Source organism: Saccopteryx leptura, chromosome 3, assembly GCF_036850995.1.
Source record: "Saccopteryx leptura isolate mSacLep1 chromosome 3, mSacLep1_pri_phased_curated, whole genome shotgun sequence".
Lineage (NCBI taxonomy): Eukaryota > Metazoa > Chordata > Mammalia > Chiroptera > Emballonuridae > Saccopteryx > Saccopteryx leptura.
In genome coordinates, this window is record NC_089505.1 from 133,525,305 (window position 1) to 133,595,184 (window position 69,880).

Consider the following 69,880-nt stretch of genomic DNA (forward strand, 5'->3'; position numbering starts at 1 on the left):
GGAGACTTTGGGTTGGGAGGAATGCTAGTGAGTTAAAAAGCAATGTAAAAAGTACCCAAAATGCCACAAAAACAAACAAATAAAGGAAAACCAAGAACAAAAGCAGAAGAAAAAAAAAGAACAAACAAACAAAAAAAAACCACAAAAGAACTTGAGTCCCAAATTAAATAATTTGTTCGTGATTGAGGATTAAATGAGAGGAAAAGTAAAAGGAGAAAAGAAGAAACGAATAGAAAGGAAAAAATAAGAAAAAGAGAGAAACGAAGGAAGAAAAAAAGGAAAGGGGGGAAAAAAAACAAAAAAAACAAAAAGAAAACGGGGAGAGAGTGAGAGTTAAGGGTTTTGGAGTGTAACCCTAAGGTAGAGTAAGGATGAAGAAAAGAAATAAAATGTAACACTCATGGGTAGTGTAGTTTAAGAAAAGGGTAGCATAAGATGGGCAGAGAATAAAAGGACCGAGGTGGAGGAAATACAAATAAAGGCAATAAGAAAGAAGAGAGAAACAACAACAAAGAATTAGTGGAACAAGTTATAAAGTCTGTGGATTTTTCTTGATTTTGAGAGGTTAACTTCTTCCTTTTTCTTTTCTCTCCCTCTTCCTGGTCGGTGACTCTGTACCCCAAGCTCTGCCCCTGTGTCACGCTTAGGTAGGGATTTGCAGTTGATGGGATTCTATGGCAATGTCATATAATTGACTTTAGTCTCGCTGGTAGTCAAGGCTTGTTGGCGTTTGTAGAGTCCAACAATGAGAGAGTTTGCTTTCCTGGAGTCTCTCCCCTAGTCTCCCCTTCCTGAATTAGCAGCCTGGTGATCCAGCTATGAGGCTGCCACTGCTTCTGTCTGGGGAGTAAGAGGCTCAAAGAGCTGGGAAATCCCCACTCTATCCTCACTCAGTGCAAGGCTCTGGGTAAGGCTCTGGCAGTCAGAGCCTCCAGCGTAATCGGGTGGGGCTGGGAGTCAATTGTTGTCAAGGTGACTGTTCAACGCCTACCATTCATTGGACCACTCAACCCAGGCTTTCCACACTTTGTAGCCTGTTTTGGCTGGAAAGAAGATGCACTATTCGCTGCTTGCTATATAGATCTTAATATCTGCCAAGTCCCTCTTGTTAGGTATATCCCTGAATATGGAGGCTCTGTCAATCAGAAGTTGCCCCCGCCCCTTTAGTGAAAGGCACTGAAAAATATTATGCCTCTTGTCTTGGATCGCTGAACTGGGAGAGATCTTATCAATTAGAGCCCCGTGGGTGCGCAGATTTCGTGAGTTAAGCTAATTTCAGTGATTGGATCCGCAGCTGTGCTCCAGAGAGTATTTCAGGCTGCCTGCATGCCCCTCCCCCAACGCTTGATTGTTAGCTCGAATGGCTGGGTGAGGTGCCCCGCCCACGGAGAGAATCTCCTGACTAGGAAAGACAGGTTTGGCGCCCCTCCTGGACTGCGGCACGGGGCGCGCGCGCGGCTTCTCAGTGCACGTCGGTGGTGGCCGGGACTCCCCGGACCGCGGCTTGGGGCGCTTGCGCGGCTTCTCAGTGCACCGGGACTCCCCGGACCGCGGCACGGGGCGCACGCACGCTGCTTCTCAGAGCACGCCGGTGGTGGCCGGGACTCCCCAGACCGCGGCTTGGGGCGCGTGCGTGGCTTCTCAGTGCACGCCGGTGATGGCCGGGACTCCCTGGACCACGGCACGGTGCGGGCGCGCGGCTTCTCAGAGCATGCCGGTGGTGGCCGGGACTCCCCGGACTGCGGCTCGGCGCACGCGCACGCGGCTTCTCAGTGCAGGCCAGTAGCCGGGACTCCCGGACCGCGGCACGGGGCGCATGCGCGCGGCTTCTCAGTGCACACCGGTGGTGGCCGGGACTCCCCGGACTGCGGCGCGGGCAGCTGCACGTGTGGGTTGACTCACCACAGGCGTATTCCCTCCTCGGCAACAGCCCTTTCGCTTTCAGTGTGTGTGTGGAACTCCGGGATGCTCCGAGGATAAATTTTTCTGTTTCTAGTTGATAACTTTGTTGAGATTTTGGGGAGATCTGTCGAATGCGCTGCTCACGGCGCCATTTCCGTGACGTCCATGGGCCTTCCTTTATATGTTGTATTCTTCTTTTCCCTGGCTGCCTTGAAAATTTTTTCTTTGTCTTTGTTTGTACCAATTTCATTATGATGTGCCTTAGAGTAGGTTTGTTAGGGTTAAGATAACTCGGTGTTCTCTTTGCTTCTTGAATTTGAGGTTTTAGTTCTTTCCACAGGCTTGGGAAGTTCTCATTTATTATTTGTTTGACTGTTCTCCATTCCATTTTCTCTCTCTTCTCCTTCTGATATAACCATTATTCTTATGTTGCTCTTTCTGATGGAGTCTGACAATTCCTGTAGGGTTATCTCATTTTTTTAAATTCATGAGTCTCTCTCTTCTTATCCCTGTAGTACCTCTTGTTGCCTGTCCTCTATTTCACTAATTTTCTCCTCTATCTGGCCTGTTCTATTGGCTAAGCTTGTTACCTTGTTTTTCAGTTCATTAGTTGAGTTTTTCATCCCTGTTTGATTCGTTTTCATTGTTTCAATTTTCTTGATGAAGTATTCTTTCTGTTCATTGAATTGTTTTTTGAGCTCCCTAAATTGCCTTTTTGTGCTTTCTTGTATATCTCTGATTATTTTTAGGACTTCTATTTTAAATTATCTGTCATTTAAGTTTAAGGTTTTTAAGCTATTAAAATCTTTTTCTATTGATTTTTTATGTATCTGAGCTACATCACTTTCTTTTGTATCCACGATATTCTATTTCTTTTTCTTTAATGTCATTTGAGAGTGGTATTGTTAATAACACTAATAAGAGTTGCTAAAATTTTTTTTTTGAGAAAATGCAGTGAAAAACTGAAAATTCTATTGTGGTAAGTGGAACAAAAATATGTAGAATGGAGGGCCTTGGATGGGGGGGAGTGTCAAAGAGGCAAAAAATGAGGCAAGAACCCACAAAATGCCACAAGGAAAATATTTTTATCAAGAATAAAATAATTTGTTTGTAAATAATGGTCAAATGAGAGAAATAATGTTAGAGAATAGAGAAAAAAGGAAAAGAGAAAAGGGAAATAAAAATACAGTGAAAAATGAAAATTTTATTGTATTAAGAGGCATAAAAACTAAAGAATAGAAAGCCGGAGTTGGGGGAAATGCTAAAGAGATAAAAAGCAAAGTAAAAAGCACACAAAATGCCACAAAAATTTTGAATCCAGAATAAAATAATTTGTTTGTGGGTGAGATTCAAATGAGAGAAAAATTGGAAGAGAAAAGAAGAAACAGAGAGATTGAAAAAAATTGTGTTATGGTTTTTGGAATGTAACACTCATAGAGAAGAAAAGAATGGAAAATGTATCACCTATGGTTAATAATGTTCAAAATGAAAAGAAAAGAATAAAATGGAAAGAGGATAAAAAGACCAAGGTTGAAAGAAAAAAAAAAAAGATAAAAAAACAAGAAAAAAAATGGAAAAATTTATAAAGGCTGTGGATTTTTCCTGATTTTGTGAAGTTATCTTCTTTCTTTTTCTTTCTTCTCTCTCTTTTTGGCCAGTGGCACTGTACCCCAGGTTCTGACCCTGTGGCACTTTTAGGCAGAGATTTGCTGTTGTGTCGCAATTTTGATGACATAAACTAGGCCTCAGTCTCATTGGTAGGTTGGGCTTGTCAGTGTTTGCAGGCTCTGACAATGGAAGAGTTTATTTTTCCGGAGCCTCTTTCTAACTCTCTCCTTCCTGAACCAGCAGCCTGGGACCCAGTTGTGAAGTTGCCCTAGCCACTGCCTGGAGATCAAGAGGCTCTAAGAGCTGCCAAATCCCCCCTCTATCCCCACTCAATGCAAGGTTCTAGGTAAGGCTTTGCCAGCCAGAGCCTCCATGGTAATCAGGTAGGGCTGGAATCGATTGCCTTTCAGGTATCTTTCTATGAGCCTCCAGGCATGTCTATTATGTCTCAGTACTCCACTGGTCTGCTCTCCAGAGGTTGTCTGCAAGCCTCCTGTGTGCCCTTCTCCCCACCACTTCCGCAGTTCTCTTCCCCAGGAGTGTGCTTTTTAGCCTGTATGGCTGGTGGAGGTGCCGCATCCAGACAGGTCCAGGTGTAGGGAAGCCGGCTTTTGTGCACTTCCCGTGAGCTGTTGTTTGGGAAGCTGGGATTATTCAGAAACTCTAATCACAGCCCACACAGAGGGTCACTACTGACAGTCTCTGACCCAGCCCCTCCATCTGGGAATGCAGGCACCCACTCCCAAAGCACCAGGTGGATCCACTCGCACACTGACCATGCTCGACGACCAGGATACTGGGAGTAAACAAGGCAACTGCTCACCCACCTCTGCCACGGTCTGCCACTGGCATTACCTCCACGTGGGCTGAGCTACAGGCACACTCTTTCCTCGACTTGAATGTCTCTGCCCTAGCCCAGCTTTTCCCGCACCCCCAGCCCTTGCTTTCTCTCAGTTCCAAGTGAAAGCTGCCCTTGCTCAGGTCAGTAAGGAAAGCGGAATACTCTGTTCTTTGTCTTATTTTCTTCAGAGTGGATTATATATTTAGCCACATTTTTGCCCAATCGTACCTATGTTTGATGTATGTGTATTTCAGATTCTCCTGAGATTGTTTTTCTGTCTCTAGCTGTTGAATTTGTTGAAGTTTCAGGGAGAGGTATTGGGAGCACTCCTAACAGCATCATTTTTCTGACATCACCTCCCATCCATGCTGTCTTAAATGGCACAATTTAATTCCTTTTTTATGGCTGAATAATATTCCATTATATATAATAATATATTTTCTCTCTCTCTCTCTCTCTCTCTCTCACACACACACACACACACACACACACACACACACACACACACACGGTTTCTTTATTCACCCATCAGTGAACATTTAGGTTGTTTCCATATCTTGGTTATTGTAAATATATAATACTGCAAACTTGGGGTGCATATGCCTTTACAAATCAGTGCTTTTGTTTTTATTAAGGCAGAAAAAGAGGAAGAGAAAAAAACCCAAAATGAAGAGCAATGAATATGATAGATATTAATTTTTATAAATAATCACTTTAAATACCAATGGTCTAAATACACTAATTAAAGAAACTGTCAGAATGCATTAAAAGAAACAAGACCTCTTTCAGATCGATCATTGTTAGTATATAGAAATACAATTAATTTTTTTATGTTGATCTTTGTACCCTTTCTGAAACTGCTGAATTCATTTACAAGTTCTAACATTTTGTGTGTGTGTGTGTGTGTGTGTGTGTGCACATGTGTGCACACGCACACGTGCGCACAGGGGGAGTGTTTTGTGAAATCTTTAGTACTTTCCACATATGATATTATGTCATCTGTGAAAATGAAGAATCTCAGTTCAGCATCAAAAAGAATAAATTACTTAGGAATAAACTTACCCAAATGAGGCAAAAGAATTACACACTGAAAACTATAAAATATTGTTGAAAGAAATAAAAAACACAGAAATAAATGAAAAGACATTTTCTATTCATGAACTAAAGGACTAAATATTGTTAAAATGACTGTAGTAGTACTTACCATGATTCAGCATAATCCCTATCAATCTTCAAATGGAATTTTTTATATAAATAAAAAATATAATTTTAAGATTCACATAGAACCACAAAGGACCCAAAATAATCAAAACAATCTTGAGAAAGAAGGGTAAAGCTGGAAGCCTCTCACATCCTGACTTCAAAATATATTACAAAGCTATAATCAAAACAGTATGATAATGGCATAAAAGCAGCCATACAGACTGATGGAACAGAATGGAAAGCCCAGAAATAAATCCATGTAAATATGGTGAAATAATCTTCAAGAAGGTTGCCAGCCAATATTACAAAACGGGAAAAGGAGTCTCTTCAACAGATGGTGTTGGAAAAATAATTATCCACACATAAAATAATAAAATTGTATCCTTATACCATATACAAATACCAACTCACAAAGGATTAAAGACTTAAATATAAGACTTGAAACTCTGAAACCCTGGAAGAAAACATAAGGGAGAAACTTCATAACATTGATGTTGGCAGTGATTTCTTGGATATGACATAAAAAGCACAGAAAACAAAAGCAAAACTAGAAAAATAGAAGTGCATGCATTAAAAAGTGCCTGTACAGCAAAGAAACTAAATATAGATAGTTTAAGACCCTATGATGAAAACTATGTTGGCACAGTCATGTGGCTGGGTCAGAGGGGCTACAGAAGAGGGAGGCATAGGGGAATGTCTGAGAGGTAGGAGAACCAAGATCACGTAGGAAAAAATTTGTAAGCCAGGGTAAGGAGCTTAGATTTTATTTTATGTTTGATTACAAGCCATTGCAGGTATTTTTTTTTTTTTTTTTTTTTACCAAAGAGTGATATGATCTGATTTTTCTCTGTGAAATGACTCAGCCTTCCTTGAAGAAAATGTAGTGTAGATATAATAGCAGAAACAGAGAAGTAGGTTATGAAGTCACTGTAGACATTGTAGTGAACAAGCTGGTGGATAATGGCTAAGAAAAGTGAGAGTAGAGGAGATGGAGAGACTCATGGAATTCAGGATATGTTTTTGGAACTAGAGTTGAGAAGATGAGCTAATGGATGGAAAGAGAGTCCTAAAAGTAATGATGATAATGACAATAATATCTTTGGGGTATTTGCTCAGTCCTCATAACCTCATTCTAAAATAGATACTGTTATGAACCTCATTTTACACATGAAGAAAGGTAAAGTATCCAGTTTTTAACAATTAAGTAAAATTACTTTAATGCTTTAGTTGTGGCTAGTAGCGCTACTTGTTGAGATGAGGAAAACTGAAGGAAGAACGTGTGGGTAAAAAAATATTACTCCATGTTAAATTGGATGTATTTATTAGATATCCAAGTGGACATATCAAGTAGACAGTTGAATGATCAAGTATGACGTTCTGGGAAGAAGTATTCTTAAGTCATGGGATTGGATGATATCACTGAAGAGAGTTTGTATGGAGGAGTACACAGGTCCTAGAAAAAGAGACTAAAAGATGCGAGCACTTAGAAGTAGAAGACACAAGAAGCCAACAAGAGCCCTTAAATAAAGACCAGACTAATAGAGAAACAGAGAGAGGACCTTTCATAATTGCTGGCAGGGTTGAGAGTGTGAAAGTACAACAGTGATTAGCAGATGTTATACAAGCACATAGATTGCTCAAATGAAAACAATTATGGAGGAAGGGAAATATAAGGTTGGAACAATGCAGAGATAATTTTCAGAAGATGGCCTGAGGGTAAAGAAGTCTGGAAAAGTACATTTAGAACTTGAAGTATGGCAAGGAAACAGAATTTCAGCAAGTCTGGACAAGTACATGACATGATTGTGGGTCAGCAAGAGAAGCTTGCAGGAACTTGCAAAGGGGTTGCAAGAAGGATCGTAAGCCTGTACAGGGGTAGGAGGAGATGGAAGAAAGAGTATGGCGTCTGTGAGGACATGAGAGTAAAGGTTTCCAAGAGCGAAAGCGTGGTTGGAGCGTTGACTTTGTGGAGAGATTGTAAGATAAGAACAGCAACGTGATACTTGGCATTGTCATTGTGGCAATCACTGATCTCCAAGTATCCCAAATGAGTGGCGGGAAAGAAAGCTTGGTTGTGGTGCGCTGAAGGAATGGGAGCTGAGGAGTGCAGGCAGCTTCCTGGTGTAGCTGCGTATGGATATGCGTTTGAATTTGTAGTAATCGTTTTAATGTACAAACTGTTGCTTATTATAAATATTATCCTATACCTTGCTATTTCCACTTAAAATGTCTCAGCCATCATTTTAAATATGTATGGGTCTGTGCAGTTTCAGAATGTGACTACACATATTAATATTATAAACAATGCTTCAGAAAGGGTGTTGGTACTTGCATTTTAAAATTCTTGTGTGAGTATGTCTATAGGATAAATTCATAAAGGTATATCAATTGGGTCAAAGGGTATGTTTATTTACTTTTATTTTATTTTATTTTACTTTTTTACAGAGACAGAGAGACAGTCAGAGAGAAGGACAGGTAGGGACAAACAGACAGGAACAGAGAGAGATGAGAAGCATCAATCATTAGTTTTTCATTGCGACACCTTAGTTGTTTATTGATTGCTTTCTCATATGTGCCTTGACCGTGGGGCTACAGCAGACCGAGTAACCCCTTGCTTGAGCAAGTGACCTTGGGTCCAAGCTAGTGAGCTTTGCTCAAACCAGATGAGCCTGTGCTCCAGCTGGCGACGTTGGGGTCTCGAACCTGGGTCCTTCCGCATCCCAGTCTGACGTTCTATCCACTGTGCCACCGCCTGGTAAGGCGAGTATGTTTATTTAAATACTAATAAATATGACCAAATTTAGTACAATCTATTACCTATGAACAGGGGAACCAATTTCCCCATGTGCTTGTCAACTCAGAGCTAATGATTATTTTCCAATTGGATAAATGAAAATGACTGCATTTGATTTCAATATTATTATTTATTATTTTAATTATATCATTTTGAAGCTTAAAAGTGATATGCATATTTTTAAAATTTTATTTATAAAATTACATTTAATGGGGTGGCATTGATCAATAAGAGTACATAGGTTTCAGGTCAACATTTCTATAGCATTTGAACCATTTATTAGGTTGCGTGCCCATCACCCACAGTCAAATTATTTTTTAGCGCCTTTTATTTGTCCTTCTTAAATCCCCCCCATCTGTACCCTCCCCCAAAATCCTGTTCTCCTGGGAACCACTTCACTTTTATCAATGTCCATGAGTCTCAGTTTTATATCCCACCTATGTGTGAAATCATATAGTTCTTAGCTTTTTCTGATTTACTTATTTCACTCAGTACAATGTTCTCAAGGTCCATCCATGTTGTTGTAAATGATACTATGTCATCATTTGTTATGGCTGAGTAGTATTCCATAGTATATATGTACAATTTATTCTTTATTCAATCCTTTATCAGTGGACACTTATGTTGTTTCCATGTCTTGGGCACTGTGACAATGCTGTGATGGATGTGGCAGTGCATGTATCTTTGCATATCATGTTTTTTTATTTTTGGGGGTAGATACACTGTTTTTGTAAAAGCCATTTGCATTTATTTTTCTCTGAATTCATGACCTTCACCTAGGTGGTTTATTTATTTATTTTTTATTTGGTTCTTTCCTTATTGATTTGATTGTATCATAAAATATTAATGGAACTAGACCTTCATTTGTGTTGCTAGTATTCTCATCACATTTCCCCTGGCCTTCTGACTTTGATTATAGTATAGTATTTGCCATATTAGAAATGTTTGTTTTCAATGCAGTCAGAATTATTACTCTTTTTCAGGTCATCACAGCTTTGTGTCATACTTAGAAAGCCATCCCCACTGGAAGAATAAAATTTCCTCACATTTTCTTTGACATCCTTTCTGTTTCGGCTCTGGTAACCTTTCTGACATTATCTGCAACTCTACCCTCTTCATGTCTACTGCAGTCACAATGCTATCCTAGAACATGCCAGGCACACTCCTGACTACTGCCAAGATACCTGCTCAGTTCTCTCCCTAACCTCCTGCAGTCTTTGCTCAGAAATGATCTTTTCAAGGATTCCTTTGGCCAACCTATGCCAAACTGCAATGTTTCCCTTTCCTGCTTTATTTGTCTTTATAGCACAAATTCTAATTTAGCACAATACATGTCCTAATTTCTGTTTAATTTCTCTCCCTCTGTTCCCTTCTAGAATGTAGACTTCCCAAGGACAGAGTTTTTTTAAAGTCTGTTTTGGTTGATGTGATATTGACCATGACTAGCACATAGATGCTTAGTAAATATATATTTATTGCCTGTGTCAGCAGATGTGAACAAGACAAGGAAGAAGAAGGAGAAAAAGAAGAAAGAGAAGAAGAAGAAGAAAGAGAAGAAGAAGAAAACTCATATTCTAAGAAGCAGAAAAAGCCCAATAGAGATTAGGGGAACTACCAGCTTTTAGGATACACCCTTAAAGGCTCCAACGCCCCAAAGGGGTCTCATAGGATGCCATCTGGGTCCTGCTTCAATAGTGGAAAGGAAGGTCATTGAGCTAAAGCCTGCCAGGCTTACATGCCTCTGCTGTGAGGAAACAGGGACACTGGAAGGTAGGCTTCCCCCTTGCTCCTCTAAGGGAGGGTTCAGTCTCTTCCAGCCCTGCTCCAGCCACCTATGACCTAACCTTGCCCAGAAAGCTGGGGTTTGCCACTGAAGGCTGAAGGTGCCCAGGGCCGTCGACCCCATCTATGACACTGTGGACGAGCCTAGGGTATTTCTTCCAAGAAGCAGGTAAACTGATCTCATTTGCACAAGCGCCACTTAACTATGTTTTGCCTGAATAGTCAGGTTTTTTATTCTTCCCTCAAAGATCTCTGTTGTGGGTGTTGATAGTCCTATTTTCTGCTGCTTTGCTTAATATATAGTGTTTCCTTTATCTCTCCTACCTCAATGTCCCACTCATATTTCAGGCTGGGACCTACTCCTAATTTAGAGCTCTCTTTTCCCCTTTTGCCAACTTGTATTATGAATTTACCTTTGCCACCCAGCTTAGTGTATCCCAAGGTTCTCTTAACCATGCCACAGTCGCTGAGCTCCAGGGAAAAGCAACCTGGTCTCAACTCTCCAGGCAGAGGAGAACAGAAGCTCCATATCCACGTATGCTGCAAATGGCTTTTCCAGTCTACCTGAATCATTACCAGCTAGAAGCAGCGGCCATTGGGACTTGGACAGGAGCTGCAAAATATAGAATGGTGACAACAATTCCAGTGCCATGCGGACTTTTCCTGTGTGGACTTTTCCTGGACTCCTGCCCCCTGTGACAGCTCCTAACAGACTGAACTGTGGTTGGGTTGCATTTTTCAGGGATTTGGCATGGTGATAGGGCCAATTTGGACTTGGTGAACATGTTAAGGACACTACTCTTTTATGGATTCTTGCTGTATTGGCCAAGAGTTTGCTTAAAGGCTTTTAATCACTGTAAAAAAAAAATAGAAGACTGGATAAAGAAGATGGGGCACATATACACCATGGTATACTATTCAGCTAGAAGAAATGATGACATCGGATCACTTACAGCAGAATGGTGGAACCTTGATAACATTATGCGGAGTGAAATAAGCGAATCAGAAAAAAACAAGAACTGCAGGAGCCCATACATTGGTGGGACATAAAAGTGAGACTAAGAGACATGGACAGGAGTGTGGTGGTTATGGGAGGTGGGGGGAGGGAAGGAGGGGAGCAGGAAGGGGAGGGGGAAGGGTACAAAGAAAACTGGATAGAGGGTGACGGAGGACGATCTCTCTTTGGGTGATGGGTATGCAACAGAACTAAATGACAAGATAACCTGGAAATGTTTTCTTTGAATATATGTACCCTGATTTATTGATGTCACCCCATTAAAATAAAAATTTATTTATTAAAAAAAAAAGAAGTACAGAAAATAAATCAGTCTGAAGGCAACATTAAGGCAAGTAGCTCAAATATTCAAAAGATAATGAAAAGTTTAAATTTTTAGGTAAAAATAGGATAATTTACCTATGAAAAATTAACTGTTAATATTTACCTTATTGCCATTAGAACTTCTAAAAAAATGAAAACGTAATTGTTAACATTATAATAGCAACACTGAATGAGTGTGGTTCTTGTTAAGTACAGGTTACATGTGAAGCATTGAAAAGGCATTTTTAGGAACAAATGTAACCTGAGGAAGGGGATATGGGAAGCTGGGGCACAGCGGAGAAGGAATTTCCTGAAGTTATTCATCCTCCAAGTGGTGAGACAGGGTTCTTACCCAGGTGATCTGAACTAACCATTCTTGCAGTTCTCTAGCTATTTCAATTTCCCAGTCACACCTTGTTTTCTCTATCCATAACCCTTTTTGAGACATTTTCACAATCTATAAAATGGAAGGAATGGGGTTAGGCTACATGGTACTCTGAATTTTGTAAAGCCACTAATGTTTACAAGATCTGTCAGGGACTGTATTGCCAGCTCCTATGCAATATCATTTGTGCATTTTGAGAAAAGAACACATTAGAATTTGACCTGAGGAATCCCAAGAACCATTTAGAAACAACGCACAAAACACTGTTGATTTCTTTTTTACTTTATTCTATTTTATTTTATGTATTTTTCTGAAGCCAGAAACGGGGAGGCAGTCAGACAGACTCCCGCATGGGCCTGACCGGGATCCACCCAGCACGCCCACCAGGGGACGGGCGTCGCTCTGCTGCGACCAGAGCCACTTTAGCGCCTGAGGCAGAGGCCACAGAGCCATCCTCAGCACCCGGGCAAACCTTGCTCCAATGGAGCCCCGGCTGCGGGAGGGGAAGAGCGAGACAGAGAGGAAGGAGAGGGGCAGGAGTGGAGAAGCAGATGGGCGCTTCTCCTGTGTGCCCTGGCTGGGAATTGAACCCAGGACTCCTGCACGCCAAGCTGACACTCTACCACTGAGCCTACCTGCCAGGGCTTGTTGATTTCTTAAAAGTGCATTCTCCCAAAGACAGACAACACAGAACAGCACCTAAGAGTGCAACATTTGGAATGCTCAGTTGAAATCTGAAATTCCTATCTGAGCTAGAAATTCGGATGTGTTGCGTTGAGACCACCCCCATGTGGTCATGAGGTAAAACGCCAGAAGCAAGGCAGCGCCCAGATGCTGAGAGATCTCTGCTATAACCTTGTTTCCTTCCAATTGCTATGTACCGGGACCTAAGGCTGTTGATAAGACTGGCTGTGCCAGCATTTTTCTAGAGAGCATCCATTGCTTAAACTGATCATCACAGGATAAAAATTCCTTAGCGAGTATGGCATTCTAAGCTCTTTGTAACACGGGGCCAGCTAACGTTTCCAACTGTCTTCCGGGCACACTTCTTGCTTTGGGCTTTAGTAGGTATCATCCCGTGGCCTGGAATGCCCTAGCTATTCTCTCTTCCAGAAGAAATCCCCCAAATCTTTGAAAACGCAGCAAAATTTTTTGGTGTGGCCCTATTTCTGCTACTAAAAGCCCGAGTTATTTTGGGAGAAAAGGAGAACTTCTTTTGCTCCGACATCCCAAGACTCTAGAACTGTGCAGCCCACTAGCAAGCTGGCACCCTTTGCTTGCCAATATTCTCAAATGCACTTTATTCTTGGAGTTTCAAACAATAGAAAACAACTGTTAAGCACCCCTATTTCCCTCCATGGCTACTTTCCCTGCCTTCATTCTTTTTGTCCTTTAATTATTCTCTGAACTGTTACCAGAGTGATACATTCAAAACCAGATGTTAACAAGCCACTGTTTTATATGAAACCCTTTGATGACTTTTTCTTATTTGTGGACTGGCCTGCAAACATTTTGATTATGCACATTTATTAATAAATACTGTACAGCATGCACCCACAATGTAATTCATTTAGGTATTTATAAATCATATACATGTTTTACTATAGTCATAAATTGTGAATGTTATAAAACAGTGGTCCCCAACCCCCGGGCTGCGGACCAATACCGGTCCATGGACCATTTGGTACTGGTCCGCAGAGAAAGAATAAATAACTTACATTATTTCCGTTTTATTTATATTTAAGTCTGAACAATGTTTTATTTTTAAAAAATGACAGATTCCCTCTGTTACATTCGTCTAAGACTCACTTTTGACACTTGTCTCGGTCAAGTGATACATTCATCCATCCCACCCTAAAGGCCGGTCCGTGAAAATATTTTCCAACATTAAACCGGTCCATGGCCTAAAAAAGGTTGGGGACCACTGTTATAAAACACATCAAATAAAATTAAAGAATTAAAAATAAGAACAATATTTTTGTTTATAGGGTAAAAAATTTTATGTATCAAATTCATATTCTATGGTGAGTGTAATGGGATTGAATGTACTTGGTTATTTTTGACAATCAGTTTGACACTGCTCTGGTTTCACTGCTCTGGTTTATTTGGATATTTTATTTTAATGGATGTTGTAGCAATAATAACAGAAATTCAAACAATTTTTCATCATCCTAATGAAGCCTTGTGCAATCCTTGGTGCAAATTCAAATCCACCTTGGAAACTATTGGAACAGGATCCAAAATCTCCAAAATGGCATTTAAGAATCTTTAAAGCTTTATCCAACCTGTTCTTCTACCTGGTCTCTGAGCACTGTGTTTTCTATGCCTGATGTACTTTACCTCAGACCTGCACCATACGCTTTCACATGTTTATGCCTTTGCATATGAATGTCTTTGACCCTCTTTGACTGCTATGAATTTCTAGTCATTTTTTAAAAGTATACATATAGACACCATTTGTCTTTGAGCTTTTCTGAATGTCACCCCAGGCTCTTAGAATTAATTAATTCATTAATTAGTTTATTTATTTATGACAGAGAGAGATAGGGAAACAGATAGGTAAAGACAGACAGGAAGGGAAAGAGATGAGAAGCATCAGTCCTCTGTTGCAGCTCCTTAGTTGTTCATTGATTGCTTTCTCATATTTGCCTTGACTGGAGGGCTACAGCAGAGTAAGTGACCACTTGCTCAAGCCAGTGACCTTGGGATCAAGCCAGTGATCATTGGGTTATGTCTATGATCCCACGCTAAAGCCAGGCACTCCATGCTCAAGCCAGCGACCCTATGCTCAAACCAGTAACACTGAACTCAAACTGGGGAGCCTGTGCTTAAGCCACAGAATTTGGGACTTTGAACTTGGGTCCTCTGCATCCCAGTCTGATGCTCTATCCACTGTGCACTTGCCTGGTTAGGCCCCAGACCCCTGCAATGAATTGCTTTCTCCTTTGGTGCTTGGATAACATCTTTACATTTCCCCGACCACAATTAATATTTTAGTGTATTGTAGGTTTTTAATTTATTTGTCCTGTTTTCTACATATGTGAAGAAAAAGAACCTTTTATCTTTGACATTTCCAGTTATTGGAAGGAGTTAAAAAAACATGTTTGTAGAGTGAATAAGTGAATGTCATTATCTACCACTAATTGTACAGACTGTGTATGTCTCCAAACAGTTCCATTATGCATAACCCCAGTTACCCCCAGTCACCCCCAGGCACAAGAGGGACAGGTCCTAATCTATGTGTTGGGAGACCTTTATCTCCTGTGACTGGAGCCTTTGTCACTCTCCTTAGCTGGGTACTTCTTGCCAGGATCTTTTCTTAACAGGCCCAGTTACCTGATATTATTCTGCTCTATGCTCCATTCTGCCTTAGGGCTGCTGATATCGTCTGTGTGACCAATCAAGGAAGAAAGAGGAGAATTTCTCACAAATAATCTTGGATACCATGGGGAAATCAGCTGTGTTAAGCCTACTCATTGGTTTACCTGCTGCAAGCACTTTGCAAGATTAGTGCGTGAGCATGTGGGAATAAGCCACGTGTGTCTGTATGAGCAGCTCTGGATGTTTTCCCCGGGGGGGGGGGGAATTCTCTCAGATTGCTATTCCTCCACTGCGAGGTGCGGCTCCCTGATTCCCTCAGCCACCACCCTGAGGTGTTCCTGATCGCTTGTCCCCCACTGAAAAAAAGCAGGTTTTCCTTGTTTCTGATAAACGGGTATGGTCTGACGCTTTCTGGCTCTGCAGTTCCTCTACCATCTGCCCAAATTCGATGCAAACCTGCCTGGCCTCAACCACCACCGTTACAGATGCTGAGGTATTTATTTTTAACTTTGTTCTCTGTCATCTGATCTGATGATTTGGGGGGGTTGTTAAGGGAGTGATGAGGTCCAGCTGAAGAGACTGGACAGGAGATTCAAGCGTTCTAAGAATTAATACAGTATAACTCGGGCTGGATGTTCTCATCAGTTACACATGGTAACACTCCATTCTAGGACACTAAGAAGCCATGGTCCATTTCTGTTTATCAGAATCCCTCCCCATGGAGTTTCAGGTTAGAGCTGGCCAATGAGCAGCACGAGGAGAAGATTTGGAGGGGAAGGAGGAGCAGCTATTATCTTCCAGGTCGGCTGCAGCTGCAGTAGAGCAGGGAGGGCATTCTCAGAGCTTTTCCTGCCAGCTCTTGGAACCATGTCTTTGCTGTTACAGGCTGACACAATTGGTGGGAGCTTCCTGGAGATCTTCACTAACTGTCTGGCAGGCTCTTTAGGGTGACCCACTTTGGTTCCTCAGGCTAAGTTTTCAGTGTGGCTTCCCAGCAGTTCCGAATGGGAGAGTCCTTCCCTCCTCTACTGAACTCCTTACACCTGGAATATTGGCAGTTGTTTCTGTTTTGCTCACCAAGCTCTGCCACCTCTTGTGGTATGAGGTTCATAGATGAATTAGATGGTTGTGCTGTTGACCAGTGGTAGTCGGCATCTAATCAACCCTAAACACGGGCTTAGAACAGTCACTACTTCATTGTTCATGATTCAGTGGCTCAGGACGTGGGACTTCCAGAGCTCTGCAAGGATGTTCACCTCAGTTCCATGGAGTGCTTCTTGCTGTAACTTGATGGAGTCCGGTGGGTCCAGGATGGTTTCATTTAACGTCTGAGACCACACTGTTGCTCTCCCACCACACTGTTGACCAGGCTGAGTGCCTTTTCATGCTGGATGCTTCCAGGAGGGTAAGAGGGTGGAGGCTGCATGGCTTCTTAAGCCTTTATTGGCAGAGCATCACTGCCACATTTTCTTGGTCCAAACAAGTAACCAGCCAAATATTAAAGAAGGGAATACAAGGGTAAAATCACTTACCTCACCAGGAAACCTTCCCAATCTAAAATGGGGTTGAAGAGGAAGCTAAATTAGCTAATTTATAGAGTTATGTAAATTGTATACTTGTTAGGCTGCAAACTATAATGACCCAAAAGAATATTTGTTATATAAGAGTAACCAGAAGAGTGATGAACCCTGCGGAAATTTCGTTCACAGGGAAAAGGAGTAGCTCTAAGTTGGGGGCATGGGGGCATGGGAATAAAGCAATATCTTTGTTGCACCCAATTGAGTCCCATGCTGTGTTTGTAAATTTTATTCTCACCACCATAGACTGAAGTTCTTTTTCATACTAATGTATTAGAAGAAGAAAATGGAGGCTTGTTGGGTTAGATGTCTTGATCAAAGTCACAGTAAAGTGTTGAGAAGAGAAGAAATTCAAAGTTCCTGGAATGTTCTCACCCCTAATGCCCCACTCCTTCTATCTTGGTAGCTTAGCAACAGGCTGGCTCAGTGGGCTGGAGTTCACTTACAGGGAGAAGAGCTTGACAGCAGAGTATGGACCTGGGAATGAAGATGCCTGCTAAGAAGGGCTCCCAGTGTCTTAACTGGGCTTAAGCATATTTTTTCTGTTTTGTTTTATAAGATCATAATGCTATCATTTATTAAAGAAGGTGGAAATGGCAATACAAAAAATTGTTTTGTGACGTATTGGGGGAAAAAAGCATCAGCAAAATTCTTTATTTTTGAAATGAGCTAGTAAAAAGAGCACAGTCTTTAGTGTATGAAATAGTCTCAAGGTTGGAAAAGTAGCACACATGGATATACTTTTGAATATAAAAAATTCAGTTATACAATTAAACACACAAACAAAGAAACCAATACAGAGCAAACTGCCATTTCTTCACAGGGACCTGTTGTGCAGATTGCATTTCAGGGAGAGCCTGTACTAAGCTGTGTGCCTCCTGCATTGAACTGCCTTTCTAGACTGTGTTTCTGCCATTTGAGCCTGTCCTTGATGAGTTCTTGGAATCTGATTTTAATCCATAGGACTGAGGCTTCCTTTCTAATTAAGGTAGTGCAGCTATATCTCCATTAACATATTCATGAACCAATCAGAGCAGCTCCATTCTAACCAATAAGGCTGTGATTTTTGGACCAATTGAACTTCAAGGATTTAGAGTCCTCATTTGCATGAGGATGGATCAATCAGGGGCCAGCAATGGAGACTTCTGTCTATGTAACCTAGCTCTCCTGTAGCCCAGGGAGTGGACTTTCCCTTTCCATCAAACACTAAAGACTGTGTTTCCCTGGCTGGGTTGAAACACTGAAGGCATCTCACTGGAGCTGAGCAGAGAGACAGACTGGCTCAGAGTGGAAGGGAAGAGGGTAAGCAGACCAGAGGAGGGCAGAGCTGAAGACGGACATGGCTCCAGGGCTGCCACACAGCCCTGCTTTTTTCACAGCCTCGCTATATCACCTTGAGCTGTTTTGCACTGAACAATTTCCTTCCCCTCACTTCAAATTGTGAATTTCTGTTGGCCTTGAATTGGCACCAAAAATGGACCATCTGTTCACAAGATTTAGAGCTCTGCAATTCCCTGGTCTAACAGAGCAGCTTGCTCACACAAGAAAGTTGTCCTGATTAGTCACCTAACCAGCCCTGCTCTCTGTCTGTAAATACTTAGGGCATTCTGAGAGTCCCTTGTTGGCCCCTCTCCCTAATGCATGCAGGCCTCCTGTGCCTGACCTGGGCCCATTTCCATTGAAACTTAGATTATCCTTTGAGTCCATACCCTTTTCTGTTTTTAAATCTTCTGACGCTGGACCTAGTTATAATTTAGGGGACTGTCATTTGTCTGTGTTTGCAGGACAGCAGTGGAGAAAAGACTCACAGGCTACATTGCTTTGGATAAAAATCTGTGCCCTGGCCCAGATTCCAGAGAGAATGTCATATGCTTACACACTGTGTGTGAGGCACTGATGCAAAGGAAAAGGGTAGGGGTTCTGGAGCGTTCAGACTAGATGAGAAATAAGAGAGTTGCAGAAGTCAGATAACAAAATCCTTGTGTGATGCTTGGGCAGGGCGAGAGCTCGTATTAGATCTCTCTGAAAGGCCATGGACTCGGCAGGAGTCTTATCAACAATGCAGAACTAAAGTGTAGAAAAGAGAGTTTTATTGTAGGTGCCCGAGTGTGGGTGGACTGAGCCCAATAAGAGAGTCAGCCCCGAGCAGGGATGAAGGGGATAGTTTTATACTCTGCTGCCTCCTTCTGGCAGTTTCTGTTGACACTGGTTACCAGGCATCTAAGCTGGGCTTGTGGTATTCTTCTGTTGTTTCATTTCCTGCCTCCTTTGGTAAGGAGCTCTTGTTTGGACAACTTAAAAGTTAGGTACAGTTCATCACATAGTGACTGAGGAAGGGTTGAGAGGGGCAGTTTTGTGTCCTGAGGATACATTTTGCCCTAACAATCTCTAATGAGATATGAGGAAAATAAGGAGTCACTTTATATTGCCAGAAACTTCAGTTACTCCCAGTCATCTGCTCCCCAAGATTTCATATTCATTGTGGCCATACTCTCTTGGATTTGGGTCCCAATTCAGTTAAGTTAGGATGCGTGCCTGGTGGCTTTACATTTATTCCACAAGGAGCATATGCATGCCTGCCTATCTAGAATCAGGACAGATGTACAGAAAAGCAGGAATTGAATCCAGAGTTGCCTTTAACAAAGTCCATTGTTTTACAGATGTGACTGGTCACAGTATTTGAAGTATTTTGGCCAATTTCTCACTCTTCTACATGGGTGAACTGATTGAAAAAAAAAAGGAAAGAAAAAAATGGAAGACAAAATCCCAGATATTTAAGAAGTTCAAGGTCTGATGTGATTGGTTTTATTCTAGGAATATCACTGGGGACATTTTCTAGAGACACATGATTGGCTCATGGCTTCCTGAGAGGAGATAACAAAACTGGATTTGAATCCAGTTTCCTCTGAGTCCAGTTCCTACAAACTTTCCTCAGAGCCACTTCCACTGTGTTCCTTCACTTCTGGGCAGGTGCCCGTGCTTCAGAGGACATGCCCATTCTTCCTGCTTTCCTTTCTCCTCTCCCTCCCCAACACCTTCATGCCCGAGGAACAGCACAGAGCCGGTGGCTGACTGGGGAGATGGTGAGGCCCAGTCTGAATTCCAGGCTCAGCTCCTCATTATCTGGGGGCTTAAAGGTAAATTTTTGCAAGAGGGAGGTGAAGAAAATAAACAGCTCAGACTTGGCCAACTGTTCTCCAAGGCATGCCCGCTTTCCTGAAAGGCAAGAACATAAGATGAGTTATCTTTCCAGTTGATGTCAGTACCCAGCACGGATTGAAATCTTCTCCCATGTCCTGCAAACTTGAACAGCGGAAGGGCCTGTGAGGCTCTGGGGCTTTTCGCACAGAGGCTCATTTAATCTGACAACCACCGGCAAACAGAAAACATATGTCTGGACTCACTCCAATGCCTTCAGGAACCAGGCAGGTGAAGGTGCAGAATGTAGGTGTGGGAGTCCTGGGCTGACCTACATAGTGGATGGCTAGCCTATGGGCTCTAAAAAATCAGTTAACAAACAACAGTGACAAAAGCAGAAACAATACTTGGTTATTTTGTTTTCAATCCTTAAAAGAATACTATCCAAAAGTATAAGGCAGTAAATATCAGAGCAAGTTTTCCCAAGTACAAGTCATCTTTCCCCCAGATCACGTTTTCCTCCTTAAAGATCGGGGCCCTCCCTGAGGTACACGGCCCTCTACACTGGAACAGCTTCCGCCTTCCTCCTTGAACAATCCTTGTGTCTGATGGTCCTTCCCCCAGGAGTATCTCTGACTCCTACATGGGGCCCTAGGCTTTTACTCCATGGCTCACACTGGGCCCTGTCGGGGCCACATCCCTGTCCCTGTTGTGAGTCCAGAACTGGAGGCAGAAGAACAGAGATTCACTTCAACTCCACCACTTTCTATACCTGTGATTGGGGCAAATTGAGTAACTTCTCTAGGCATTAGTGGAAATGTTTCTAATCCGGGGATTTTATTTTCTATATTGTATAAGCTGCACACTGAATCCAATAATGTAATAATGTAAAGAGCAAGCAAAGGATTTAAATACACCTTCTGGATAATAATAAACCTTCTCACTGTCATATAGCTTATTGGTAACTTCATTTGTATAATAATGAAAAAAAAAAAAAGAAAACCCAAAAGATTTATTTAAAAGTACTCTTTTAAATTGTGTTCTTTTGGGTGGTACCATTATCAAAATAACTTTTTGTATATCACAGTTCTTTACTGTAATACTTTCTACATTGTGCCTTTTATTCTGAAGTAATTTTAAATGTACGGAAATCTTGTTTTTTTTATTTGAGAATAAATCGCCTATGCTACCCATGAGATCTCAGAATGAATTCCCTCAAACAAGGACATTATCTGATAAAACCACCGTATCAGGAAATTACCACCATCTTCTCTTCAGATCCTATTCAGGTTTTGCCATTCTCCCAATAATGTCCTATTTTTCAGTGAAAGGGTCTAGTTTAGTATCAGGAATTGCATTTGGCTGCCATGCAAATGATTTATCAACTGGCATGATTTTGGCACTTTTGAAGATGACAGACCAATTCTTTGATAAATGTCTCTCACGTTCCCTCATGATTAGGGTGAGGTTGTGAAGTCGTGCATTTCTGGTGCAACATTCGCTGACTGAGGCTGTGTTCTTCCCATTTTATCCCAGCAGGTAGTACACGATTTTGATGAGTCCCATTCCTGGTGATGTTAAACTTGTTACAGTGGTGTCTACTAATTCTCTCTTGTAAAGTTAATCTTTTTTTCTTTGAAATTAATAAATGCTACTTTGAGACAATGTTAATAAACATGCTTCATTGAATTAGTTTCCATTACTATTTCTTGGCCAAATTATTAATTATTCTAATGGTAGCCTATTCTGGAGTTTTAAAATTCCATCATTTCTTCCACATTATTAGTTAGCATTCTTCTAAAGGAAATACTTTCTCTCCTCTCTATTTTATTTATTCACTCATTTATTTACATCAGTATGAATTCACAGATTCCTATTTTTTTCAATGGGTTAAAATGTGTTATTGGTGTTTTAATCTCACTATACTCTAGATTTGCCTAGTAAATGAGCATTCAAGCTGGTATATTTTTACTTTGGGAATAAAAATATGTTCTAGGCTTATCTCATGCTTCCCTTACCCCATCCTGGAATCACCATTTTCCCCAGAAGTCCTCCTTCCTTTTAGTGGATAATGATATGTAGAAACCAAGACCTGGGCATTAGACGTGCTCACTGGTATCAGGTGGTGTCGCTCCCAGGGCATCTCAGTGTGGGGAACTGGGGAATCTATATATGTATATTCTGTGAGTATGTTTTTAAATGTATATGTATACACACATTCATGTCTGTATTTACTTCTTCATCTGCCTACCTACCCAACAAAAATCTGATTTCATATTGATAACCTCTGTTTCAGTCCAACAAACATCACAGAGTTCATTTCATTATCTTCCCTATTTGTAACTTCCTCCCATTTCCTTGACATGTTTACAGTGTCTCATGCATTTAACTCGTCTTCCATCACTGCCAGAGCCACTCTGTGTAGACACCGTCGCATCGTGCTTATGCTCAGGTGTGCTCTCCGGGTTTCCACCATCCCTTCCCTTGCAAAACCTTTCTCATTTACCTGGGCCAGATCACCCCACACTAGTCACTACCCCCATCTCTCTTGTGTGTGTAATAATTTATGTTCTCCCTGAGTAATACACGTTCAAAGAAAAAATTTAACTAAGTGTGAAAAAGAAAGTATAAAAAAGACAAGAACAGGTATAAAAATGCTATTGTTAACCCCTCTAAGCCTCAGTTTCATGATCCCTAACGTAGTGACACTAATATGGACCTTGTAAGCTTAAGCTGGAACACAGGATCCAAGAGAACAGCTCTAATATCTACTGCATTCACTGTCATATCCTCAGGGCTGACCGCTTGGGTGCATAAAAGCTCACAAATATTTCTAGAACTAAGGAATTGGGAAACTACTTGAAATTATCCATTAAACAAACCTAACTCAATGCACTAGGAATTTTTGTCACTGACTTTACAATGTTATTAGTGAAAACAGCATTTTGGATCAGGCTACCCGGAAATGTGGGTTTTCTCAGCACCCTGTTTCGTACCACTCAAGTTGTCAACCATGTAAATGTGTTAACTAGATTTTTACAGCATAATTAAAATTTAAAAAGGCAAAAGGAAGTGCATCTAGAGTAGCTTGCATCTAGTCAAGCCATGGCTCTCAGGGTCACTCCTGATGCCCATAATGATAAGCCAGTAGCCATTTTCATTGACCCCATCTCCTTATTATAAATTGGCTCTAGTTTCATGGGAGTGGGTAGCCCATAAAAGACTTGAGACATTTATAAAAGATGGCAAATGGGCAGCCTTTTCTATGACCAAGAAGCAGATCTGAGCAGATCAAGGACATTGGGGACAGAACAAAGGGAAGCTGAAATCTCCATCTGAGACAAGCAGTGGCTCAGAATGTCAGGCAGCCTGAGGCAACAGCAGCCCTGGGACCCCTGAGGTGGAGCAATGGGTACAGGGATTCTCGCTTGGCAGGGCTGTTTGTAGACATCCCAACTTAAGCAAAGGATGCTGGAGAGAAGAGCAGGGGAAGGCTGAGAGGGGAACTCTGGATTCAGACAACTGTATTTTTTAGAACTCACCGACTGAGAAAGGCAGAAATGCTTCCCTTTTCTTAAACTGTCCATTCTCGAGGAAATGCTCTGGATTGAATGTGTCGGGGGTGGCCCACTCTGCAGGGTCCCTGTGCAGTGCAGTCAGATTGGTCATGACCAGGGTCCCCTAAAGAAGGCAGGAAAGACTCAGGGACTGTTGATCCACACAATAAACCTATGCAGAGGGGTGGATGTCCCTGGCATCCAGCCAGGGCCTGACCATATACTCCCCTCCCCAGCACACCATCTACTGAGCCCAATCACCCCTGTCCTAATCACCTGGGGCCCAGACTTTGCAATAGGACAACTTGCAATGATAGACTTAAAATGTCTGCTAGGAATTATTAGAAGTATGTGGTTAGTCTTGACTGTAGCATGGGTCTCCTCTGCTGGGACAAGTCACTGTAGGACTTGAGAGAGGACATGCATGCCTCAAGGCGAGCATCACATACGAGCTAAGCAAGTCAGTGCTGTACCAGATCAGCCCAGCTGCTCAGTGAGGTGATGACTGTGGCAGCTCTAGAAAGAGAAATGGTGTCTCTTATTCATTCCTATTTCTCCCATTGTCTTCCCTCCAATGTCACCAGACTGCACAGGAGATTTAATAATAGAATCAAGTTGCCCAGTAAAAGGAACCCCTATACATGCAGGCGTCTAGCAAGAAACCCACAGGTCCTTCTTAATGCCTCCTTTTCCCTAATTCTGCCTACATCTAATCTTTCAGTTAGACTGGTCGATTTTACTTTAAATTTCTCTTAATTCTGCCACATTCATCCCATGTCCACTGTTGCCATCTTAACCAGGCTACCACCTCGCTTGCTTATACGGTTATAATAGCAGATCAACTATGCTCCATAGCCTTTTAGTCAGCTCTATGTTCTGAATCAGAGTAAGCTCTGAATAGGATTTAATTATGTCACACCTGTCTACTCTCGCACCTGTACCCTGAACTTGACAGAACCCTTCAATAGCTTCCCATCACTCTTAGGTGACAGATCCAGTGCCTGACCCCTGTCTGGGCCACTTGCTCTCTCTCTCTGCTTGCACTTGCAGTACATTAGTCTGCTTCCAGTCTTTCAAACAGCTAGCTTCCTACTCACTCTGTACCCTTTTGAATGTTGTTAACATAGCTGAATGTCTTTCCTTCCACAGAGCTAAGTCTAAAAAGCATTCTTCTATCCACAGCTCAAACATCACTTCCTTTAGCAGCCTCCTCTGACCGTCCCTGTTCCTACTCCCCAGTCCAGCCAGCCTCATCTTTATAGAAACCTGTGAGCTTTTTCAGCGGGGCCGTCTCACGGTTTCTGAGTAGGCACTTGGATAATTATTTTCCTTATTGTTGTTTTCCCAGGCCTGAGCATTTCACATCATTTGTGAACATTTATTGAATTAATAAAGAACAACTGCTATTTTAAGTACTTGTTATACTAAGCACTAGATTTAATGTTTTACATACATGACCTGATTTTATCTTGACTCGGGAAGCAGGTTTTAACGCATCTTACAAATAAAGTAATTGAGGCTCTGAGAGGTTCAATAACATGCCCAAAGTCACATGATGGGAGAAGTTAGAGCAGTGATTTGAACTAGGTCTACTTGACATCAAAGCCATGGCTCCTAGCCTCCACAACATAGTCACTCAGATCTCTCAGTTCTCTGGATGGTTATTAACGTTGATGTTAAAAATCAGTGGTAGAGCTGGAACTTAAATTCATTGCTATAAAAATGTAAGCAGCACCTGTGAAGTAATTTAGACCTTGGCCTTCTCCTAACACATGGTCAGTCAGCAAGAAACAATGAATTGCAATAGCTGCAGGTGTAGCTGCTTTTCATGACTCTGCAGGGACAATCACCAAAAAGTGTACAATGGGTAAGCTCCCCTGGTTATGCCTCTTAACTTCGTCTCCAGGTACAACACACGCTGAAGAACACGGACAACTGGAATGGGCAAACCCACAGAAGCTGACCAGGTGGTGAGAGAGCAAGGGTGCGATGAATGTGCAGTGTGCAGAGAGGGCGCTAGGGGGCGAGGGAGACCTGTCTGCTGAGATCACAACTTGGTGGGCAGGATTAGGTCACAATTTCCTTTGTGAGGGAGGACAGGGAATTTAGCAGGGACAATTTGAGAGCAATTTCAAGAAGACTTTTTAAGGTCAAAGTACAATAAATCCTGTGTAGAGAATACGATTAGTACAAAAAAGATGAACCTGGGATTCAGCACAGTTTTGGTTCTTGAACCCAACTCTTGACACTTTGTAGTTGAGAGATCTTACACAAGCTGAATCACTAGGAGTCCTGCTTTCTAATTTATAGAACAGAAATAACAGATTTATTCAAAGGACTGATTAAGATATTTTTGAAAGAACCTATGTAATTCATGGCACATAATTACTGTTTAAGTGTTAGTTCCCTTTTCTAATGCTTAATTATTGCACACAATTGGATTGGTTTGTCGTCTGAGACAGTCCCACTCCAGGCCTGCAAATAAAAGCTGGAAAACACACCTGGGGGATATGATGTAGAAAACACCAGTATTAATGTGATGTTGGCCCAGGTGGTCTCAATTCTTCCTTCATATTTTAATAATCTATAATCCAAGGATTGTGAAGCAGAATTTTCCAATGTAAGTTTGGCAGGTCCCAAGTCCTCGGAGATGCTCTTCCAAGGCAAAGAAAAGGTTCCATGGCAAAGTCTAACTAAGAACAGCTGTCGGATGCCTGAGCAGGTTCAGTGACTAGAGAGTTGGCTTGGGATACTAATGGACCCAGGTTTGTGACCTCGAGTTCACTGGCTTCAGTGTTGGGTCACCAGATTGAACATGGGATCATGGACATGACATTATGGTCACTGGTTTAAGCCCAAACATCACTGACTTGAAGCCCAAGGTCACTGGTTTGAGCCCAATGTCGCTGGCTTCAGCAAAGGGTCAGTGGCTTGGCTGGAGCTTTCTCGTCAAGACACATATGAGAGAGTAATCAATTAGAAAGCAATTAAGTGCTACGACTATGAGTTGATGCTTCTTATCTCTCTTTTTTTCTGTCTGTCCCTCTCTGTCACTCTCTTACTAAAGATAAAAAATAAAAATAAAAAACAAAATAAACAACAAAAAAAAACTGCCTGGCTGCCTCTCTACATACATATTTTGTAGTAAAAAGGAAATACAAAACCAAACCAAAACAAAAAAACACTGTGAAATCCCACAGCAAAGAAAAGCTAGTCTTTGCCTAAACATTTTCAAGATCTGAGGCTGGGTCCCTAATTACCTTGGGCAGGTGGTATCCAGCCAGAGTGGTATCAACTGTCACTTCCCTGGGCACATTCAGGGGGATGATATTTCCCATTCTCAGCACCTCATGGACGACGGCATTCGTGTAGGGCATAAGCTCTCGAACAGCTATGCTCGGCTGCTGTGAGTGACCAATCACTTTGTCAATCTCAGCATGTACTTTTTCTTGAAGAGAGAAAAAAAATTTTATTATTCTTTATTATTCCATAATTTTTCCTTGAGCCTGGATAAGCTTAGGAATGAAATAACTAGGCTCAAAATGTCGAAAATTATAGTAGTTTCTATAGAGTCTTGTTTCTCAATGAGGTAGTAAGAGTGGAAAGAGGGCCCTAGTATAGGATAATTCTGGTTTCAAAAATCTGCTCTACCAAATTACTGCTGCAAGTTACTTCAACTGTTTGAGCCTCAGTTTTCTCTTCTTTATGTGAAACTAAATTTACATTCATCTAGACGAAATTTTGAGATTTATATTAACTGATTTAGGCAAGCACCCAACAAATGATAGAAACTGCTAATTATCTCTTCATATCTGTTTTTCTTTCTTTTTCTACAATAATATTTTAGCTGGATACCTGGTTACCAGCCAAAGACTACATTTCCCAGGTACCCTTTGACTAAGCATGCCCATGTGACTAATTCTGACCAATGGAAGGTATGTAGAAATACTTTACTACTTGGAACATGCCCTTAAAGGAAAGGTGTGTGCTTCTTTCCCTCCTTTCACTTCTTATTGGTGGAAAAGCAGCCTTAAGGGGAGCTATTTTTGACAGTGCCTATGAGAACATTATTTTAGATGAAACAGAACAACACATAAGAAAATCTGGAAACCCAAAAGGATTTGCAGGGGAAAGTTGAATTTTTTTTTTTTAACTGAGAGAAACAACCTTGTATTGTATAAACTATTATTATAGAAGCTAAGTCTGTATCCTAACTAGGCACCTTTGAAACTTCTATAAAATACTATAATTCATAGTTGGAAAGGCATTTTGCATAATGAGTCAAGATATATAAACATACATATATATGTTATATATGTGTATATATATGTTCAGGGTGGGAAGAATGTAGATTTATAGTTGTATGGAAAATAATACAATAATTAATAAATAATAATTCAAGAATAAGTTGTTTTGCATATTCATAACTGTAAACCTACTTTTGCCCCACTCTGTATTTTTAATTTGCATGAGCTAACTTATCCTTAGTACATGAGATGGATATACCCTCATCTTTTCTACCCTATTTGAATTTTAGGGACTAAAAATTTTTTTTGATTCACTAAGTTGATTTTATATCCTTTTAATAAACTGTTACTCACAGTTTAAAAAACTGTATCATAATGAATCTGATCCCTCATGTGTTCAAACTGTTCTGGGACCTGGAGAAATAAAAATGGAGTGGACTACAGCTTGTGGGAAAATACATGAATAAGGTGTGATGAGCACAGTAAAGGAAGTGCATTAGATCATCTCTAGAAAAAGAAATGCTAGTAATTTTCTAGAGGATTGGGGGAACATCTTTTGAGAAGTAGTGTTTAGCAGAATCTTCAAGCAGAACGAGTGGTTTACCATGTAGAGAAATTAGAAAATATTTTCTTGTAGAGGGAAGAGCAGGTGTGATGACAAAGAGGCATAAATAATGACAGTGCCAAGAAAATTGCATGTAATGTAATTAGGCCACCATCCAGGGTGGGTGGAGCAGAAGCTGAACAGGAAAAGGCATATTAGGGGGTATGATATCTCAAACTAAGAAGTGTGAGCATTACCTACAAGACAATAGAAGACATTACTCACAAAGAGGAAAAGCTAGGACTAGGACTTCCTTCCTTCCTTCCTTCCTTCCTTCCTTCCTTCCTTCCTTCCTTCCTTCCTTCCTTCCTTCCTTCCTCCCTTCCTCCCTTCCTCCCTTCCTCCCTTCCTCCCTTCCTTCCCTCCTTCCCTCCTTCCCTCCTTCCCTCCTTCCCTCCTTCCCTCCTTCCCTCCTTCCCTCCTTCCCTCCTTCCCTCCTTCCTTCCTTCCTTCCTTCCTTCCTTCCTTCCTTCCTTCCTTCCTTCCTTCTTCCCTCCCTCCCTCCCTCCCTCCCTCCTTTCCTTCCTTCCTTCTTCCCTCCCTCCCTCCCTCCCTCCCTCCCTCCCTCCCTCCCTCCCTCCCTCCCTCCCTTCCTTCCTTTTTTTCTGACATGTAACCTCCCTGTAGACCAGATTTCATGTGAGACTGTAACTCCTTCCGGGAACTCACCACAATGTCAATGAACTTCACTGTTTCCCCCACTAGACTTTGAGTTTCCCGAGGGCAAGAACTCTCTGTTATACTTGTATATGTGGCTCCATCACAATCATAATAGAAAAATTGGAGCATGTGCTTGTTCTCAAGTCCACATTATCTAGTGATCTATCTTCACATTCTACCATGCTGTCTTCTCCTAACTTTGGGGCAGTGCATTCCAGGAGGCAGCTTTATGTTTTGCCCAGGCACACTCTCCGCCATGCTAACCTTGGATTTCTGGGTTGAGGGCCATGTAAAGCAGACCCCAGCGCAGCGTTGTCGAAGTTGTCTCAGTTCCAGCAAAGAAAAGATCCAGGGCACAGAAGACGAGGTTTTCCTCATGGAAACTGGAAGTAGCATTGATCTTATGCTGGAAAGCACCATGTTTATTAGTTTATTTATCTTGGTTGCCAGGATACACAGAGGCTTCACCTAGGCAGAGCACGTGGAGGGAAAGCACACAGGAGGAAAGGCGTTCCCTTTGATCTCCTCAGGAGGCAGTCCTATTATAGAAACATGATGGGTGGAGTCCCACCCCAAGTGCTGGAAGCTTTTGTTAGTCTGGGACTCTGGGTGAATGAAAATCAGGACAACTATTTTTTATGCCTATACTTTGAGAGAAGCTATTAGTACAGTAGAAAATGAATCTGTTAGTACAGTGGAGAGTTATACTAGGGTTCCAATATTAGCCGCCCCATTCCCTATTTCTATGACACGGGGAAATTTTACATAACCTCTCTGTGCTATAAAACAGATATTACAAAACATACCCCTGAGGGTGACAATGAATCATGTGAGAGGAAAAGAGCACCCAGTAAATACTCAGCAAATGTTTTTACTGATACTAGAATGAATACACTGAATTCTTCTATGTATAAGTTTTATATCTCTCAGTTAATCTTTTCTTTCTAGGCAAGAACTCTCTGAATCTATCACTCACTCCTGATGCATTTCATCATCTTTACCACCATCCTCTGAAAGCTTCCATTTGTCAACATTCTTCTTAATGTCTGATCCCATACCTGTACACCATATAGCAAGTGACTGACCAGAAGTCAATGTTTCTATTGATATTATGCCAATATGGTGAAATAAGAGAGGGTATAAAAAGAAATCCACCATTCTGCCAACTTTCACAGTAGGAACAAATAAGGTGATATTCAAAAATTATGACACTAATGCAGTGAAACATGTTAATCAGAAGGATTGCCATGTGAAATGTTACACAACCAATTGGGCTTTTTTTTTTTATAAGGATGGGAAGTGGGTAACTTAGAGTTTCACTCAGCCTTGAGGACAAAATCTGGCATTTGACTCAGTTTTATTTGTATTCTACATGGGGAACTGAAAAAGTATGAGTAAGTAATTGGGTACAGGTCCAACTAATAATAAAACAAAGTTTTGAAGCTCAATTCTTATTTTTCCTTTTTTTCACATCACTCCTTCCAATATGGGTAGAGGGTGAAAAATAGAAGATAAAAAGGCAGTATTTGGGCTTTTTTATGAATAATGTTTCCAAGGCCTACGGCTAAATGCCATTGAACCCCTACTTTTATTCCTAATTGCCTCATTCATCCTGAGTTAATTCTATTCTCACACCCTATGAAGTTCTGCCTCTAGTTTTACTTCACTGTGGTAAGTTGAATAATGACTCAAAAAGATGTCCATGTTTAATCTCTGGAACCAGTGCATGTTATATAGGAAAAAAGATTTTACACATATGATTAAGTTAAGGGTGTTGATATTTGAAGATTATTTATGAGAATCCCAGTCTCCCAATATAACCACAAGAGACAAGAGTTTGTAAAGAGAAGATATAAGGATGGTGGCAGAGAAGATGCTACATTGATGGTTTTGAAGAGGCAGGAATTGGCCATGAGCCAAACAAAGCAGGCAACCTCTAGAAGCTGGAAAATTCAAGTAAACAAGTTCTCCCCGAGAGCCTTCAAAGGAGCCAACCTTGCCAACACTTTGACTTGAGCCGAGACCAACTGGTTTGAGTTTTATGAACATCAGATTTGTAAGAGAATAAACTTGTGTTGTTGTAAACCACTAAGTTAATTGGTTACAGGGTCAGCAGGAAACCAGTACGTCCCCATTTGTTCTTCAATAACAAAATGCAGGAAACAACATTGGTTTCCTCACCTTTTGTATTTCATTGAGGTACGCATCAATAAAATCTCTTGGTTCAGCAGGATTCCAGTTTCTCTTGTGGTTTTCAATCATATGAGAGATAAACAATTTCAGTTTCTCCAATTTGATAAAGAGTGCTTGGTGGGGTCCAGGAATAAATTTCATTATCCACGGAAAGATACTATAGAGCTAGTTGAGAAAAACAAAACAATCACAAAGACACTATGGTGCCAGTTCCCGCTTTTTAAGACAACAACAACCTTTCTAGCTCTTGTTTGCTTCTGCTTAGACTTTGACTGTTCTTTTCTCTCTTATCCCTCTTCTCATCTCTCCAGCAAAGAATTTCAGTGCTTCATCCAAAATATATTGTATCAGACCACCTCTCACCACCCCAACTGCTTTGTCACCCTACTACAAACCACCATTTCTTACCTGGATGCGGGAACAGCCTCCAGCACTTTTTCTGAGTCTATTCCTATCCCCATTTCCTATCAGTTTTCCACAGAACTGCCAGAGTAATCATTTAACAGCTTAATTCAGTGATTTTCAACCAATGTGCCCCGAGAATTTTTAAAACATGCAATATCTCATTATTTAGTCAGGGTCATTGAACTCTTTCCTTAGATTGTCAAATGAAGTGGCAACATCCAACACAACAATAGCCATCTGGTGTAAATGAATCAATATTATACCTTTTTATTTATTTATTTTAGAGCGTCAAAATTAGTGTATATTTTTTGGTGTGCCACAGAATTTTAGTAATTAGTGTATGTGTGCCATGAGATAATAAGATAATAAAGGTTGAAAATCGCTGCTTCAAGCAGATCAGTTCAGTTTCTGCTTATCAATTTTTCAATGACTTCCCATGACAGGTAGATAAACTTCTATATCTTTCTCTGGACATGGGAAGCTCTATATGAGTGGGGTCCTGAACATGGTGGTCACTTGCTTTGCTGTTACTCGCTGCCACCTCACCTTCTCCAGTCCAGCTCCACTGATCTCTGTAATGCCATCAAGGATGTTCCTGGTTAGACCTTTGCATTTGATTTTCCTTCCACCTAGATGGTTCTTCCTCTGACATCTCTATAGCTCCAGTCTCTCACTCCATTCAAGTGCTGCTCAAATGTCAGCTACGTGGAGCAGTCTCAACGAATGGTACTGTAAGTGGATGTACCCCTGTCACCCTCTTTCCATTCCCTTATTCTGTTCTATTTTTCTCCATGCCATGGCAATTATCACTATTTTGTGTGTGTGATATATATCTGTATATATCTGTATTTTTAAAAAAACACATGTATGTCTGTATCTCCTCTAAGATGTAACCTCTATGTGGGTCATTTTTACTAAAACAAAGTGGTTTTAAATGTATTTTCTATAATAATATTTGGTAGAAAACAGATAGCATAACATAATAGAAAATCCCCTCAACTTATGATATGACATGGATTTGGCTATTAGCTCTGCTACTTTCTAAGTGTAATGCATTGGCAATAATAATGAAGAGGATGTAATGGTTGCTCCATAGTTCAACTAGCTGCCAGTGGGCCCCCAGGATTATTCTGGTGACTAAATGATATGAGATCCACTAAGCACATAACACAGAGCCCATGGATCACTCTCTGGATTTGGTTACACTCTCTCATATCTGCCTGCACACATCACGATGCTTCATTTCATCTTTAAACAAATGTACTAGAATATTCTTAAAGCTTTATTCATAACATTCAAAATCTGGAAACAGCCCAAGTGTCTAACAATAGAGAATAGGGTAACAAACAGTGGCATATTCATAAAATGGAATATTTAGAATTTGAAAAAGAACAATGGACATAAATAAGTCTTAAAACAGTCTGATAAGGGAGAAGCCAAACAAGAAGAATACTCCTGAGAGAGGAGGTGAGATATGGCTGGTGTGGGAGGGACATTGACAGGAGCGACTCAAAGGCAACGACCCTCTAGTCCTTTTTTAAAAACAACAACATAGGAGCCTGTAAAGTTCACTGCTTTGCATGAATGCTAGAAATGTTCTTTACATACAGTAGTTAGCAATATTATCCAAAATCTAGAGTCACATATTTCAAATAAGTTTGTGTTGAAGTAAATTTTAAAAGGTTATATTGTTTCTTAAAGAAATTTGTGTCTGGCATCAGCCCCGACAACTTTCACCAATTTTGAAAAGAGAAACCCCTACCTGGGCACACACTGACATCTCTAGATGAATGACTTCATCCAGCAACCTCAGCATTTCTTGGAACTGGTCATCCTTGTACTCAAAGCGCTCCCCAAAGGTGATGGAGCAAATGATATTGGAAACTGCATTGTTGATCTTGAAGTGAGGGTCAAAAGGCTGCCCTGCAGGTGGGAGAAAAGATGGATCCCTCAGATGGTATGTTTCCATTTTCTACTGAGAGCCTACATGACACATGACATACTGAGGACAGAAAAACATCTGAGGCTGTGGCACAGCACCCTGTACGGTGTCTGACTTGCAGCCAGTACTCCTACTCAATACCTGGGAAATCATAGCGATGACCAAGGTTTAAAGTCATAATGAATTTAATGCTTGTCTTCTTGTGCTTAATTCTAGAGCTCCACAAGAGCAGGGCCATAGTTAGTTATTCAGTTATATCTTCAGTGCCTAACACAGTGGTGAGCACAGGACAGGCACGGAAGTACTAAATGAGTGTCTGTTCAGTGAATGAATGAGCCACCATCTCCAGCACCTGTCTGAGGGTCCACTCACCGTTCTCCTCCTCTATTGCCAGGCTGAGGTGGTAGGCCTCTTCTTGAATGCGTTCCTCTAAGCTCTTCTTTCCTAACCCAAAATTCCTTAGTGTTGTCAGCGCGAACCTTCTTTGGTCCTTCCATATCTGGCCATTGGACATGACCAATCCTGAGGAAAAGAAGACAACATTCTGAAAAGAATCCAATGAATGGAATGAGGATTTGTATCAGATGGTAGAAAGAAAAAGGGCATTTGGTAGTTGAAAAGTATTTAGACAAATAATCCCAGAGCAATGAATATAATTGTTAGTATGTACTGATTGTCGGCAATGCCAGGCACATTAGTATTTGTTATGCATTATGTAAAATAGTACTCACATAAATGCATTGAGGTAGATACAATTAATAGATTTTTTTCAATTTTTTTTTGTCTACAATTCTATAATACATCCTCTGTGTCTTGCATTGTGTATTCACCACCCAAAGTCGTCCTTTTCCATCACATTTATTCCCCTTCTACCTTCTTGTAACTCCACTCACTCCCCTTCCTCTGATAATCACTGTATTTTTTTTTTTGCTTAATCCCTTCATCTATTTTACCCAAATCCCCAAAACACTTCCCCTCTAACAACTGGCCATTTGATTTTTGCATCTATGTGTCTATTTTGTTTATTTTGTTCAATAGATTTCACTTATAAGTGAAATGAAATGGTTCTTGTCTTTCCCAGAATGGCTTATTTCACTTAGCATAATACTCTCCAGGTCCATCCATATTGTTACAAATGGTAAGAGTTTATTTTATTTTATTTTATTTTATTTTTTATGGCCAAGTAGTATTCTATTGTATAAATGTAAAATGGACCACAGTTTTGTATCCATTCAACTACTGATGGGCACTTGGGCTGCTTGCAAATCTTGGCAATTGTAAATAATGCTGCAATGAACATAGGGGTGTGTGTATTCTTTCAAATTCGAGTTTCAGTTTTCTTCAGATACATTCCAGAAGTGGAATTACTTGGTACCAGGCAATTTCATGTTTAATTTTTTGATGAAACTTCATACTGTTTTCCAGTGGCTGCACCAGTCTGCATTCTCATCAACAGTTCACAAGAGTTACTTTTCTCCACATCCTCACTAACATTTGTTGATTAATTGATGATAGTCATTCTGACAGGTGTGAGGTTATATCTCATTGTGGGTTTAAATTGGCATTTCTCTGATGATTAGAGATGTTGTTTATCTTTTAATATGTCTATTGGCCATTTTATGTCCTATTTGGAGAAGTCTTTATTCATGTCCTTTGCCCATTTCTTAACTAGATTGTTACTTGGTGTAGCATTGCATAAGATTTTTATACATTTTTAATATTAATTTCTTATCCCATGTATAATTGGCCAAAATGTTCTCCCATTCAGTGGATTGTCTTCTCACCCACTTTCCAATTTTGCTGATGAGAACGAGGCACAAGAGTTAAAGTTTTCAAGGTTACACACAGAGTCAGTAAGCAGCTCAACAGGCATTCAAGCTCACATGTACCTGACTGCCAAGCCTATGCTTGGATTACTAGTCACATAGGTATAGGTAAGTATTTACATTATGCTACATACTAAGAATGCACTCATAGGTAAGAAAATCCATACTTGTAAAGAGACAAGGCTTCCATGAGTCTTACAGAAGAGGTCCTATCTAAGCTGGACCTTAAGAAATGAAGAAATGACTGAGAAAGTGAAGGAGTAAATACTTCATGCAGGCAAAGAAAAAGACAACATCCTGGTGTGGTCAACAGATCATCATTTCTTTAATAACACAGGTAGAGCAACAGTACTTCATTTCTTTCCTTCTAGAGCACTCTTCAACTCCCTTTAACCTCTGGCTTTGGCCTCCACCATCTCCATGAAATGGCCCTCCTTGCTTTCAGAGCCACGGATATTTTCAAACTCATCTTACTTGGTCTCTCAGTAGCATGAGATAATTTCTTGAAACACTCTCTTCCATTGGTGGTCAGGATACTAGATTCTCCAAATATTGTTCCTAATTCTCTGAAAGCAGAGAGCTTCCCATACCCTTGGCTAGTTTATCTTCTACCAAATTTTGAAATGATGGAGTTCTTCAAGCTAAGGTCTCTTTACTTACCTTATAATCCTTTTCTAAAAAAATCTCACTACTCCTACAATTTTAAATAACATCTGTTGATAGTGACCTCTTTTTGACTCTGAGCTCCAGATACAGATATACAACTATCTGCTTGACTTTGCCAATGTAAAGGCATTTCAAACTCAGCGTATCCATAATTGAATTTATGCTTTTCTCCATACAACTCTCCACCCAGGCCAAACCAAACACCTTGTTCTCCAAATGTTTGTTCTTTCCATCAGTCTACCCACTTGGGAATCTACCTCAATGCTTCAATCTTCCTCCATCTAGGTCACCATGTCTTACTGGATTTACTTCCTGAATATCTTAAATCCATGTACTTTCACTGCCACTGTCCCAGTTTAACTCACTGTACTGTCCTTTCCTACCACCTCCCTCGTCCAAGCTATCACTTCTCTAACCTAAAATGCTGCAACCCTCTTTTGCTTCCTTAATTCCATTCTCCACATTGTAGCCCACATAGGTTTTGGAAAGTGTACAATGTAAATGTAATGATTCCTTTCTCTACTGGAAACCATTCAAGAGCTTTGGTGTCATTAGGATAAAAACCAACAACATGTTTAAACTATTCCAAACCACGCTCTGCAGCTTCATCTCAATTTAATTCCACATAATCTCTGTGCTTGCCACATTGACTACTTTTTAAATTCCCACAACTTTACTGTTTTTTCCATCACCTTAGGGACATTTTATATTGGATTCCCTCTGACTGATTGCTTCTTCACTTTATTAAATAAGTTGTCATTCACTTATGTTAGTTATTCCTGAATCCCAAGACTGGATTAGATACCCTTTGTAAGTGTGTCTTGCACTTATCTGCAAAAGACTTCCAATCACAGTTAGGAGATCGTCTTTCTCTCTGAATAGAATTTGACTTACATAAGTACATGGATTTTGTCTGTTCCACTCATTGTTCTATCCCTGGTGCCTAGCCCTGTGCTTTATGATACAGGTAATTAATAGAGGAAACTGATGTAGAGTCAATAGATAAAATATTTCAAAGAGGAATTGGAAGACAATGAAAAAAGAAACAATGCTTTGGTAAAGTAATAAATTAGAGTTTTTTATTTAGATTATTTTCTTTCTTTTTTTTAATTCTAATTGAGAGGAGGGGAGGCAGAGAGAGACTCCTACATGCACCCCAACTGGGATCCACCCAGCAAGCCCCCTACTGGGCAAAGCTCTGCCCATCTAGGGCCTTTGCTCTGTTGCAACCAGACCCTATTTTTAGTGCCTGAGGCAGAGGCCATGGAGTCAGCCATCCTCAGCGCCCATGGTCAATTCACTCTAACCAAGTCATGCATGTAGGAGGGGAAGAGGAGAGAGAGAGTGAGAGAGAGAAAGAGGCAAGAAGGTGGGTGGAGAAGCAGATGGTTGCCTTTCTTTTGTGCCCTGACTGAGAATCAAACCTGGGACATCCACACGCTGGCCGATACTCTACCACTGAATTAACTAGCCGGGGCCATTTAGATTTTTAAACAGTGAAGTTTATTTAACGATAATTTAAACTATCTGTGCCAAACAGTTCTAGCCTAGATTGGAGGTGTCAAGATACCCTGTGGACGCAGCCTTAATGCTAAAGCATAAGGGACTAGAGGCAAGATGAAGACATTTCAAAAGCAGCGGGAAAAGCAGAGCCACATCCCGGGTCCTGAGGGGAGAGATTGGAGTGAGAACCAGAAAGAGCAAATGTACTGTCACTCTCTCTGCTAACGTGGAATGATCGATTACTTCTTTATCAAGGCATTTAGAGTGATGTCACACAGGACATGCAGTTTTTTCCCAAGTCTTTCACATTAGGACTGACGCTGCCTAATCTTCTGAGAGGGTGCCTTCAATAGGGAAATCGGGGCATCAAGTATTTTTCAAAAGCAGGAATTCTATAAAGGGCTTGGTCTCTGGGGCATAGTAGAGAATCATAGTCACAGAGGCACCTGTAACAGAGCTTAAAAATATTAAGCGTGCACATCTGACATTGGTCAAGAAACTTACCATTTTTCTTAAAGATGCGTTCTTGAACAGGGAGTTTAGGACGATTCACAAAGTTTTGGTCTTGGTGAACAAGGGCTTCTTTGATTAAGGGTAATTCAGTTAGAAGAACTGCAGGCCAGATTCCAATCTCCATGGCAAAAATGTTCCCATATTTCTTCACATACTAAAAAACAGTTACATAGTCACAGTTGAATGTGTGCACCTGTGTGTGTCCAGGGAAGAAGGAAGTGTGTGTAGCTGGAGCACTTCTATTGAGGGCATAGATGTGAGTGTGCACTTTGACATGACAGGAATGTTTCTCCCAGATTTATCTCTTTTTCCTGTCAACTGGACTTGAATCAAATTCACTCTTGGATGTGTGGACACTCCTTATAAAATATTCATTCATATGGTGAACCTACATGAATTGACTGAGCATTACTATTGCCTTGAAAATGAGTTATGAAGATAGAACTATAATAAAATAAGCTAACCTCAAGCATCTCAGAGTCTTGTGAAGGGAGTGAACTCAGTACAGGTGACTCACCAAAGAAGGCCGAGATCTGTGCAGTGAGCCTGCTGTAGCAAGCCGGGACTTGGCAGTAAATCATATTTGTTTAATCAAAAGAGCCTGTCCCCTTTATCAACATATATTAGATGGTATAAAATTCATAATAGGACTGGGGCCAGGTGAGGAGAAACATACTCTAGCTCTGGAGTGTGTGTGAAGTGTAGCACTCTTGTTCTCTAGCTGTGGGCTTTCGAGAAATGTGTCTGGCTTTCTGAGCTTCAGCTCCGCAGCTATAAAAGGGAGAAAGGGATTCCTCCCTCACAGGCTTCTGCGAGGAAGAACCAGAGCAGCAATATGAAAGGCAGTTTGTTTTCTGGTACTTGGTGCACAGCCACTCGAGTCTCGGAGAAATAAGCGAACTCCGTGTGCAAAGAGAGATGAATGTGCGCTCATGGAGACAGGGAGGACCAGGCACAGGGATGGCGGGAGGAAGGCACTGCTGGACACAGACAGCCACATTCAATGCGTACCGTGTTACATACCTCTCATGTGTCATCTTATTTAATCTCACAAGTACCCTACGCTAGTAATTAATGTCCTTGTTTCTCAGAAGAGGAAAACAAGTTGTAGCTGAGATGACAGAGCTACTGAGTGGTGGAGGGATTTTTCAGGCATTGTGTAAGATTCTAAGACAAGACCATGAACCTGAGGTGGCACTAGCACCTTAGACTTGAGTGGGGACCTTAAAGTTGTGTGGGGACCATAGAATTTAGTGGGAGTGAGAGAGTGAAAGTGAGCATGAGAAGGGGGCAGGGTGTAGAGAATGGAAGAGTGTGTGGGTGTGTCATGAGTAGGCACAGGGTGCAGGTATGTGCAAGATGAGTTGGATGACAGGGAATGGTCACCAATCAGAGTCTTTCTTGACTTTTCTGTGTAAGAGAGGACTCTGTGAACCCTTCCCATTCCATCTGTCTGCTGGGTATGTCTAGCTGCAGGCAGTAGATCAAGCAGAAGGGCTCCATTTCCTCCAGGTGTCTGTGGCTCCGCCTCCTTGATTTCCAGGCACTTAAGCTCTTCCATGTCCCTCTAAGAGCAGTGAACCCCACCACGCCCATCAGAGCAAATACCGTGGATTCATTCTCTTTCTACCACCCTTCTCCCATATTAAAAACTGAGCCTGAACTCAGTATTTCCACTGCTCTTTTGGCTCAGTCTTTCATCAGTCTTTGTTCATTTCTAGCACAGTACACCCTGCCTTGCTAGGAAGAGGAGAGCCAACATTCCAAAGTGAATGTCTTTGCTTCTAAGAAACAGCAGAGATAGCTTACTGAATGTGGAATAAACTTACAGGCTTTACAAAAAGGATTTCTTTAGAACAATCAATAAGGATGTTTTAAGAACAGCTAAAAATTTCAGGGTAAGCTAAATGACTTCTAAGTGACAAACTGGAATTATAGTCTGTACTTGGAAGGCACTTGGCAGTCCATCAGTATTTACTGAAGTGAACTTCTTCAGAGTTCCATATTTACCAGCTCTGTACCCATGTATATTAATAGTCCAATACTACTGAATCAAAAACTCATATGGTATGAGTAACTGTGTAAATATGGGTAAGTACGTGACCTCCTGAGCCCTGGTATTGACTATGGTGATGTCTAACAATTGTTAAATACACTGTGCCAGTCACTGTGATAATTGATTCACATGGAAATAACTGTAAAACTCAGCGAGAATCTGAGAAGACTTTGGCCATATTTTTTATGTACAACATTAAACATATCATTTAAAGAACAGAGTAAGAGAATGACTGTGATTAAAAATAAGATGGTTTAGAAGGCTTCCAATCAGACATGAAAATAGAGAAAGGAATGGGTGAACATGAGAACTATAAAGGCAAACAAAACTAGTGAGACATAGAAAATTCAACATGATGGATAAAAATGTCAGCCCTGGCCAGGCAGCTAAGTTGGTTAGTGTCTTCCCAACGTGCCAAGGTTGCGGTTTGATCCCCAGGCAGGGCACTTAGGGAGCAACCAATGAAGCATAAAGAAGTGGGACATCAAATCAATGTCCTCTCCTTCTCTCCCTTCTCTCCCTTCCTCTCTCTTTAAAAAAAATTAATAAAAAATATTTTCGAATGTAGGGTATTTAAATAATGAGGTAGAGAAAAATAAATATTTAGAATAAGAAACAATTAAAAATGAAGGATTAGTGTTAAAAAAAGTTGAGATTCCACTTACTTTAAGTACTTAAGCCAACATAACAAAGTCAGAAAGAATGGAAAGAAAAAAAGGAAGAGACTATGCTAATTCTCACTCCCACCAGCAGTAGGTGCAGTGTCTGCTCCTCCGGAGCCTCCCGGCACTGAGCAGTGTATGTGCCGTGTGCGCACGCACACATGTGCCTGTTGTTACAAAAGGAAAGAAAGAGCATTTCTCTCCTATATTTTACTAAGGTTTAACGCCTTTCCACTGATAGGTATATTTTTAGAATTTCTTGTTTATGTTTTCTAAACATTTTTATATCAAAGATTTCAACTCTTACTGATATGTAGAAGCTCAATAAAAAGTTACAAGTGGGTATCATTTTATTTTTATAACACAGGAATATGTAAAGATATAGATGAAAGTCTTATGAAGGTACTTCTGAGTGTGTGTGTGTGTGTGTGTGTGTGTGTGTGTGTGTGTGTGTTGGGGGTGTGGTTGCAGAGAGGGGTAAGATTTCCTCGCATACCCTAAACAGTATTTTAAAGTCTTTCAATGTGTGTATATTGCTCTTATTGTGAAAAAGTATTTATATCTGATATAGCTAAAGAAAAAAGAAATCTAAGGAAATAATGAATACAACTTCATAATAGTGCTTCTTAACTTTCTTTTGTCATAGAAAACTGTGAAAATTTCAGTGTATGTTGTGGATCTGCTCTTCAGTAAAGTCATGTACACATGAAAAAAATGTGTACTAGTTACTATGGATTTGGATTTTTTTTTTTACTATGAATTTTAACTGTGCACTATGTCCAAAGACCCTAATCTTGGCATTGGTCAAGGGTCATCTGTATTGTGCTGTTGTTGGACAGAGTGTTTTACATGTCAGAGATTTATTTGCTGATTTTTTTGTTTAATTACCCTTCCTGGTTTATCTGTTACTAGAAGAATCATGTTGACATCTCAAACTATATTTAAAGATTTGTCTGTTTCTCTATTCAGTACTGTTAGCTTTTCCTTTCGGTATTTGACAGCTCTTTTACTTGGTGCATACATGTTAAAATTGTTATATTGCCTTGGTAAATTGACTTTTAAATTATTATGTGATGTCCCTCTTAATCCCTGATGATTTTCTTTGCCTGGACTTTACTTTCTCTAATGTAATATAGCCAGGCCAGCTTTTTCCTTCCCTGCTTCCCTCCCTCTCTTTCCTTCCTTCCTTCCTTCCTTCCTTCCTTCCTTCCTTCCTTCCTTCCTTCCTTCCTTCCTTCCTTCCTTCCTTCTTTCCTTCCTTCCTTCCTTCCTTCCTTCCTCCCTCCCTCCCTCCCTCCCTCCCTCCCTCCCTCCCTCTCTCCCTCCCTCCCTACCTCCCTTCATACCTCCCTCCCTCTCTCTCCTCCTTCCTTCCCTTCCTTCCTTCTTTCCTTACTTCCTCCCTCCCTTCCTTCCTTTCTTTTTTCCTTCTTTCCTTTTATATTTTTCCAAAGTTAGAAGCAGAGAGGTAGTCAGACAGACTCCCACATGTGCCCGACCAGAATCCACCTTGCATGCCCACCAGGAGGAGATGTTCTGCCCATGTGGGGAGTTGCTCCTTGCGGCCAGAGCCATTCTAGAGCCTGAGGCAGAGGCTATGAAGAGGACCTCAGAATCTGGGCCAATTTTGCTCCAATGAAGCCTTGGCTGCAGGAGAGGAAGAGAGTGATAGAGAGGAAGGAGAGGGGGAAGGGTGGAGCAGCACATGGGTGCTTCACCTGTGTGTCCTGTCTCGGAATGGATAGTGAAACTTCCACACGCTATGCTGATGCTCTACACTAAGCCAACCAACCAGGGCCATCTTTCTTTTATTTTAAACAAGTATTTACCTGGTGTATGTTTCTCCATTCTTTCACTTTTGTTCTACTTATATCAACATATTTGATGTGAGTTTCCCGTAGATAGGGTATAGGTAGATCATCCTTTTATTCAACTAATTTTTTTTAAATTGGTGAATTTAGATCATTTATATATATATATTTAATGTAATTATTCATATGTAAATACTTAAGCCTGCCATTTATTATTTGTTTACTCTTTTTCTATGGTCTATATTCCTGCTTGTTCTTTCCTGTCTTTCTGTGGGTCACTTAAACATCTTTTTTTTTTTTTTTTTAAGAATTCCATTTTAATTTAATGTTTTTGAGCATGTCTTTTTGTTTTGTTTTAAGTGGTTCCTCTAAAGATTGTAATATGCATTCATGGCCTATTGCAGTGTCCTAGTCTCAACACTTACCTCTTCACGTGGAATTCAGATACCTTATGACAGTTCAGATCCCTTTACCTTTCTGCTTTAATGTTATCTCCATGTACACTGAGAACCACATCACACAATATAGTTTGCCTTTAACTATGAAACATAATTTCTTTAATTCAAGGGAAAAAGAATAATTTATTATGTTTACCCATCTCTTTACCCTTTCTGGTGTTCTTTCTCCATTCCCTGAGTTCCAAGTTTTCTACCATTATCACTTTTATATCTGAACTGTCTTTAACCATTTCATTGGAGCTGCTCTGATAGCAAAATATTCTTAGGTTTCACCTTCATTTCAGAGGTACATTGTCACTGGATATAGAATCTAGGTTGACAGTTTCTTTCATTTAACATTTTTAAATGTACTACTTATTTCTATCCTCCATGGTTTCTGATGAGAAATCTGCTGTCATTTTAATTATTGTTTCTCAGAAACAATGAGTTGTATTTCTCTGGCTGCTTTCAAGAAATTTTCTTTGCTTTTCGTTTTCAGAGATTTGATTATGCTATGTTTTGATGTTCAATTCTTTGTGTTTATTGGGATCACTGAGCTTCTTGAATCTGTAGGTTGTTTACTACCAATTTTGAGAAAATTTCAGCCATTATTTCATCAAATATTTTTTTCAACTCCACATGCATTTTTTCCTCTTTCTGAAATTCTGGGACACTGATGGCAGAAATGTTAGATCTATTGTTATTCTTAACACAGTTCCTTGCATCTAAGTTTCTTTCTTTTTCAATCTATTTTCTGTGTGTTTTTCAAATGGATATTTTCTATTGATCATCTTCAGTTTTACTGATTCATCTGTAATTAGCATTCTGATATTGAGGTACTGTATTGAATATATTTTTTAAGTTATATATATCTGTTTTAAACATTCTCTTTTGTTCTTATATAATTTTTTATTTCTTTGTTAAGAATTTCTATTTAAAAATTTTTGAGAGTATTTGTTTACCAAAACATATTTATAATAGGTACTTTAAAATCTTTATCCTATAATTCCAACTTCTGTCATTTCAATATTGGTGTCAATCCATTAAAGTTGAGATTTTCTTTATCCTTGGTAAGGTAAGTAATTTTGGGTTACATTCTGGATATTTTGTGTATTATGTTATATGGCTCTAGATACTGTGTAAATCTTTCATTTTGGCATATAATTAACCAAATAAAAGCTTTACATAGTGTCAAAAGTAAGTTCAGAATTCTCACTTTTGTGGATGGTGTTTCAAATGTCAATTTAGGTTATAAAGTCTCTAAAGTGCTATTCTGGTCTCTCCCACTTATGTGATGCCCAGCCCCACAGAACTCCATCATCTATTCTCATCAGTGCAGGCTAGAGAGAATGGAGATGGACACAGTGACGTAGGTAGTGTTGCGTCTTCCATGCTGTGGTGGGGTGTGGGGATGGAAGTCAGAGTTCTATCCATATTTGCTCCATGAGGAAGAGGCGCCTCTCCTTATTTCTATTGGAGAAGGGTAGAAATCAGGAGCTCAAGTGCCTTAGGGGACTAGCAAACTCCTGAATCTGCATGAATAACTATTCATCCCTGTACAAATGACCCTCAGGAAGATAGGGAAGAAGAAACAGGAACAAAGAACAGAGGAAAAATATAGAAAACAGGTATAAAATGTGAGGCTAAAGTCTTAACATATCAATAATTACATTAAAAATATATATATATATAAATGCTCTAACTTCGTCGATTAAAAAAATGGGTATAGTCTGACTGGTGGTAGCACTATGGATAAAGCACCCACTCTGAACCCTGAAGTTGGCAGTTCCAAACTCTGAGGTTGTTGGCTCTGAGCATGGGCTCCTCACTTGGGTCTGCGAGCTTGAGCAGGCAGTTGTCCCCAGGATCCCAAAGCTCACCAGCTTGAGACCAATGGTTGCTGGTGTAAAAAGCTCAAGGCTGCTAGCTAGAGCAAGGGGATGCTGGCAATCGATGTACAACTAAAGTGAAAGGAATTATGAATTAATGCTTCTCACTCTCTCTCCTTCCTCTCTTGGAAGCAATCAATGCACAGGTAAAAGTGAAAATGAAAGTCAGCACTCTCTTCCCCCTACTTCTGTCTTTCTTTCTTTCTCTCTCTCAAAAAAAGTAAAATGGAAAAAATTTAAAAATTCATTTAAAAAATTGGCAGAATCAAAAGATGATCCATCTATATACTATCTACAAGAAACATTTCAAATATTGCGACATAAGTAGGATAAAAGTGAAAGAATGAAGAAGCATACATGATGTAAATACTAATCAAGAAAATAAAGCTGGCCTGGATATATCATATCAGATAAAGTCCAGGTAGAGAAAATTGTCAGGGATAAAGAAGAACATTACATAATAATTTAAGAGTCAATTCACTAAGATGACATAACAATTGTAACGTATATGCACCAAGTAAAGGAGTTGCCAAATACTTAAAGGAAAAGCTAACAGTACTGACTAGAGAAGTAGACAAACCTTTAATTATAGTTTGAGATGTCAACATGACTTCCCTAGTAACTGATAAGAAGTCAGCAAGGGAATTTAAACAACAAAGCAAATAGTAAATCTCTGACAGAACACTCTGTCCAACAACAGCAGAATACAGATGACTCTTGAACAACACCATGATTAGGGAGCTTGGACATACTGCACAGTTGAAAATCCATGTATAACTAGGGCACTTATTTCTTTGTTTTTCAAGCATGCAAGAGACTGCATTGTGGGTCATAAAGCCAGCCTTAACATGTTTAAAAATTGAAATTATAGAAAGTGTGTAGGTTCTCTGGCCATAATGGAATCAAAATGAAAATCATTAACAGAAAGAAACAGGAAACTTTTCAATACCTAGACATTAAACAATACATTTCTTAAAAAAGGCTACAGGTTTAAAATTCTATGACTAATCCTGTTATTGTTACCAATCGGGTATTTCTTCCAGAAAGTGATAAAACCTTTTCCATCTGAACTTGAGTTTATAAGCATGTGTTTAAAGTGCTCCAGGCATTTCTAGGGAAAAGAGAACTAATGGACTAATCTTTTAGCAAGTCTACTATGAGCCATGTTAATATTGTTTTTATTTAATCTCCAAAAACCACCTATCAAGTTTTGTTTCTCAGCAAGGTACATGTGCTGAGAGGCAGAAAACCACCTGAATTCTTGAGAAACTGTTGGATGTTGGAGAAAATTGTGGGACCCCAGTCAGGCAGCCTTGATGGGAGATTATTATAAAGAAGTGTATAGAGCTCACAAGAGCTCCAAGTGGCTCCCTAAGGAGTCTGAACTTGGCAAGGGTAAACCATCTGAAAGTGCTAAGAAAATCTGAACTGAGGAAAGACATTGTACTTATTATTTACTTATTTTATTTTTGTTTCCCTTCATTTTTTTATTATTTAGAGATTAAGTTTAAGAGGGTGACATTGGTCCATAAGAACACATAGGTTCAGGTAAACATTTCTATAGCACTTGAACTGTTCATTGCATTTTGTGCTTATCACCCAAAGTCAAATCAAATCATTTTCCGTCCTCAAATTTTTGGCCGAGGAATTACACTTTAAAATTATTATGTTATGTAGAAGGGTTTGAAGAGAGAGAAAGCTGAAGTTGGTGGAAGGGATTCAGCTGAAAAATGGTGAGGTTTTAGGGCAGTATTATCAAGTATCTGACAAGGGGAACTGGAACCTCTGAGAGGAAAAGCACCCCCCCCCCCAGGATAACAATATTAAAAAGCTCAAGGTGATTATATTACAATAGGATGTCCTTTTATTATTGAACAAGCCACGCAGTTAAATGAGTTGAAGAATGTAACAGGCCTAGCACACTTAAATGGTAAACAATTACAATAATATACCCCTAGTAAGGGCAGGTGGAATCATGGCAGTAGAGGAAAACCAGGCTCATAGTGGGGATTACCAGGGGAGTGGCATTAGTGTCAGAGCCACCCATTCTTCCGCTACGTGCTAGGTCCGCTGCAGGGTCCTTGTCCTGCACGTCAGGGTGGGGACTCGGCCCACACCTTAGCCAGCTCCTTCCTACCTTCTGAATCGTCAGATGCGGCTGCTTAATGCCCAAATAGAAGAAGTTCCCAATGAAAGGCAGACGCAGGGGCCCTGGAGGGTAGTTCTTGGGGAGCCGTCTTCTGAAGAAATTGGCAAGAATCAGAAAGACGATGGCACCCAGCAGGAGCGTGCGGGGATGAATCTCTCTCCAGAATGCTGCCACCAGGGAACCCATCGCCCGGAGCATGGCTGTTTTCCGCTGGACCCTCTGCAGTGAGCAGGTGCCTTCCTTGCCTGTCTCTGTCACTACAATCCCAGGGGCACCGGCCCTCCCTGCCCACCCCTCCTCAGCCGCGCCCCTATCCTGCCGCACCCCGCCCCACCAAACTTTGTCCTAGAACTTTTCTGGGCCCCGCCCCCTGCCGTGTGGGGTGAACCTCACGCTGTACCCTCCCATTTCCTCTCGCCCCGCCCCTTTGCTTTGGGCCAGATGCCAGGTACTAGATTCCAGGGAAAAGCTTCTGGGTTTTGGAAAATCCTTCTCTGACACCTAGAGGCTCTTGAGTTTATGGGCTCAATGCATCTCAGACAGTGTCACAGAGGTGTGAGCTCCGTGTTTTTCCATCACGGTTTCACCCAGGGATCTGAACCTTGCCGGGTAAACAAGGCAACAGAAGCTTCTGACATTGCTAAATGCAGACAGCGCCCTTTCCTTTCTCTCTAAATTGTTTCATTCTGACACAATTAGACTGATTCTCTTCTTAGTTCCATCTCGCACTGGGGAAACAGAGAGGTCAAGTACCAAATGGTGGTGAATAAATGAATCCACTGGTTTGCAAAATATGTAAATCAGGTCCTGCATTTGTAAATGTTCTGAAGATTTACAATGGTTACATCCTAGTATTGACACTAGTCCTTAATAGGTGATTAACACTGAAGGGAGGCGTCTTTCCAAAGTCCAGAGGGAGATAACTAGTCAGAGCTCTGCTTTTACCTTCCAGTCTACACCTCCCTTTTTACTGCAGTTGTGCATCCATACAGTGCTGCGAATATTAGTACAACTTATTTCTAAAGAAATGTTGTAGAACTGCTTTTCTAAAGAACCTCAGTATTATGTGTTTGTGATCATGGCAGGTTGACACATGGCATTAGTTCATTTACTTTCACAGCTCTGTAGTATTTTGTCATTACAGGACAGTTATTTACATTGATCTATAATTGATGTGTAATGTTACAATAGTTTCAGATGTGCAACATATTGATTTGATATTTGAATACATTTGGGAAATGAGCACCACAATAAGTCTAGTTTGTATCTGTCACCATACAGTTACAAAAATTTTTCTTGTGATGAGAACTTTTAAATCTACTGTCATAGCAACTTTCAAATGTGCAACACAGCATTATTAACTATAGTTACTTCCCCAGTACCTATTTTATAACTGCAGTGTGTGCCTTTGACTTCCTTCAATCATTTTGCCAATGTTCCACCCCCTGCCTCTGAGAACTACCAATGTGTTCACTGTATCCATGAGCTTGTTCTTTTATTTTATTTTATTTTGAAGGATTTTAAATATATGTGAGATCATGTTATTTGTCTTTCTCTGTATGAGCTATTTTACTTACCAAAATTCCCTTGAGGTACACCACCCATGTTGTCTTAAATGGCATGATTTCATTCAATTTTTATGGCTGAATAATATTCTATTATATATAATAATATTCTCTCTCTTTGTCTCTCTCTCTCTCTCACACTTACATACACACACATAATAGTTTCTTTATTCATTCATCCATCAATGGACATTTAGGTTGTTTCCATATCTTGGTTATTGTAAACACTGCTGCAAAGAACTTGGGGGTATGTATGCCTTTTCAAATCAGTGCTTTTGTTTTCTTCAGAAAACAAAATCCAGAAGTGGAATTGCTAGAGCATATGAGAGTTCTATTTTTACACAATTTATTCACCCATTTCCATATCAGTGAAAATTCACGTTAGTTATTTCTCTTCTTCCCTTCGTGTGTTTGTTTTTTTTTTAATAGTGCAGCCTAAAATAGTACCAGATGAGAGATTGTGCCATGGAGTCAAGTGAGTAATGTCACTTTTAAGATTTGATTATCTGTGTTGACTTTTCATAGACTTTGTATAAATGAGGTGCTGAATTCTTCCTGAAAGCTGCAAAAAGTTATGCTTTAGATTAATTTGTGAAAAACTGATTTAAACTTTCACAAGAAGAAGCCTGACCTGGTAGTGGTGCAGTGGATAGATTATCGGACTGGGATGAGGAGGACCCAGATTGGAAACCCTAAGGTCACCGGCTTGAGGGCTGGCTTATCTGGCTTGAGCTCAGGCTCACTAGCTTGAGTGTGGCATTGCTGGCTTGAGCATGGGATCATAGACATGACCACATGTTTGCTGACTTGAGCCAAAGGTCGGTGGCTTGAAGCCCAACATCCCTGGCTTGAGCCCAAGGTCACTGTCACTGGCTTGAGCAAGGGGTGGGGTCACTTGCTCTGCTGTACCCCCCCCATCAAGACGCATATGCGATAGCAATCAATGAACAAGCAATCAACAAACAACTACGATGCAGCAACAAAGAATTGATGCTTCTCATCTCTCTCTCTTCCTGTCTGTCGGTCCCTATCTGTCCATCTCTTTGACTCTCTCTGTCTCTGTCAAAGTGAAAAAGAAAAATTAAGACCACTTATTGGTAAACAAAGATGAAGCCTCACCTTCTAATTTGCTTTCTCATCAGTTCTTTCTGAAGTAATATAGTGAAGGTGTGATTGACATGTTTTTCTCTTAATGATTACTCTCAGGACATTATGTAGCCTGAGGTAAGTATAAAGGAAAGGAGACATTTTAAACTTGAAGAGCTTATTATGATCAGTACAAGGTCCCCTAGTTGAATATTATTTCCTTATTCTCCATGAAGTCAAAATACAAATCAACAGAGGTATTTGGTACTAAAATGTAATGAGTTGTAAAAAGTAATTTGTTTAAGACTGTGTATGTATTGCATATGTCCCTCAGGTTCAAATTAATGGCTTTGATTTATATTATAAAGAAAGGTGAATAATGCAAAAATTAATATCCTTAATTATAACCATTATGGAATAAGTACTGGATTTGGTTGTCAGTTGTCATTTTATACATATTTTCCCCTTATATTCTCTGTCTTGTATAAACCAATTTCCCAAATCATTGAGCTGCTCTAAAAGGGGAGTGGGGTGGAGAGAAAAAGGAGAAAGCTTGACTTATTTTGTTGATCAGATTACATCTATGGAAACATGTAAAGTAACTAGGGGAATAGGAATTGCACAGTAAGACATTATCAGATTAGTACCTGCATTGTCCTTATGCCACATGAATTTCTGACTCAATTGGTAATCCATTAATAAGTTAGTCACTAGTTGTGATTACAACTACCAAATAATTTTTTTCAGCATTGATTGAAAATTCTTATGTGACACCTATCCAGAGAAGTAACACTGTACAAATGTTAAGAAATAATGTAGTTATTTTTAGATTTTAAGTGATATATCAAGTATTTAAAGTGAGACTGAGGTGAATATTTTCTAAACAATAATGATAACTTAATTTGAAAATTTTTCTAGGAATTAGAATAATTTGGTATTTTTACTTCTATTATCTTTTTTCAGTATGCAAATATATTTTTGATAATTAAAAGACAAGCATTTTTCAAAAAATTTTAAGAACTTAGTTCAAAATTTATCAATGTATTGCATTATTTTTACTAAAAAGTAACTTGTCCCACCATATCATATGTTTGCCTAGAATTTTTTCTGAATCTGAAAGTCAAAGGAATTCCTGTAATAACTATAATACACTGATTCCTGTTATACTGTACATTTAAAAATATTTTTGGGGAGGTGACGTCAGAGAAATGGTGCCGTAAGGAGCAATACCGATAATTCTCCCCCCAAATTCAACAAGATCTTCAACTAGAGACAGAAAAATCTATCTTTGGAGCCTCCAGAAGTTCCACACTAAACACGAAGGTATGATCGAGTGAAAAATGGACTAAATATATAATCAACCCTGAAGGAAATAAGACGGAGGAAGAAACACTCTGCCTTCCTCACTAACCTAAATAAGGGCTGCTTTCACTGGGAACTGAGAGTATAGGATCTAAGGTGGCCATAGGGTGTGAATAGAACCAGACTGCGGCACAAACGTCTGAACTGAACCAGGCTGTGGCACGAACATCCAAGCGGAGGAAAAACTGCTTGTGGCAACCCAGTCAACACAAATTAATGCTCACGCCAAATCCAGACAAAGAAAGGCAAGTGGGCAGCCATTGGCCCCGATCTCCTGGTCGGCGTGTGCAGATAGTGGGTGAGAGATTCCTCCTAGAGCTCCAGGAGTGGGCACCTGTGTTACTGACAGAGGGGCAGAGTCAGAGGCCTTTGTGTGGGCTGAAACCGGAGTCTCGAGGTCACCCCTGCGCCCTGAAAAGCGGTGCGCAAAAGCGAGATTCCTACACTCGAACTTCTCTGGGCGGGTGGGGTGCCTCACCCAGCCATACAAGCTAACAGACCCGTGAAGGATTAGCTTAAGAAAGATAGCAACAGAAGAAAGATGTATGGAATACAACCAAACAAAAGCAAAGGATAGAAAAACAAAAGAGAAGAATCAAACAAGACACAAAACTAACAGAAAGAAATGTATAAAATGGCAATAGGGAACCCACAAGTGTCAATAATTACACTAAATGTAAATGGATTAAACTCACCAATAAAAAGGCATAGAGTAGCAGAATATATTAAAAAAGATAATCCAATTGTATGCTGCCTACAAGAAACTTATCTAAACAACAAGGATAAAAACAAATTCAAAGTGAAAGGCTGGAAAACAATACTCCAAGCAAATAACATCCAAAAAAAGCAGGCATAGCAATACTCATATCTGATAATGCTGACTACAAGACAGCAAAAGTACTCAGAGACAAAAATGATCATTTCATAATGATTAAGGGGACACTGAATGAAAAAGACATAACAATTCTTAATATATATGCACCAAACCAAGGAGCACCAAAATATATAAGACAGCTACTTATTGACCTTAAAACAAAAACTGACAAAAATACAATCATACATGGAGACCTCAATACAACACTGACGGCTCTAGATCGGTCATCCAAACAGAGAATCAATAAAGATATATAGGCCTTAAACAAACACTAGAACACCTGGATATAATAGACATCTATAGGACATTTCATCCCAAAGTGACAGAGTATACAATTTTTCTCCAGTGTACATGGATCATTCTCAAGAATTGACCATATGTTGGGCCACAAAAACAACATCAGCAAATTCAGAAAAATCGAAGTTGTACCAAGCATATTTTCTGATCACAAAGCCTTGAAACTAGAATTCAACTGCAAAAAAGAGGGGAAAAACCACAAAAATGTGGAAACTAAACAACATACTTTTAAAAAAATGAATGGGTCAAGGAAGAAATAAGTGCAGAGACCAAAAGTATATATACAGACAAACGAAAATGACAATATGACATATCAGAATCTCTGGGATGCAGCAAAAGCAGTGATACGAGGGAAGTTCATATCTCTTCAGGCCTATATGAACAAACAAGAGAGAGCCCAAGTGAGCCACTTAACTTCACATCTTAAGGAACTGGAAAAAGAAGAACAAAGACAACCCAAAACCAGCCAAAGAAAGGAGATAATAAAAATCAGAGCAGAAATAAATAAAATAGAGGACAGAAAAACTATAGAAAAAATTAATAGAACAAGGAGCTGGTTCTTTGAAAAGATCAACAAAATTGACAAACCCATGGCAAGACTTACCAAGAAAAAAAGAGAAAGGACTCATATAAACAAAATCCAAAATGAAAGAGGAGAAATCACAACGGACACCGTAGATATAAAAAGAATTATTGGAGAATACTATGAAAAACTTTATGCCACTAAATTCAACAATCTAGAAGAAATGGATAAATTTCTAGAACAATACAACCTTCCTCGACTGAGTTAAGAAGAAGCAGAAAGCCTAAACAGACCAATTACTAGGGAAGAAATAAAAAAAAAACTATTAAAAACCTCCCCAAAAATAAAAGTCCAGGCCCAGATGGTTATACTAGTGAATTCTATCAAACATTCAAAGAAGACTTGGTTTCTATTCTACTCAAAGTTTTCCAAAAAATTGAAGATGAAGCAATACTTCCAAACACATCTTATGAAGCCAACATAACTCTCATACCGAAACCGGGCAAGGACAGCACAAAAAAACAAAACTATAGACCAATATCTCTAATGAATACAGATGCTAAAATACTAAACAAAATACTAGCAAATTGAATACAACAACATATTAAAAAAATACATCATGATCAAGTGGGATTCATCTCAGAATCTCAAGGATGGTTCAACATACATAAAACGGTTACCGTAATATACCATAACAACAAAACAAAGAACAAAAACCACATGATCTTATCAATAGATGCAGAAAAGGCATTCGATAAAGTACAACACAATTTTATGTTTAAGACTCTCAACAAAATGGGTATAGAAGGAAAATATCTCAACATGATAAAGGCCATATATGATAAACCATCAGCCAACATCATATTAAATGGCACAAAACTGAAGGCTTTCCCCCTTAAATCAGGAACAAGACAGGGTTGCCCACTCTCTCCACTCTTATTTAATATGGTACTAGAGGTTCTAGCCAGAGCAATCAGACAAGACAAAGAAATAAAAGGCATCCATATTGGAAAAGAAGAAGTAAAGGTATCACTTTTTGCAGATGATATGATCCTATACATCGAAAACCCCAAAGAATCTATTAGAAACAATAAGCCAATACAGAAAGGTCGCAGGATACAAAATGAACATACAAAAGTCCATAGCCTTTCTATATGCCAACAATGAAACATTTGAGAATGAACTCAAAAAAATAATCCCCTTCATGATTGCAACAACAACAACAAAAAATACCTAGGAATAAACATAACAAAGAATGTAAAGGACTTATATAGTGAAAACTACAAACCATTGTTAAGGGAAATCGAAAAAGATACAATGAGATGGAAGAATATTCCTTGTTCTTGAATAGGAAGAATAAATATAATCAAGATGGCCATATTACCCAAAGCAATATACAAATTTAATGCAATTCCCATAAAAATTCCAATGACAAATTTTAAAGAAATGGAACAAAAAATCATCAGATTTATATGGAACTTTAAAAAGCCCGAATAGCCAAAGCAATCCTAAAGAAAAAGAATGAAGCTGGGGGCATCACAATACCTGACTTCAAACTATATTATAGAGCCTCAACAATCAAAACAGCATGGTATTGACAGAAAAATAGACAGACCAATGTAACAGAATAGAAAGTCCAGAAATAAAACCACATATATATGGTCAAATAATTTTTGATAAAGGGGCCAACAACACACAATGGAGAAAAGAGGCCTCTTCAACAAATGGTGCTGGGAAAACTGGAAAGCCACATGCAAAAGAATGAAACTGGACTACAGTTTGTCCCCTTGTACTAAAATTAATTCAAAATGGATCAAAGACCTAAATATAAGACCTGAAACAATAAAGTACATAGAAGAAGACATAGGTTCTAAACTCATGGACCTGGATTTTAAAGAGCATTTTATGAATTTGACTCCAAAGGCAAGAAAAGTGAATGGGAGGCAAAGATAAATGAATGGGACCACATCAGACTAAGAAGTTTTTGCTCAGCAAGAGAAACTGACAACAAAATAAACAGACAGCCAACTAAATGGAAAATGATATTTTCAAACAACAGATAAGGGCCTAATATCCAAAATATATAAAGAACTCATAAAACTCAACAACAAACAAACAATCCAATAAAAAAATGGGAAGAGGACATGAACAGACACTTCTCCCAGGAAGAAGTACAAATGGCCAACAGATATATGAAAAGATGCTCATCTTCATTAATTATTAGAGAAATGCAAATCAAAACTGCAATGAGATACCACCTCACACCTGTTAGATTAGCTATTTTTAACAAGACAGGTAATAGCAAATGTTGAAGAGGCTGTGGAGAAAAAGGAACCCTCATTCACTGTTGGTGGAAATGTAAAGTAGTACAACCATTATGGAAGAAAGTATGGTGATTCCTCAAAAAACTGAAAATAGAACTACCTTATGACCCAGCAATCCCTCCCCCAAAACTCAGAAACATTGATACGTAAAGACACATGTAGCTCCATGTTCATTGCAGCACTGTTCACAGTGGCCAAGACATGGAAACAACCAAAAAGCCCATCAATAGAAGACTGGATAAAGAAGATGTGGCACATATACACTATGGAATACTACTCAGCCATAAGAAATGATGACATCGCATCATTTACAACAAAATAGTGGGATCTTGATAACATTATACGGAGTGAAATAAGTAAATCAGAAAAAAACAAGAACTGCATTATTCCATACATAGGTGGGACATAAAAGTGAGTGAGACTAAGAGACATTGACAAGAGTGTGGTGGTTGAGGGAGGGGGAGAGCAATGGGGGAGGGGAGAGGCACAAAGAAAACTAGATAGAAGGTGACGGAGGACAATGTGACTTTGGTGATGGGTATACAACATAATTGACAAGATAACCTGGACATGTTTTTTTTGAACATATGTACCCTGATTTATTGATGTCACCCTAGTAAAATTAATAAAAAAATAATGTTTTGGGGTACTCCACTTGTATGTCTTTAATGTCTTGAAAAATTTAAGGGTAATAAATTAGCATATTTTAGAATATTCAAGAATAAAACCTACTTTTAATACCAGTCTGAGATTTCACGAGGATTTGTTAAGAAATAATAACAGATAGTTTTCGTATTGACAAAACTCTGAAAATGCCTTTCTATAAAATATAAAATACACAATAGTTACATAGAATCAGGCATTTAACATTAAATATTTTGTGTTTATATTTTGATACTGAAATTTCAATATAGCATTTTCATATTTGCCACCAGAATTTTATAAAAGTCAACCCAGTGGTGGGAGTCAAGTAATTTAACAATTGGTTCTCTGCTCTAATGACCATTTTAAGTGTGAAAAAACAATATACTGAAAGGTAGATTATTATTTCATGCATTTAATATTTAAATAAGAACAATAAAAGAGGTACACAAAACTAGATTATAAAAAAGTTTCAAATATGAATGAAAAATATGAATACCTGACAAAAAACAATAAAATTGACAAAATATTTCCATATTGCTTCTTGATTGGCATCCTTACCTGCAATTTTCTTTGTTTTTATCTGAGCATCATCGACTATGTGATTTATCCTTAACCATCTTTTCACTGTGGGAGTAGGATCCCATTCCTTTAAAGGTAGGCCAATTAGACTAATAGTTTGTTTGATCTATTAGAAACAGGTGACATCTCTTCTCTGAATGTATTATGTTCATCTTTGAAAAACCCCTTTCTGCTTCTGCCAAACTAACAGCGATTGTTCTAACAATATTTTTAGCTTTTTGAATAATTTCAGGAATTGTATAGTTCTGTGAATTTTTAAAAAAAATTTTCATGAAAACTTAATAATCATTAATATAAATTTGTTAATTATAAATGTCATTAAATACAAGCAATTTTTCTTGAGCTGCTTTTTATGAAACCAGTACTTTTTCAATATTTCAGTAACCTGGCTCCAAAAAATTGAAAAGATATAATTTATTCCTATCTTGAAGTTGGCTATAACTTGCTTTTAAATGTTCACAATTCATTTGTCTTTTTTTCAAATTTATTATGATGTTTTATAAAAGACTTTCCCAAGGAAGCTTGACAAATAGATGATTTTCTACAAATTTCATATTTTTAATGGTTTCTGAAGTAATAAATTCATCAACTTTTTTTTGTATGGACCCTTTTTCCCCCAGCACTTGAAATGCTTTAATAGATCTCATCATGAGTTTTTCAGCCTTTTTTATATCTATATTTCTTGCTTGCAGTGCATTTGAAAGAAGAGAAGTTGTGTTTAAAATATCAATTATCAATGAATGCCAAATCAGTTATAAAATACGTATTTTCAAGGTGGGCAACCGTACCTAAGTACTTTTCATTTGAATAAAAATAGTGATGTAGCACTGGATAAGCATGCCACACAGTAAGGTTGACCTTAAACTACAGGCACCAATCTTGGTCCCAAAACTCTACCAATCTTTATAATTTCAATCTAAATTGTTTGGATTTTTGATAAATTCATTTGGTTCTTGTTGGATTGATGAAAAATAGTATATTCCTTATCAATAGACATTTAAAAAAGATTTAGTTGCCTTATTTTCTTTATTGAGCCATCTAAAAGAAGATAGAGGTGATAGTTTAAACAGTGCCATATTATTATGTTTGGAAACTCTTTTGCTATCCCAGTGCTCACTCCAGATTTTCTCCCAAGCATAACGCTGGCACCATCGGAGCAAAATCCTATTAAATCGTTTTTCTAAGTAGTTAGTAAGCCAACATTATTTAAACTTTCCATAACTGAAGAACATATAGTCTCTATATCTTGTTTTTCTAATTTAACAAGCTCAATGAAAATTGTTGGTGATATCACTGAATCTTAAACTTTTAATAGAAGTATAATAACTGGTTTGCAAATATCACTGAAGATTTGTCAATAATCACATATATTTTCAGATTATTTTCAATAATTTTAGTAAATATTTTTATTAATTTCTTTTGAAGTGAAATCAACTATGTTGACAGCAGTTTTTATGAATGTAATCCTATTCCCATATCTAATCCATATTTAATTTTGCACTTCTATCTCATCCTCTATGTCTAAAAATGGTTCACATCTTTCTGGCCGGCTGTAAACTGTATTAAGTCCTCTACAAATAGTAGTTAAATATTTTTCATTCATTGTATCGATTTCTTTTGTTATTGAATCCTGCTCACATTTTTTAAGTTCTCTTTACAAATGTTATGAGCTTTTGATGAAAAATGTTCTTTCATTTTTTCCTTAGAGAAGCTTGTACCTCTTTATTTTCCCTGATGCCTCAATCTGAAAACATTTCCATTATTTTGACAGAAACTCACATTTCTCTTTTATGAAGTCATATTTTGCACAATACTCACAACATAACTTTTTGTTAGAAATTACTAGTCCACCATATTTTTCTTTAATATTGTTATGTTGTTGCACTGTCCAGCATTCAGGGTAACTATATTCAGTTTTGGAGTTATCATTTTTTATTTCAATAATTGACGTGCTGCTTTCTTCAAGTAGGAGTGGTTGTGCTTGTGACCGTTTTGTACCATTGAAGGCCAATAAAAGAATACAAATTATTAAGACATTACATAGACAATAGGAAGGTAATAAACAAATATTATAAAAGCTGCATAATGATAAATCATTTATATTGATATCAAGAAGCAGTTTGTTATATTCCCTCATCATTCTCTCTTTTTCTCTTTCTTATTCAGTGAGAAGAGGGAAGGCAGGGACAGACTCCCGCATGTGCCCTGATAGAAATCACCAGGCAAACGCACTAGGGGGTGATGCTCTGCCCATCTGGGATGTTGCTTCATTGCTCAGCAACTGAGTTCTTCTAGCACCTGAGGCAGAGGCCATGGAGCCATCCTCAGTGCCAAGGCCAAGTTGCTCCAATCGAGCCATGGCTGCAGGAGGAGAAGTGAGAGAGAGAGAGAGAAGCGAGAGGGGGAGGGATGAATAAGCAGGTGGGCACCTCTCCTGTGTGCCCTGATCAGGAACTGAACCCAGGACATCCACATGCTGGGCTGACGCTCTACCACGGAGGCAACTGGCCAGGCCCTCATCATTCTCTTTATGGCACTAAAATAAGCATAGTTTCTTCTACAGAAACTCACATTTAAAAACTTGCTTTTTCTTGTTATGACTTTAGGAACATTGAAACACAGTGTGTCAAGGAGAGCAGGACACTCAACAGATTATTACAAAGTTTGTATATGAAATTTAAGTCCATGACCCTACTTCTATGCAGTAATGTTGTTGGGTTAAGAACTTCTGTAACATAATCGTAAGGGACATCATAAGTTACATGGCCATGCTTATAGAATATTGATTTTAAGAACTTGTGTTATACTCTTCTGATGCTATTTTGATGATTTTGTCATATGGGTTCCAAACTGTTGTGATAAATTTCAAGGTAGATCAAACCAGGGTACAGTACAGAATTCTTAGCACATTTATGCTACAAAAATTCTTTGTGAAGTGATAAACAAAACCTAACCTTTTGATGCTTTTGTTAACAGTGCTTTGAATGTGCAGTGCATCTTTAGGGGATTTCAGCTCAACCTTTATGGGACACATTCTGCTTGCAGCTGCTTTACCCAATTGATGACCTGTAATCTTGGATTTATGGACAGAACTGATCTTAGAGAGCACAGATTTTATTGGATCAGGGTCATCTGTTTGATGTGGAGTCTCCAAAATTAAAAATTATTACATTGTTTGCTCTAAGACATCTGTCTTCAAACTCTCAGGAGGACGTTTTGTTCACATGTGGTCATATCATAAACTTTTATAAACAAAGCACTGTTTATAAAATTTTCTTTATACTAAACAAACATTTCTAGGCTGAATTAATAAATGGCATAGGCTATGCAGATTAAATATGATCGAATAATGTGTATGACAAAACAGTTTGTCACGGGAAAGTTGTGAGCATTCTTCCACAGCTTCCAAAATGGGCAATAAGATAACCCTTGAAATCTATATTTGTATTTGTTCATTTTGTCCTACATTCTTATTGGTTTCATTGTTCAGGGAACACCAGTGCACTAATAATATTTGGGGGAATTTTGGGTGTAACACAAAGCTGAAAGAAATGATAGCTTTGTCACTCCCTGGTTGGTTGGCACTTTTTCTCTTTATGTTATATCGTTGTTTACTGAAGTAACAAACAGGGAATTAAAATGTAATTTCATCATCAAAGGTATAATGAGTTTTATGAAATGAATAAATAAATATTACAAGTGTACTTCCGTCAAATTTTTTTCACCTATGGACGGAATGAACGCTGCTACAGGCACTTAGAATACGCTGTTGTGCTGATGAACGTTAAAAGAGAGTAAAGAATGTAGATTTGTGATTTACACACTGGGCAACTTCCAGGCACCCAACTTAGAGAGCACCTTGATTACAAGTGCCATTTTATCTTTTTTTTTCTCTTAAGTGAGAAGTGAGGAGGTAGAGAAACAGATATGCAACCCAACTGGGATCTATCAGGCAAGCCCAATTGGGGCGATGCTCTGTCTATCTGGGGCTGTTGCTCTGCTGCTGAGTAACCAAACTATTTTAGTGCCTGAGGCAAGGCCATAGAGTCATCTTCAGCACTGGGGCCAACTTGCTCTAACCAAGCCATGGCTGCAGGAGTGGAAGAGAGAGAGAGAGAAAAGGGAGAACGGAAGGGGTGGAGAAATAGATGGTCACTTCTCCTGTGTGCCCTGACCAGTAGTCAAACCCAGGACATCCATATGCTGGGCCGACACTGAGCCAACTGGTCAGGGCTACAAGTACCATTTTACCAACTGGTTCTACAAATTCAACCAAAAATTAGGTATTGGTTCTGCTGAACTGGTGCAAACTTGCTGAATCTCACCACTGAGTAAATATCAATATTATATTACTAAGCTTTAAAAAATGTTAAGGAGGAGTAAAGATTTTCTCAAACAACTGAGACAATTTTCTTGCTAGTAGGCTTGCCATACAAGAGGTATTAAAAGAAGTTCTTTAGAAAGAAGAAAGAGGTCCCCAGTCAGGGCACACATGGGAAGCAACCAATGATTATACAACTAACGGGAACAACAGATGAATGTTTCCCTTCCGCTTCCCCTTTCTCTCCCTTCCTCTCTCTGTCTCTTGAAAAATCAAACAATAAGAAAAAATAAATTAAAAATAAGAAAGGAGAAAGTGGGTATAGTTCAGAAATTCAGATCTCCATAAAGAAAGGAGGATTATTAGAGAAGAAATAAATGATGGTAAAATAAATCTTTTCTTTCCTTTTCTTAAGTGATGTGATAGATAACAGTGAGTTCAAAATAGTAATGCTTTATTCAGTAATTATAGTTCATAGATAAGTGGCAGGATTGATACAATGCTATAAGGAACAGAGGAAGGAAGTAGGAAAACTTCTAAGGAACTGGCTCTACTGATGAAGTAATGTAGTCTGATTTGAAAGTAGATTTGAATCAGCTGGAAATATATATTGTAAACTCTAGGGAAACCACTTAACAAGTTTAGAAAAAGAAATATAATTCATGTGCTAAAACAGAAAAGAAAATGCAATTATATAAAATTTCAATTAAGGCAGAAAAAAAAGGGAGAGAAAAACCCCAAAATGAAGAGCAATGAATATGATAAATACTAATCTCTATAAATAATCACTTTAAATACCAATGGTCAAAATACACTAATTAAAAGACAGAGTCTGTAAGAATGGATTAAAAGAAACGAGCCCTCTTTCAGATTGATCATTGTTAGTATATAGAAATACAACTAAATTTTTTTTTTTTTTGTATTTTTCTGAAGCTGGAAACGGGGAGAGACAGTCAGACAGACTCCTGCATGCGCCCGACCGGGATCCACCCGGCACGCCCACCAGGGGCGATGCTCTGCCCACCAGGGGGCGATGCTCTGCCCCTCCGGGGGGTCGCTCTGCAGCGACCAGAGCCACTCTAGCTCCTGGGGCAGAGGCCAAGGAGCCATCCCCAGCGCCCGGGCCATCTTTGCTCCAATGGAGCCTTGGCTGCGGGAGGGGAAGAGAGAGAGACAGAGAGGAAGGAGGGGGGATGGAGAAGCAAATGGGCGCTTCTCCTATGTGCCCTAGCCGGGAATCGAACCCGGGTCCCCCGCACGCCAGGCCGACGCTCTACCGCTGAGCCAACTGGCCAGGGCCGAAGTACAACTAAATTTTGTTATGTTGATCTTTGTACCCTTCCTGAAACTGCTGAATGCATTTACAAGTTCTAACAGTTTGTGTGTGTGTGTGTGTGTGTGTGTGTCTGTGTGCTTTCTACATATGAGATTATGTCATCTGTGAAAATAAATTATCTCAGTTCAGCATCAAAAAGAATAAATTACTGCCCTGGCCGGTTGGCTCAGTGGTAGAGCGTCGGCCTGGCATGCAGGAGTCCTGGGTTTGATTCTCAGCCAGGGCACACAGGAGAAGCACCCATCTGCTTCTCCACCCCTGTCCCTCTCCTTCCTCTCTGCTCTCTCTTCCCCTCCTGCAGCCAAGGCTCCATTGGAGCAAAGTTGACCCGGGCGCTGAGGATGGCTCTATGGCCTCTGCCTCAGGTGCTAGAATGGCTCTGGTTGCAACAGAGCAATGCCCCAGATGGGCAGAGCATCGCCCCCTGGTGGGCATGCCGGGTGGATCCCAGTCGGGTGCATGCGGGAGTCTGTCTGACTGCCTCCCCGTTTCCAACGTCAGAAAAAAAAAAGAAAAAAAAAGAATAAATTACTTAGGAATAAACTTACCCAATGAGGTGAAAGAATTACACACTGAAAACTATAAAATATTGTTGAAATTAAAAAAGACACAAATAAATGGAAAGATATTTTCTATTTATGAACTAAAGGACTTAATATTGTTAAGATGACTATAGTACTTACAGTGATTCAGCATAATCCCTATCAAGATTCAAATGGCATTTTTTACATAAATAAAGAATATAATTTTAAAATTCACATGGAATCAAAAAGGACCCAAAATAGTCAAAACAATCTTGAGAAAGAAGGGCAAAGCTGGAAGCCTCTCACATCCTTACTTCAAAATATACTACAAAGCTACAGTAATCAAAATAGTATGGTAGTGGCATAAAAGCAGACATACAGACTGATGGAACAGCATAGAAACCTGAGAAATAATTCCATGTGTATATGGTGAAATAATCTTCAACAAGGGTGCAATTTTTCAAAATGGGAAAAGGAGTCTCTTCAACAGATGGTGTTGGAAAAATGATTATCCACACACAAAATAATAAAATTGTATGCTTATACCATATACAAAACAACTCAAAAGGATTAAAAACTTAAACGCAAGAATTGAAACTATAAAACCCTGGAAGAAAACATAAGGGAGAATCTTCATAACATTGATGTTGGCAGTGATTTCTTGGATATGACACCAAAAGCACAGAGAACAAAAGCAAAACTAGAAAAATAGGAGTGCATGCATTAAAAAGTGCATGTACAGCAAAGAAACTAAATATAGATAGTTTAAGACCCTATGATGAAAACTATGTTGGCACAGTCATGTGGCTGGGCCAGAGGGGCTACAGAAGAGGGAGGCATAGGGGAATGTTGAGAGGTAGGAGAACGGAGATCACATAGGGAAGAAATTTGTAACCCAGGGTAAGAGTTTAGATTTTATTTTATGTTTGATTACAAGCCATTGCAGTTTTTTTGTTTTTTTACCAAAGAGTAATGTGATTTGATATTTCTCTGTAAAATGACCCAACCTTCCTTGAAGAAAATGTAGTGTAGTTATAACAGCAGAAACAGAGAAGTAGGTTAAGAAGTCACTGTAGACATTGTAGTGAATTAAGCTGATGGAAAGTGAGAGCAGAGGAGATGGAGAGACTCATGGAATTCCAAATGTGTTTTTGGAAGTAGAGTTGAGAAGATGAGCTTGTGGATGGAAAGAGAGTCCTTAAAGTAATGATGATAATGACAATAATATTTTTGGAGGTTTTACTCAATCCTCATAACCACACTCTAAAATAGATACTGTTATGAACCTCATTTTACAAGTAAAGAAAGGTAAAATATTTAATTTTTAACCAGTAAAATTACGTTAATGCTTTAGGTGTGGCTAGTAGCGCTACTTGTTCAGATGGGGAAAACTGAAGGAAGAACAGGTGTGTGTAAGAAAATATGACTCTTTTGTCCATGTTAAATTGGATGTATTTATTAGATATCCAAGTGGACATATCAAGTAGACAGTTGAATGATCAAGTATGACGTTCTGGGAAGAAGTATTCTTAAGTCATGAGATTGGATGATATCACTGAGTAGAGTTTGTATGGAGGAGTACACAGGTCCTAGAAGGATGCGAGGACTTAGAAGTAGAAGACACAAGAAGCCAACAAGAGCCCTTAAATAAAGACCAGACTAATGAGAAACAGAGAGAGGACCTTTCATAACTGCTGGCAGGGTTGAGAGTGTGAAAGTACAAAGGTGATTAACAGATGTTATATAAGCACATAGATTGCTCAAATGAAAACAAGTATGGAGGAAGAGAAATATAAGCTTGGAACAATGCAGAGATAGTTTTTAGTAAATGGCCTGAGTGTAAAAAAGTCTGGAAAAGTACATTTAGAACTTGAAGTATGGCAAGGAAACAGAATTTCAGCAAGTCTGGACAAGTACATGACATGATTGTGGGTCAGCAAGAGAAGCTTGCAGGAGCTTGCAAAGTGGTTGCAAGAAGGATCATAAGGCTGTACAGGGGTAGGAGGAGATGGAAGAGAGAATATGGCGTCTGTGAGGACATGAGAGTAAAGGTTTCCAAGATCGAGAGCGTGGTTGGAGCGTTGAATTTGTGGAGAGATTGTAAGATAAGAACAGCAACGTGATACTTGGCGTTGTCATTGTGGCAATCACTGATCTCCAAGTATCCCAACTGAGTGGCGGGAAAGAAAGCTTGGTTGTGGTGCGCTGAAGGAAGGGGAGCTGAGGAGTGCAGGCAGCGTTCCTGGTTTAGCTGCGTATGGATATACGTTTGAATTTGTAGTCATCGTTTTAATGTAGAAACTGTTTATTATAATTATGATTCTAAACCTTGCTATTTCCACTTAAAATGTCTCAGCCATCATTTTAAGTATGTAAGGTTTGTGCAGTTTCAGAATGTGACTGCCCATATTAATATTATAAACAATGCAGGGTGTTTGTACTTGCATTTTAAAATTCTTGTGTGAGTATGTGCAGAGGATAAACTCGTAATAGTATATCAATTGTGTCAAAGGGTATGTTATTTAAATACTGATAAAGATGACCAAATTTAGTACAGTCTATTACCTGTGTACAGGGGAACCGATTTCCCCATGTGCTTGTCAACTCAGAGCTAATGATTATTTTCCAATTGATAAATGAAAATGACTGCATTTGATTTCAATATTATTATTTTAATTATATCATTTAAAAGCTTAAAAGTGATATGCATATTTTTAAATTTTTATTTAGAAAATTAAATTTAATGGGGTGACATTAATCAATAAGAGTACATAGGTTTCAGGTCAACATTTCTACAGCATTTGAACCATTTATTATGTTGTGTGCCCATCACCCAAAGTTAAATAATTTTTCTTCACCTTATATTTGTCCATCTTTATTCCCCTTTGTCCCACCCCTCTCCCAAAATTCCCTCCCCCTCCCCCTGGTAACCACTTTACTTTTATCTATGTCCATGAGTCTCATTTTTATATCCCACCTCTATGTGAAATTATATAGTTCTTAGCTTTTTCTGATTTACTTATTTCACTCAGTACAATGTTCTCAAGGTTCACTCATGTTGTCGTAAATGGCACTATGTCATCATTTCTTATGACTGAATAGCAATTCATTGTATATATGTAACAACATCTTTTTTATTCTTCAATCCTCTATCAGGGGACAGTTTGGTTGTTTCCACGTCTTGGCCACTGTGAATACTGTTGTGATGGACGTGGGAGTGCGTATAACTTTGTGTACCATTGTTTTCCAGTTTTTGGGTAGATGCCCAGTTTTTGTAAAAGCCATTTTCATTTATTTTTCTCTGAATTCATGACCTACAACTAGGTGGTTTGTTTATTTATTTATTTATTTAATGTTATTTGGTTCTTTCCTCATTGATTTCGTTGTATCATAAAATATTAATGGAACTAGATCTTTATCTATTATTTGTGTCACTAGTATTCTGACTTTGATTAATAGTATATATAGTATCTGCCATAATAGAAATGTTTGTTTTCAGTGCAGTCAGAATTATTACTCTTTCTTCAGGCCGTCACAGCTTTGTGCTATGCTTATAAAACTATCCCTACAGCCATATAAAAATAAAATTTTCCCACATTTTAAAAAACTTTTTTCTGTTTTGCCTCTTGTAACCTCTGACTTTATCTGTGACTCTACCTCTCTTCAATACTGCTGCAGTCATGAGGCTATCCTAGAACACGCCAGGCACACTCCTGTATCTTGCCCAAGATACCTACTCAGTTCTTTCCATAACCTCCTGCTGTCTTTGCTCAGAAATTATCTTTTCAAGGATTCCTTTGACCAATTTTTTCTTATTTTTATTAATTTTAATGCAGTGACATTGATAAATCAAGGTACATATGTTTCGAGAAAACATCTCTAGATTATTTTGACATTTGATTATTCTGCATACCCCTTACCCAAAGTCCAATTGTCTTCCGTCACCTTCTATCTGGTTTCCTTTGTGCCCCTCCCTTCCCCCCACCCCTCTCTCTCCTTCCTTGACCAATTTATGTCAAACTGCAACTCTTCCCTTTTCTGCTTTATTTGTCATTATAGCATAAATTCTAATTTGGCACAATACATGGTCTAATTTTTGTTTATTTTCTCTCCCTCTGTTCCCTTCTAGAATATAGATACCCAAGGACAGAGTTTTTAAAAATCTGTTTTGGTTGATGTGATATTGACAATGACTAGCACAAAGATGCTCAGTGACATTTATTGCTGTGTCAGCAGATGTGAACAAGACGAGACAGAAGAAGGAGAAAAATAAGAAAGAGGAGGAGAAGAAAACTCATATTCTAGGAAGTACAGAAAATAATTCAATCTGAAGGGGATATTAAGACAAGTAGGTCAAATATTCAAAAAGATAATGAAAAGGTTAGATTTTTAAGGTAAAAAGAGGATAATTTACCCATGAGAAAATAACTGTTAATATTTACATAATTGCCATTAGAACTTCTAAAAATGAAAACATAATCTTTGAAATTATAATAGTAAAACCTAATGCGTGTGGTCCTTGTTAAGTACAGGTTACATGTGAAGCATTGAAAAGGCATTTTTAGGAACAAATGTAACCCGAGGAAGGGGATATGGGAAGCTGGGGCACAGCGGAGAAGGAATTTCCTGAAGTTATTCATCCGCCAAGTGGTGAGACAGGGTCCTGACCCACGTGATCTGGACTCCTAACCATTCCTAACCATTCCTCTAGCTATTTCAATTTCCCAGTTGAACCTTGTTTTCTCTGTCCATGCCCCTTTTTGAGACTTATTTTCATAATCTATAAAATTGAAGGAATGGGGTTAGGCTACATGGTACTCTGAATTTTGTAAAGCAATTGATGTTTACAAGATCTGTTAGGGGCTGTATTGCCAGGTCCTACGCAATATCATTGGTGCAGTTTGAGAACTAAAAGAACAAATAAGAATTTAACCTGAGGAATCCCAAGAGCTATTTAGAGACAGCCCATAAAACACTGTTGATTTCTAAAAAGTGCATTCTCCCAAAGACAGACAACACAGAACAGCACCTAAGAGTGTAGTATTTGAGATGCTCAGTTTAAATCTGAAGTTCTGAGCTGAGCTAGACTCGAATATGATGCATTGAGACCGCCCCCATGTGGTCATGAGGTAAAACGCCAGAAGTAAGCCAGCTTCTAATGCTGAGAGAACTCTGCTATATCCTTATTTTCTTCCAATTGCAGTCACTGGCCCTAAGGCCATTGTAAGATTGGCTGTGCCAGCATTTTTCTAGAGAGCATCCATTGCTTAAACTGATCACAAGATAAAAACTCCTTAGCGAGTATGGCATTCTAAGCTCTTTGTAACACAGGGCCAGCTAACATTACCAACTGTCTTCTGGGCACATGCCAGGCACACTTCTTGCTTTGGGCTTCAGTAGGTATCATCCTGTGGCCTGGAATGAGGTGGCCTTTTTCTTTCAGAAGAAATCCCCGAAATCTTTGAAAACCCGGAAAAAATTTTGGTGTGGCCCCTATTTCTGCTACTAAAAGCACGAGTTATTTTGGGAGAAAAGGAGAACTTCTTTTGCCCCGACATCCCCAGACTCTCAGACTGTGCAGCCCACTAGCAAGCTGGCACCCTTTGCTTGCCAATATTCTCAAATGTACTTTATTCTTGGAGTTTCAAACAACAGAAAACAACTGTTACGCACCCCTATTTCCCTCCATGGCTACTGAAACATCCTTGTAAATGGTTTCCCTGCCTCCGTTCTTTCTGTCCTTTAATCACTCTCTGAACTGTTACCAGAGTGGTATGTTCAAAATCAGATGTTAACAAGCCACTGTTTTACATGAAAACCTTTGATGACTTTTTCTTATTTGTGGACTGGCCTTCAACATTTTGATTATGCACATCTATTAATAAATACTTTACAGCATGCACCCACAATGTAATTCATTTAGGTATTTATAATTCATATACATGATTTACTATAGTCATTAGTTGTGTATTTTATAAAACACATCAAGTAAAATTAAAGAATTAAAAATAAGAACAATATTTGAAATATTTTTGTTTACAGGGTAAAAAATCTTTGTGTACCAAATTCATATTCTATGGTGAGTGTAATAAGATGGAAAGTACTTGGTTATTTTTGAAAATCAGTTTGACAATGCTTTGGTTTATTTGGATATTTTATTTTAATGGATGTTGTAGCAATAATAACAGAAATTCAAACAAATTTTCATCATCCCAATGAAGCCTTGTGCAATCTTTGGTGTAAATGCAAATCTACCTTTGAAACTATAGGAACAGGGTCCGAATTCGTCAAAATGGCATTCAAGAGTCTTTAAAGCTTTATCCAACCTGTTCTCCTACCTGGTCTCTGAGCACTGTGATTTCTATGCCTGGTGTACTTGACCTCAGACCTGCACCAGAGGCTTTCACATGTTTATGCCTTTGCGTATGAATGTCTTTGACCCTCTTTGTCTGCTATGAATTTCTAGTCATTTTTAAAAAAGTATGCCTATATAGTAGATGCCATTTGTCTTTGAGATTTTCTGAATCCTACCCCAGGTCCCTAGAGTTAATTAATTAGTTAATTAATGACAGAGAGAGACAGAGGGAGGGATAGATTGGTACAGACAGACAGGAAAGGAGAGAGATGAGAAGCATCAATCCTTCGTTGCAGGTCCTTAGTTGTTCATTGATTTCTTTCTCATATGTGCCTTGACCAGGGGGCTATAAGCAGAGCATGTGACCCCTTGCTCAAGCCAGCAACATTGGGCTCAAGCCAGTGAACTTATGCTTCAAGACTACGACCTTTCGACTCAAGGCAGCAACCATATGGTCATGTCTAGGATCCCACGCTCAAGCCAGCAACCCTCCACTCAAGCTGGTCAGCCTGTGCTCAAGCTAGGCTTGGGGCTTTGAACCTGGGTTCGCTGCATCTCAGTCCAATGCTCTATCCAGTGTGCCACCGCTTGGTTAGGCCCAACCCTTGCAGGCCCCTAGAATTAATTTCTTTTTCTTTTATTGCTTCGATGACATCTACATTTCCCCCAATGACAATGAAATTTTTAGTGTATCGTAGGTTTTTTATTTATTTGTCCCATTTTCTATAGACATGAGGGAAAAAACATTTATGTTTGACAACCTTCCCAGTTATTGGAAGGAGTTAAAAAAATGTTTGTGGAGTGAATAAGTGAATGTCAATATTTACCATTAATTGTACAGACTATGTATGTCTCCAAACAGTTCCATTAGGCATAACCCCAGTCACCCCCAGTCACGAGAGGGGCAGGTCTTAATTTATGTGTTGGGAGTCTTTGATCTCCTGTGACAGGAGCCTATTTTAATCATCCTTGGCAGGGGACTTCTTGCCAGGTTATTTTCTTAATGGGCCCAATTACCTGGTATTATTCTGCTCTATGCTCCCTTCTGCCTTAGGGCTGTTGATATCCTCTGTGTGACCACCCAAGGAAGAAAGAGGAGA

General features: G+C 39.3%; 1 protein-coding gene across 1 annotated transcript; it reads right to left on the bottom strand.

The window, feature by feature from the left end:
- Positions 1-17,355: 17,355 nt before the first annotated feature.
- LOC136400195 (cytochrome P450 2J2-like) lies at positions 17,356-47,272 on the bottom strand. Its single transcript, XM_066376416.1, has 9 exons — positions 46,978-47,272; positions 37,977-38,139; positions 33,850-33,999; positions 33,298-33,458; positions 31,119-31,295; positions 29,202-29,343; positions 26,687-26,874; positions 23,412-23,550; positions 17,356-19,947 (listed from the first exon to the last, which is right to left on the bottom strand). The coding sequence occupies exons 1-9, from the start codon at positions 47,185-47,187 to the stop codon at positions 19,769-19,771; spliced, it is 1,509 nt and encodes a 502-aa protein (XP_066232513.1). The 5' UTR covers positions 47,188-47,272; the 3' UTR covers positions 17,356-19,768.
- Positions 47,273-69,880: the final 22,608 nt, after the last annotated feature.

What these genes read in the sequence shown, in the direction of transcription:
- LOC136400195 (XM_066376416.1), bottom strand. Translation starts at nt 47,187, where the DNA reads ATGCTCCGGGCGATGGGTTCCCTGGTGGCAGCATTCTGGAGAGAGATT. An exon ending in CGCATCTGACGATTCAGAAG is followed by an intron (nt 38,140 to 46,977) that starts GTAGGAAGGAGC and finishes ACTGTTTTTTAG; the next exon opens with TATGTGAAGAAATATGGGAA. An exon ending in CTGGATACCACCTGCCCAAG is followed by an intron (nt 23,551 to 26,686) that starts GTAATTAGGGAC and finishes TGCCTTCTTTAG; the next exon opens with GGGACCCTGGTCATGACCAA.